Source organism: Lactuca serriola, chromosome 6 (assembly GCF_051521515.1).
Source record: "Lactuca serriola cultivar US96UC23 chromosome 6, Lser_US96UC23_V15, whole genome shotgun sequence".
NCBI lineage: Eukaryota > Viridiplantae > Streptophyta > Magnoliopsida > Asterales > Asteraceae > Lactuca > Lactuca serriola.
In genome coordinates, this window is record NC_136413.1 from 181,806,653 (window position 1) to 181,878,741 (window position 72,089).

The 72,089-nt window shown below is 38.8% G+C and overlaps 1 protein-coding gene, 1 long non-coding RNA gene and 1 pseudogene across 2 annotated transcripts; 2 read left to right on the top strand and 1 right to left on the bottom strand.

The window, feature by feature from the left end:
- Positions 1–21,774: 21,774 nt before the first annotated feature.
- Positions 21,775–26,530, bottom strand: LOC145060462 (uncharacterized; annotated as a pseudogene).
- A 2,918-nt stretch (positions 26,531–29,448) lies between these two features.
- Positions 29,449–34,512, top strand: LOC145060463 (uncharacterized). The gene is made up of 7 exons (XM_079008121.1): positions 29,449–29,539; positions 31,549–31,620; positions 31,734–31,793; positions 31,884–31,955; positions 32,111–32,841; positions 32,974–33,259; positions 33,668–34,512. Exons 1-7 carry the CDS (start codon positions 29,449–29,451, stop codon positions 34,510–34,512), a joined length of 2,157 nt encoding a protein of 718 aa, XP_078864247.1.
- Positions 34,513–35,726: 1,214 nt separating this feature from the next.
- On the top strand, positions 35,727–37,753 carry LOC145057506 (uncharacterized). The gene is made up of 3 exons (XR_013686124.1): positions 35,727–36,117; positions 36,294–36,415; positions 36,738–37,753. It is a non-coding gene; the product is annotated as an uncharacterized LOC145057506 (long non-coding RNA).
- Positions 37,754–72,089: the final 34,336 nt, after the last annotated feature.

Consider the following 72,089-nt stretch of genomic DNA (forward strand, 5'->3'; position numbering starts at 1 on the left):
AGATTTAGATTTTATCATAACTTCTTTACTCGAAGTCAGAGTTAGACGTTCTCTATATTTTTGGAATTGTATGGACGTATACTGTGATTTATACTATAAAGTATGTATGAAAGTTCATATTTGTGTTAGAATTATAATGAAATACATAGTAAGTTTACTACATTACTTTTTTTACAAAATCACATTACATGATTGGTTTAATCACATGTGATTGTTACTGACCTAATTTTGACTATTGTTACACCTATACAGGTAGAGCACGACACATATTGATGGAGGAGGCACATAGATCGAGATTCTCAATCCATCCGGGGGCCACTTAGATGTATTTGGACCTGAAGAGAGATTACTGGTGGCCCTGTATAATGAGGGACGTGGCATGGGTTGTTGAGAGGTGCTTGACCTGTCGTCGGGTTAAGGCGGAGCACCAGCATCCACATGGCCCTCTACAGCCTCTAGTGATTACCTAGTGGAAGTGGGAACAGATTTCGATGGATTTTATCACCAAGCTATCGAGGACGACGTGTGGGGTTGATGTGATATGGGTGATTGTGGACCGGTTGACGAAGAGTGCTCACTTCCTCGCCATCAGTAAGAGCTCTTCTGTAGAGAAATTGGCCTTGATTTATGTGAGAGAGGCGGTAGCATGACATGGAGTGTCGACCTCAATAGTCTCAGATCAAGATATGCATTTTATTTCCAGGTTATGGAAGAAATTTCATGACGAGTTGGGTACCCAGCTGCATTTGAGTACCGCATACCACCCGCAGACAGACGGACAGAGTGAGTGGACGATTCAGACGCTCGAGGACATGCTATGTGCATGTGTTATGGACTTTTGAGGAAGTTGGGACACCTATTTTCCCTTGGCTGAGTTTTCTTACAATAACATCCACCATTCTAGTATTGGCATGCCTCCCTTCGAGCTCTTATATGGGAGGAGGTGTCGGACTCCCATTTTTGGGGGAGAGGTAGGGTAGCGTGTGATGGGTGGCACTGAGATAGTGCTGAAGACGAACGAGCAGATTCAGCAGGTTAGACAGAGGTTACTGACATCCTAGAGTCGCCAGAAGAGTTACGCAGAGCGGCATCGATCCGAGCATGAGTTCCAGGTTGGAGATTTTGTCCTCCTAAAGGTATCCCCACGGAAAGGGGTGATCCGATTCAGAAGACGGGGCAAGCTGGGGCCCCGATACATTGTTCCTTTCAGAATGTTCACCAGAGTGGGTAAGGTAGCTTACCGACTGGAGCTACCTACAGAGTTGAGTCAGATTCATAACACCTTCCACGGGTCCTAGTTGAGGAAGTGTGTAGCCGATGAGACGACGATGGTACTATTAGAGGACATTCAGGTGGATGTGATCCTAAATTATTTTGAGAGGCCAATAGCGATCTTTGAATGGAAGGTGATCGTTCTGAGGAACAAAGAGGTACCCCTAGTTCAGGTCCAGTGGTAGCATCAGAATGGATCCGAGTGGACTTAGGAGCCAAAGTCTGAGATACGCGAGCAGTATCCAGAGTTATTTCAAGAGGATGACGTCGAGGGCAAAGTTTGATTCTAGTGGGGGAGAATTGTAACATCCCGACTCCTAGGTATTTTATTTATTTATTTATTTACTTAATTTTGGGATTTAGTGAGTGACTTGACGAGTTGTGTGTCCGAATCATCGAGTAGAGTTGGATTGGTCACGTGGATTTAATGACCGACTCGAAGAGTCAGAGAGTTGACTCGCTGAGTTTATACTGTGTGAGGAAACCCTAAATACCCAGGTTTGTGACCTATTTAAGAGGCCTTAGGCCCTCATTTCCGCCTCACCCGTCACCTTACACCATTGAGAGAAACCCTAATCATCCACTTGAGCTAGAGAGTGAGAGAGGAGCTTATCTTGTGGTTATTAGAGCACTTTTGAAGGAGAAGAGGAGAGTATCAAAGCTTGGATCAAGAGGAGGCTTTGGATCTAGAGATTCATCAGAGTTTTGCTTCAGTTGGAGGTAAAAAGATGCTAACTTGATCATTTTCTTATGAGATCTTGGTTTAAGGAGTTTCTAGGGTTTCTCCCATCCTTTTTGTATCATTTGAGTCCTTTGAGCATGATTTGCGGTTGAAACCTCAAATCTAGATTGTAGGAGGTCTTCTGAGTCCAAAGACCTGAACTTTATTGAGCTAGAGATAAGGTCTTATGCATCTAACCCATGTTGGAGCTTGAATAGGCATTATGGAGAAAATATGAACGTAATGATCGAAGCTTTAAGTGAAATTCGAGCCTTAGGGGACTAGATCTAGAGTTTGGAGTGGGGGATCTTACTTAAAACGTCTGAATGAGAATAGAGACTGAATGGACTCGCTGAGTCAATGTAACACCCAAGATCAGAAAGGCCAAGAAAAAGAAAGAAACCCTATATCAAAGAGTGGACTCGTCGAGCCCGGGGAGGAACTCGACGAGTCGGAGCGGGATCCGGGGGATCGAGTAAGTGACCAACTCGGCGAGTCGGCTCGTGAACTCGGCGAGTTGGGTCTGAACGAGGAAACCCTAATTTCGGGACTTGGTACCCTATTTAAGCATCTTATTCTTTTCCCTAGGGCTCATTTGCGGCCCTGTAGTCCAGAACCAGAAACCCTAAGCCTCCATTGCTGCTCTTTCAAGCTTTCTTGCCATTTTGGGTGATTTGAAGGAAGAAGGAAGAAGGCACACATTGGGGATTCAAGAATTGGCAGTAGATCCAGAGTTGTGAGGTCTTCCAGAGCATTTGAAGGTAATGAATCGTTACCTTCCCTCTTTTGTTTAATAGATCAACCTTGGCTATGTGATTTGGGGATTTTATGCCAAGTTTATGAGCTATTCCGAGTTAGAAGCCCAGATCTGAAGTTGCTACTTCAGATCTATGTGTATCTTGGCCTAGAGAATCATAAAGCATCAGTCTATGGGTTGATTGTTGAGCCCCTTTGTCTCAAACCCTAGTTTATAGTGATTTGAGCCTAGATCTCGTTAGCTACACGTAAAGTTTGCCACTTTACGTAAGGAATAGGCTTTAGAAGAGTGGATCTACAGTTTGGAGTCCATGCATGACTCTAAAGTCCTCTGCATGTATGTAGATCTGATTGGACTCGGCGAGTCCTTCGAGTGGACTCGGCGAGTAGTTTGAAGATGAGGAGGAACTCGACGAGTGGGATGAACAGATCGTCAAGTCGGATGAATTTAGGCATGAACTCGGCGAGTTGGAAGAACAACTCCACGAGTTGGTTGAAGATTGCCTTGGGCTCGGCGAGTCAGGTCACGAAACCCCCAAACCCTTCGAGTTGAAACTCGAATCAGTGAGTCGGGTGGAGACTCAGCGAGTTGGACAGGTCAGGACTCGGGAATAGTTGACTCGACGAGTCATGGACTGACTCGGCGAGTCGAGTCACGAATAGAAAGACCCTGAGCATATGAACTCGGCGAGTTATTAGGTGGACTCGGCGAGTAGGGTTGACCTGGAAGGTTGACTTTGACCAGGATTTTGACCTTGACCAGAGTTGACCTAGTTGACCTTTGGAGGTCAGTTGGACTAAGTGTTATATTGACATTGGTAGCTCGAGGAGCTAGTGGAGCAGCAGTTCGGAGTTAGAGGTCGGGTAGCAGTCAAAAGGATTAGTGACATCAGTTCAGCAGTCTCAGGTGAGTTTCCTTCCAGTAGGAACGGGTCTAACGCCACAATGCCGGCCCGTTTAGCTAGTAGTAGTTTCCAGATTTGATCTGATGCAGTAGTTAGCATGTTTGATGCCTTCGTGGCTCAGACAGGATTTATGTGTTATGTGTTCCGGGCTACGGCCCGATGTAGTATATGTGTGTTCATGCTAGTTGATATGTTTATGTTATGTTCTGTTCAGTTAGTTTCGGACTTTGGTCTGATGCAGGGGGCAAGGCCCCAGTCAGTTAGTTCGGACTTCGGTCTGATGCAGGGGGCAAGGCCCCAGTCAGTTAGTTCGGACTTCGGTCCGATGCAGGGTGAAAGGCCCCAGTCAGTTAGTTCGGACTTCAGTCCGATGCAGGGGGCAAGGCCCCAGTCAGTTAGTTCGGACTTCGGTCCGATGCAGGGGGCAAGGCCCCAGTCAGTTAGTTTGGACCTCGGTCCGATGCAGTGGGCAAGGCCCAGTATGTGCTTTATATGTTATTGCATGGTATGTGGTAGATTGGGGGAGCTCACTAAGCTTCGTGCTTACGGTTTTCAGTTTTGGTTTCAGGTACTCGGTTTTCAAAAGAGGAGCTCAGGAAGATTGCAGTGCACACACCATAGTCAGTTAGCCTGGGAATGTTTGACTCTGATAATGATATTATGTTTTGAATTAATACTCGAGAAATTATGTTATGACTTATGATACAGTTTTTATAAATATGATTTTAGTAATGTTTTTAAAGAAATTTTTAGTATGTGATTTTTGGGTCGTTACAAGTTGGTATCAGAGCCTTGGTTTGAGGGATTCTGGCGCACTCCCGAGTGTGTCTGAACTCAAACTAAGGAAGTGGTATAGAGTTTTCAAAAGAAAAACCATGGGTACAAAAGGATTTTGAGAAAAGAAAACAATTTTAGAAAAAGTATAAAGAAAAGAGTTTTAGAAAAAGAAAAAAGAGTTTTGAAAAGAGAAAAGGGTGTGGTGCATGCAATCAGCCGAGCTCAAGTAAGTACTCCCAAATTACCCATACAAGTTATGTTATGATTATCAGTATCAGTTTCAGTTTCAGTTTCAGTTTCAGTTTCAGTTTCAGCTTCAGTTTCAGTAGAACAGCATGCTAGAATAGGACTAAGGATCTAGGATGATGCCTTATGTGCCTGCTTTATGTGTTCAGCTTGATAAGAATTCCATGCTAGTAATGAGTAGACAGTAGTAGGATAGCCTGTGTAGGTTATGCCTGATAGTATGAGCTTAGCATTGTATGCTAGTAGAGTTTCTTGTTATGAGAATAGTTTTTCCTGAGTATGTTTCCTTTATCCGAATGCTGCTTGCTTTGTGATTTGTGGGACTCTGAGTGATGGGAGTTAGCCATTAGGTGAATACGTCACATCACATGTGATCAGGGTTGAATAATCTCAGAGTGTTGGATTTGGCCCTATTACGCAGCTCTTGTCTGAGTCCAACCGTTGTAAGGACGAGACTTTTACTCGAAGGATTATCCGAGCCTCATTGCATGTGATGGTAATCAGGTGGTGGCTAATTAGCATTACAAGGAGGCCTTCAGCAGTTGAGGACTGTTTGGGTAAAGTCAGAGGTTACCTAGGGCAAGCCTAGGATGAGAGTAGCAGAGATCAATAGAAGAGTAAAGGGGACTTGGTGGAGTTGAGGTAACTCTTAAGGAAAGTACGGATAGATGTGGAAGGTAGTATGGGCCCGTACTACTGAAAGCAGAGGATCCGTACTCGATTCAAGAGGGGCCAAGGCAAAAACCAGGGAACTAGTAGAGTGTGTGAGAGATTCCGCAGCAGTAGTGTGTAAATTGATCAGGAATTGTTATATTTTCAGCATGGTGACATTGCGCGAGCTACCAGTTAGCAGTTCAGGCGTCGAGGAGGGATCTGGCTCGGGCTTGGGAGCCGGGCAGCTTGATGATCAGATGAGGGATTTCATTTTCGCAGAGATCATGCGCAACATCATCGATCAGACTCCAGTGATTTTCGGTTCGGTTAGAGAGGCCATTGTGGAGCTCATGGACAATCATCTTGAGGCCTTTAAGGACGGGATAGTTTCAGGACAGATTGGGGCTCGTCTAGACCCCGATTCTTATGGAGTTCAGGGATCCATTGGGAAAGGAGATCCCATTTCTAGTTTTTGTTATCAGGGGACAGGAGTGAGTGGGGCACCCTGTCTCCAAGAGAGACCTTTGCATGATTGGATAGTTGAGGAGGTTACGCGACCCATTCGCAAGGATCTGCCCGACATGGTTGTGAGGACCACTGATAGATTGATCGCGAGGCTCCAGGATCATTCAGCTATTGTTCAGTCGACGGGCGGTGCCGATGGGGTAACTCAGGAGCGAGAGACGGGCAGGGAGTCGGAAAGGAAGAGGAAAACGGATGAGACTCGGGTAGCCACAGGTTCGGGTAAGAGGCCCAAGGGTTCGGATTTGAGGACAAGGAACTATCAGAGCCGCAGTTGATGCGGGGAGTGCGGAAGCACGCACATGGGTGTGTGCATGCGTAGAAGTGGTGGCGATGCTGGATGTTTCAAGTGCGGCCAGATTGGTCATTTTAGCAGAGACTGTGTTGTTACCATCGCCCAGGGACTTGATCCGTTATATTTCCATTGCAGTCAGAGGGGCCACAAGAAGGCCTACTGTCCGAGCTTGTATACAGCAGGGCAGGTGCCAGCTCCTGCCCCTGGGACTTCGAGAGCCACCAACGGACATCAGGGCCGGGCAAGGGAGCCTACGGCTCGGAGCCGAGTTTTCCGGTAGATTTCTGCAGGGATTCGAGCAGCACTGAGTGATGGAGGTATGTATCTTTTACTTTTCTGTCAACTATTATTTGTGATATTATTGTTATGTTGTTGCATTGTTATCAATAAGCTTAATTGTTGGGGTATCATATTACCTGCTTGTGACGGAGTTTTATGCCATCTGCATACCTTGGAATTAGAATGGTGAATTGGAGGTCGTCCCCTCTAGATCAGGTTACTTCGGATACAGTAACTGTAGCATGTATGTGTAAGATGCAATAGTGCCTTACTACTTGCGGAAGGCGTTAGTCGGGTAATGATCAGTTATATTCTCAGTAGTGATAATCCAGAGTTTTTAGTGGAATAGCTAGCGGTCAGTAAGGAAGTGGGTTGGGGATGTGCACCCCAAACGTAGGTTCTCAAGATGTAGTCCCTAAAGCAAATACAGTTAAGGATCGAAGGGTGCTTAGTCAGATAGCAAGAAGGGTGCGGATCTAGTAAGAGTTAGTTGGAGCGCTGGCAAGGGTAAACGTTGGCAGACAGCGTATCGCCCTTTTAATGGAAGGAAGGTTGGGAATCCTTTCGACCAGTGAGCAGTAAGGAATTAGCCGAATCCAAGTGGGGGAGAACCCTCCGAGTATACAAGGATAAGAGCCACGTAGACCCAGAATGAGTGCGCGGCCTCTGAGAAGAAAAGATAGTAGCACAATGATTGATGGATTGAGAAGTTCAGAATTGGGAGTTCGAGGACCTTCCCAGCAGTTAGTTCATGTAATCGAGATGGTTAGAAGCTGGTTGGGAATCCAGGATTGGAGGACCACCTGTAGGGCTCAAGTGAGTCGGAATGAGGATCCTGAGAACGGTTAGCAAGAGATGTTTTCGTATTAGTAGCCAGTGTCTGAGTCAGCATGCAGGATTGTGTAGATTCAGGAGTTGGGAGTTTGGAAACTTCCCAACAATAGCTTCTTGTATCCGGATTAGTAGACGGTTGGTTTGGGAACCAAGCCGAAGAGCTCCTCGACGAAGCGCTAAGTATATCAAGGATATAAGATGTCGAGGATGATGCAGTATTCAAAGACTAAGGGCTGGTTTTGAGAAATCAGGATGAGGAATCCCTAGCAGGTCAAGGGATAGTCAGGATGTCCTCAGATAGTAATAGTAGTAGTGTTGTAAGTCTGCGGGGGTAGCCGTAGCATTCACTAGCAGTCAGATAGTAGTAGTAGTGTTGTAAGTCTGCGGGGGTAGCCATAGCATTCACTAGCAGTCAGATAGTAGTAGTGGTGTTGTAAGTCTGCGGGGGTAGCCGTAGCATTCACTAGCAGCCAGATAGTATTAGAGAGTTGTAAGTCCGCGAGCGTAGCCGTAGCCTTTATCAGATTGGTAGGCAGCATGAGCGCGTTGTTGGACGCGGGAAAGCAGTAGTACCCACCAGTTTGGGTGCAGCAGTGAAGATATGGGAATCCCGGGTTAGATTTCGGATTTCCCAAATGGTTTAGTTATGGTTAAGTCAACAATTTGGCTATAGATCGTCACATCAGTTATGAGATCAGAGTAGCAGTGGACCGTTGGGGTTCGAGTATGTTAAGGGCTACCGTCAGTTTGGGAGCCATCATGTTGTTAGTCGTGGAATTGATAATGTCAGGATGTGACGTAAGGACCTGATCGGTGGATCGGGAGGTTATTAGAGCCACAATGACAGGATAACTAGTGGAAACTAGTTCTAGAGAAAGATTTCGTTTAGAAGTTGTGGGAAGCAGCCATCCAGCCAGTTCAGTGATTCAGCTAGTTCAGTGTTTCAGCCAGTTCAGTGATTCAGCCAGTTCAGTGATTCAGTCAGTTCAGTGTTTCAGTCAGTTCAGTGAGTTTCAGCCAGTTCAGTGTTTCGGGTAGTTTAGTGTTCCAAGCAGTTCAGTATTGCAGGCAGCTCACTGTTTTAGATAGTTCCAATATGAGTAGCAGAGTGGATAGAGCAATTATAAATAGTCGAAGAATCTTCCGGAGTCACTGGGAGCGACTAAGAGATTGCGATGGAGTGTAGTGACCGGTAGGAGTCTGGTAACTCAGATATTGACAAAATAGTTGGACCAGAGAGGTCTCAGTGCATCCGGTAGGTGGATGAGGGGTAACAGAATTTTCAGTCGGGAGAAGTAACGTTAAGAAAATTATGGAAAAGAGAAGGATTCAGTATGTACCAACAGTAGTGACCAGCACTGTAAGTGGCTAGAGTGATGGACAAAAGGGTGTTAGATTTTCTAGGCAGAGAGTTGGAGGCAGTTCATAGGACAGTTGGCCATAACAAACTTCGAGGACGAAGTTTAGTTTAAGTGGGGGAGAGTTGTAACACCCAAGATCAGAAAGGCAAAGAAAGAGAAAGAAACCCTAAGTCAAGGAGTGGACTCGTCGAGCCCGGGGAGGAACTCGACGAATCGGAGCGGGATCCGGGGGATCGAGTAAGTGACCAACTCGGCGAGTCGGCTCGTGAACTCGGCGAGTTGGGTCTGAACAAGGAAACCCTAATTTCGGGACTTGGTACCCTATTTAATCATCTTATTCTTTTCCCTAGGGCTCATTTGCGGCCCTGTAGTCCAGAACCAGAAACCCTAAGCCTCCATTGTTGCTCATTCAAGCTTTCTTGCCATTTTGGGTGATTTGAAGGAAGAAGGAAGAAGGCACACATTGGGGATTCAAGAATTGGCAGTAGATCCAGAGTTGTGAGGTCTTCCAGAGCATTTGAAGGTAATGAATCGTTACCTTCCCTCTTTTGTTTAATAGATCAACCTTGGCTATGTGATTTGGGGATTTTATGCCAAGTTTATGAGCTATTCCGAGTTAGAAGCCCAGATCTGAAGTTGCTACTTCAGATCTATGTGTATCTTGGCCTAGAGAATCATAAAGCATCAGTCTATGGGTTGATTGTTGAGCCCCTTTGTCTCAAACCCTAGTTTATAGTGATTTGAGCCTAGATCTCGTTAGCTACACGTAAATTTTGCCACTTTACGTAAGGAATAGGCTTTAGAAGAGTGGATCTACAGTTTGGAGTCCATGCATGACTCTAAAGTCCTCTGCATGTATGTAGATCTGATTGGACTCGGCGAGTCCTTCGAGTGGACTCGGCGAGTAGTTTGAAGATGAGGAGGAACTCGACGAGTGGGATGAACAGCTCGTCGAGTCGGATGAATTTAGGCATGAACTCGGCGAGTTGGAAGAACAACTCCACGAGTTGGTTGAAGATTTCCTTGGGCTCGGCGAGTCAGGTCACGAAACCCCCAAACCCTTCTAGTTGAAACTCGAATCAGTGAGTCGGGTGGAGACTCAGCGAGTTGGACAGGTCAGGACTCAGGAATAGTTGACTCGACGAGTCATGGACTGACTCGGCGAGTCGAGTCACGAATAGAAAGACCCTGAGCATATGAACTCGACGAGTTATTAGGTGGACTCGGCGAGTAGGGTTGACCTGGAAGGTTGACTTTGACCAGGATTTTGACCTTGACCAGAGTTGACCTAGTTGACCTTTGGAGGTCAGTTGGACTAAGTGTTATATTGACATTGGTAGCTCGAGGAGCTAGTGGAGCAGCAGTTCGGAGTTAGAGGTCGGGTAGCAGTCAAAAGGATTAGTGACATCAGTTCAGCAGTCTCAGGTGAGTTTCCTTCCAGTAGGAACGGGTCTAACGCCACAATGCCGGCCCGTTTAGCTAGTAGTAGTTTCCAGATTTGATCTGATGCAGTAGTTAGCATGTTTGATGCCTTCGTGGCTCAGACAGGATTTATGTGTTATGTGTTCCGGGCTACGGCCCGATGTAGTATATGTGTGTTCATGCTAGTTGATATGTTTATGTTATGTTCTGTTCAGTTAGTTTCGGACTTTGGTCTGATGCAGGGGGCAAGGCCCCAGTCAGTTAGTTCGGACTTCGGTCTGATGCAGGGGGCAAGGCCCCAGTCAGTTAGTTCGGACTTCGGTCCGATGCAGGGTGAAAGGCCCCAGTCAGTTAGTTCGGACTTCGGTCCGATGCAGGGGGCAAGGCCCCAGTCAGTTAGTTCGGACTTCGGTCCGATGCAGGGGGCAAGGCCCCAGTCAGTTAGTTTGGACTTCGGGCCGATGCAGGGGGCAAGGCCCCAGTCAGTTAGTCCGGACCTCGGTCCGATGCAGTGGGCAAGGCCCAGTATGTGCTTTATATGTTATTGCATGGTATGTGGTAGATTGGGGGAGCTCACTAAGCTTCGTGCTTACGGTTTTCAGTTTTGGTTTCAGGTACTCGGTTTTCAAAAGAGGAGCTCGGGAAGATTGCAGTGCACACACCATAGTCAGTTAGCCTGGGAATGTTTGACTCTGATAATGATATTATGTTTTGAATTAATACTCGAGAAATTATGTTATGACTTATGATACAGTTTTTATAAATATGATTTTAGTAATGTTTTTAAAGAAATTTTTAGTATGTGATTTTTGGATCGTTACAGTCAATAAGCTGACTCGATGAGTCGACTAGGGATTTCCCCGATGAGTCTGGACATGGGTAACTTGACGAGTTGATGAGACAACTTGACGATTTAAGTTGTGTTTTCACGTCATTTTTGAAGGAACAATGGGGGCTCGACGGGTCACATGGATGCACTCGATGAGTCAGGTCAACATGGACTGTTGACTCGAGTGTTTACTTCTATTGACTTTAGGGTCGGGTCAAGGCAGGGATTATGGGGACCATGGAGGGGTAAAATGGTCTTTTACCCATAACAAGAGTTTGAGAGAGAGAGAGAGAGAGAGAGAGAGAGAGAATAAGCTAGTTTACTTAGAGTCGTGAATTAAATGTTAACTAGAGATAATTATCTTATGTATTAGGTGGAGGCTAGTTCAAGACTCGTGTACGAGATTATTTACTTGCATGCTTACAAGGTGAGTCTTCTCACTATATTTACCTAGAGTGGTAACCTTTGTGTGACCAAAGATTCATATGTGTTTATATTGAGTATTATGATATCTTGCATTATGTCTTTGTGATTTATGTTTTGTATTATTCTTTGCTTACTGAGTTAGGACCAGAGGGTCCATCTGAGCTGTCGGGCCGGAGGACTCCACTGAGACACATTGACCGAAGGGTCTTATCTAAGTATAGTCATGAGAGGATAATGAGCTATATGGAGTATTTTGGGGAACTCACTAAGCTTCATGACTACCATGTTATGTGTTTCAGGTACCTCTCATGATCATGGGAAGGCATCGGCTTGATTGTACACACACACACACAAGTTGGAGATATGTTTTGGAGGATCATGGATTGTGTTATAAACAGTTTTTGGAACATGTGTTTTGATAACTTAATACTTTTGGGATTTCTTTTGTGGTTGTGCTAATTAGATAAATGTACTTTTAAAAGGAATTTTTTGTTTGAAAATTTACGGTGTTACAAGTTGGTATCAAAGCCTTGGTTTGAGGGATTCGGGTATACCTTCGGGTAGGTCTAAACTCAAACTGAGGATTTGAGAAAAAAATTTAAAAAGAAATCATTTTTCTAAAATGAGAAAGAGTTGTAAGAGAAAATGAGTTGGAGAAGTGTGTACAATCCGCCAGAGCCCGAACGGTGATTTCCTAAAATACCCTTACTTAGTTGTGTTATGAGATATTTATGTAATGTTAGGGATGCATGCTAGAGGATAGGCTAGGTATTTCATGTTAGGGATAGAGTTGCCTGATTTGCGATGCCTTAGCCTAGGAGTTGCTGCTATCTGATATTTGCCTTGAGTATATGTTGAGTAGGAATATTTAGCAGGAATCACTTAGAGAGAAAGAGTTTTGAGTTGGGGATAATCTAAGAAGAGATACGTTGATGAGCTTATGAGAGGTCTATTGAGAGTGTAGTATGCTATTCGTGATAGATTGAGTACTTGTGAATTGGGATCCAAGAAGGAGGACTTGGGGTGACTACAGGTTGGTGTGGAAGGTAGTATTGGGCACGTACTACTGAAAGCACCAGATCTGTATGCAACCCAAGTAGGAATCTTTAGGATGCTAAGGAATAAGTAGGGACGGATGACCGAGTGTGAGTATGATCGAGTGAGACTATGATGATTTTTGTGTTGTGTTTTAGAGACATCATGGTGGGTACATGCCACAACCCCAGGAGCAGTGGGCCTAGTGATGATGAGATTCGTAGGATGATTCATGAGGGGGTGGTCGAAGCCATTCGAGAGGCAATACCTGAGATGTTTGGGTTTATTAAGACCATACAAATTGAGACATTTGACGAGCGATATACTGCTCTTACTGAGGCGGCTGCTGCTGCAGCTGTCGCGGCTACCAAGCCATAGGGAGTTGACTCGTTGTTGTTTCGAGAGTTCAGCAACATGAAGCCACCAGAGTTTGATGGGAGACAAGATCTGATTGATGCTATTAGATGAATCTCTAATATCGAGGGGTGTTTTTATACGTGTTCATTCCCTGATCATTTGAAAGTTCGGTTTGCACTGAACCAGCTTCGCGTGGGGGCGAAGGACTGGTGGAAGTTTGTGACTAACAGTTTTACTCCTGCAAACCATGCTGCAATGACATGGGAGAGGTTCACTCAGTTGTTACGAGATAAGTATGTTCCCCCGGTGGAGAGGGAACGTTTGTCACATGAGTTTATGTCTCTTAAGTAGAAGACAAAGTTATTGACTGAGATTACAAGGATGTTTCATGAGAGGGCGTTGTTCTGCCCTGAGCATGTGTCCACTGAATAGGCACGCATGAGCTGGTATTTGAGTATTCTGAGGAGGGATATTCAGATTTTCGTGGTAAAATCTTCTTATCGGACATTTCTCGAGTTGCAGGAAAATGCCAGGTAGGGGGAGATTGAGTTGGATACTTAGGCTAGGGAGGAGGTGGAGTCTCAGAAGAGAGATCGGAGACCGACGCAGTCGCAGCCGGCAGCGAAGCAGGATAAGCCCGCTAATTCGAGATCAGGAGGGCACAAGGGCCACACTTTTGGCAAGTGCGACAAGAGTCATGAAGGATCTTGTCGGGTGGGGATTTGCTACAAGTGTGGTGAGGAGGGGCATATGGAGAAGGACTGTCCCATGGGATTTTCGGTTTGCTTTAATTGCAACCAGACTGGCCATCAGAAGGCTGAGTGTCCTTAGCTCACTTGGGGATCAGTTCAGACTTCTACTCCTCCTGCATTACGCATCACTGATGGTCGGTTAGTGAAGGTCGAGGCTCTGAGAGCTCGTGGGAGAGAATTCCAGTTGACAGCGGAGGAGGTCCGCACATCGCCTGAAGTTGTAGTTGGTATGTACTTTCCTTGTTACTGTTATTTTGAGATTTGTTTATGTTTATACTGTGTGGCACATAGGTACTTTTCTTGTGAGTTCTGTACCTGCTTTGGTGTTATTTGACTAGGGTGCGAGTCAATCCTTCGTGTCTTTAGCTTTTAGTTATCACATCGGTATCAGACGTGAGACGTTGAGTCGATCTCTGAGGGATTCTATAGCCGACGAGCATGCAGTTTGCCGCTGATGTATTTCGAGGATGTGTATTAGATATTTTTGGTGTCGAGTTCACGATAGACCTGGTGCCGATAGCTATGGGTGATGCATGTTCTATAGTGGGCATGGATTGGTTGAGCCGTTTTGCAACCATGATTGACTGCGACCCTAGTGGGGGAGTGCTTACTGTGTATGGCGAGGGTGCCAGATCTGGATTATCTTTCTGCTCTGCTGCTAGAGCGAGACAGAGGCTACAGTAGGGTTGTATGGGATTTTTGGCGTATCTGATGGATATGCGGGTTGCCACAGAGAGGCCGAGTTCTATTGTCGAGGTTTCGATAGTGTGCAAGTTTCCAGATGTTTTTCTCGAGGAGTTGTCGGGTGTGCCTCCCGAGAGGCAGGTGGAGTTCCGGATTAATTTAGTTCCGGGAGTAGCGTGTATTGCCAAGGCACCTTATCGCCTTGTGCCACCATAGATGCAAGAGTTATCCTCACAACTCCAGGAGCTGCTGGGGAGGGGTTTTATCAGACCGAGTAGCTCACCGTGGGGAGCGCTAATCCTTTTTGTCAAGAAAAAGGATGGTTCGCATCGGATGTGCATTGATTACCGAGAGTTGAACAAGCTGATAGTCAAGAACCATTATCCACTACCGAGGATTGGCGATTTGTTCGATCAGTTAAAGGGGATGTCTTGGTTCTCCAAGATTGACTTGAGATCTGGATATCATCAGATGAGAATTTACGAGGAGGATATCCAGAAAACTGCCTTTAGGACTCGTTATGGGCACTACGAGTTTGAGGTGACCCCTTTCGGACTCACTAATGCACCAGCAATGTTCATGGACCTTATGAACCGAGTGTGCAGGCCTATGTTGGACCGATCGGTGATCGTGTTCATCGACGATATTCTGGTGTATTCGAGATATAGAGAGCAACATGAGGAGCATCTTAGAGAGATCCTTAGAGTACTGAAGATGGAGAGGGTTTACGCCAAATTCTCCAAGTGTGATTTCTTGTTACAAGAGGTCCAGTTCCTGGGACACCTCGTTAATCAGAATAGAATATTGGTCGACCCGACCAAGATTGAGGCAGTTATGAGGTGGGAGGTGTCGAGATCAGGAGTTTTCTGGGTTTGTCCGACTACTATCGGAGGTTTATCAAATATTTCTCCAAGATTGTCGTTCCTCTCACTAGGTTGACCCGGAAGGGTGTTACTTTTACTTGGGGGCTTAAGCAACATGCTTCATTTGAGACCCTTCGCCAGAGATTATGTGAAGCCCCAATGTTAGCCCTTCCCGAGGGAGTGGAGGACTTTGTAGTCTATTGTGATGCTTCTATATTCGGGATGGGTGCGGTGTTATTGCAGAGGGGGCACATGATAGCATATGCATTGAGGCAGATGAAGCCTCGTGAGACGAGGTATCCCACCCACGACCTAGAGCTGGGGGCGGTGTTGTTCGCCTTCAAGATCTGGCGCCACTACCTGTATGGAGTCCGATGTACCATATATACGGACCACAAGAGCATGAATTACGTCATGGATCAGCCCAACCTAAATATGAGGCAGAGGAGGTGGTTGGATGTGGTGAAGGATTATGAATGTGAGATCTTATATCATCCGGGCAAGGGTATAGTGGTAGCCGACGCCCTGAGTCGTAGAACTGTGAGTGCTCCGATCCGAGATGTTTTCTTGAGGATGACAGTGATGACTCCAGTCTTAGATACCATTCGAGAGGCCTATGTAGAGGCCGTGAGACCAAAGAACCGCAAGAGGGAGTGGGTGATTACGTAGGTTAAGGTCCACAATTCCTGTTCCAGTTTTTGTATTTCCTCCCTAGGACAATACTCCTCTACCAGCATCATCTTTAGCTCTTCCCATTTCATGGAATTTGCAGCATCAATTCCCATTGTATTTACATGGTTGTTCCACCATGTAAGTGTTGCATCAACAAAAGTGCATGTTGCAAATCGTACTTTACAATCATCTGGACATAAGCTTATTTGAAAGACAGATTCTGTCTTTTCAATCCATCTGGTCAAATTAACAACTCCTTCAGTTCCATGAAAGCTCTTTTGGTTTGCAATTCATAAAGTCTTTGTAGGTACACATTCTGGCGGTCCCTACATTGCCTTCATTTCTAACTCCACCTCTTATGACATTACCTAGAGCTGCAGCGATTCTCTGAGCAATGATTTCTTCAAGTTCTGCTAAACTTATTGAGGGATTTATTTCTGGTGGTGGTTGTGGTTGTTGTGGTGTTGATTGTTGGTTAAGGTTTAGTCCAACACTACTCCTTCTAGGCATTTTGTTTAGTTTCTATTATAAATAATAAGAATTTTATGAGTTTTATAAAGCATAATGGACGACACTATTTGGCACATGTAATATATGTTTTATATTTATTAGTAGTGGTTAAACCAGTTTATTATAGGTTTATATGAGAAAAGTTTCTAAAAACAAAATTTGCAATTTTTACTACACCCTTTCTAGAAACTTTACTCTTTTTGCATTAATTAGTTTGATTTCTCTAGTTTTACACAACCATTAGTTCTAGTTTATATGCCAGTACCCTAAGTGATGACACAACACGTTAGTGACATGAATCACTTGTTCCTCAAGTGCTTTGAGTTCTCAGCTCAAGCTCTCCTGTGCATTCCTCGTTTCTCGAGGTTTGATTGTAGAGCTCTAACTCTAAAATCCTTGCATCGTGAGTTATAAGCAAAATTTATACAATGATGGACCTCCATCACTGCCTCTTATATACATGGACCATAAGACCCTGAAATACCTTATAGACCAGCCCAACCTGAATATGAGACAGAGGAGGTAGCTAGATGTAGTGAAAGACTATGACTGTGAGATTTTGTATCACCCTAGCAAGGATGATCTGGTAAGATGCCCCGAACCCGAGTTGTACGGCAGCGAGTGCTCTGATCAGAGATGTGTGTATGAGGATGAAGTCGATGACTCCAGTCTTAGATACCATCCGAGGGCCCCAAGCGGTATCCATGAGACTAGAGAACCATAAGAGAGAGCGGGTGTTTGAGCAAATTTCTAAGTTTGAGACTGATATTCGGGGGCTTATGACCTTCCGTGGGCAGGTAGGGATGCCATATTCGGGTGGAGCTCGAAGGATTTTGATGGAGGAGGCCTATAGGTTGAGATTATCGATCCATCCAAGGGCCACCAAGATGTATTTGGACTTGAAAAAGGATTATTGGTGGCCCTGTATGAAGAGAGATGTGGCTGGGTAGTCGAGAGATGATTGACTTGTCGTCAGGTCAAGGCAGAGCACCAGCGTCCCCATGGCCAGTTGCAGCCTTTGGAGATTACCCTATAGAAGTACGAACAGATCACCATGGATTTTATTACCAAGTTACCGAGGACTACATGGGTTATCAATACGATATGGGTGATTGTAGATTGGTTGACGAAGAGTGCTTACTTCCTGGCTATAAGTGAGAGTTCTTCTGCAGAGAAATTTGCCGAGGTCTACATTCGAGAGGTGGTGACACGGCATGGGGTGCCAACATCGATAGTGTTAGATCATGATGTGCGTTTTACTTCCATGTTATGGAAGAAATTTCATGAGAAGTTGGGTACCCGACTACATTTCAGCACCGCATACCACCCACAGACAGAAGGGCAGAGTGAGCGGACGATTCAGACGCTCAAGGGCATGCTACGCACATGTGTTATGGGTTTCGATGGGAGCTAGGACACTAACTTGCCCTTGGAGGAGTTTTCATACAACAATAGCCATCACTCCAGTATCGGTATGCCTCCCTTTGAGCTTTTCTATGGGAGGAGGTTCTAGACTCCCATCTATTGGGGAGAGGTCGGGTAGAGAATGATGGGGAGCACTGAGATAGTGCTCAAGACGACAACAAATCCAGTAGGTTAGACAGAGATTACTGACGACCCATAGTTGTTAGAAGAATTACAAAGACCAGAGACATTCCGAGCAAGAGTTCTAGGTCGATGACTTTTTCCTGCTGAATGTATCCCCATGGAAATACATTGGTCCTTTTAGAGTGATTGGTCGAGTAGGTAAGGTAGCTTATTGGGTAGAGCTGCATGTAGAGTTGAACCAGTTCCATAAAACCTTCCATGCGTCCCAGCTGAGGAAGTGTGTAGCCAACGAGACAACAGTGGTTCCTTTAGAGGACATTCAGGTTCATGATCGCCTGAACTACATTGTGAAGTCGGTGGCGATTTTGGATAAGAAGGAGAAGGTCTTAAGGAATAAATAGGAGCCCTCGATTAAGGTTTAGTGGCAGCATCGAAGGGGATTCGAGTGGACTTAGGAACCGGAGTCCGAGATGCATGAGCAGTACCCAGAGTTGTTTCTGGAGAATGACTTCGAGAGCGAAGTCTGATTCCAGTGGGGGAGAATTGTAACATCCCGACTCCCAGGTATGAATTTAAATTATTTTATATTCATTCTTACATACTCATAACTAAGGTCAAATGTTGAAATCTAAATTCCTCTTCTTTACCTAGGGTTTTATGACTCAATCAAATCCGTCAACCCAAACAACCAATAAAGTGGAAATTAGATCTTAAATTTCCGGATTAACATTTATATTGAGCCAAGAATTCGATTTTCAGGCCTATTTAAAAAAACCGGATTTGGATAGAGTTTCAAACCCAAGTTCAATCTATAGAATGAGATGAGAGAGTTTTATACCTTAAGGTGTCGTGATGATGAAAACCTAGCTTAAAAACCCCTAGAAATCGCTTCAATCTACCTACATGCTCAACAAATCGGCATATGCTCTCTTTCTTCTCCTTTCTCGATCAAATTATGTATTAAGGAAGAGTAAGAGTCTAGTCATTCTATAACTTTGAGGGATTTAGCAACTAAGGTCCTCATAAGATTACATTAGTTGACCTATAAACTTATTCAACACTCTTATGATTCAAACTAGCCCCAAATGAAATATTAAAATTCGTAATTAATCCTTATATCTCTAACTAATTATTCATTCAATTATAATCCTCTTTTATTTATTTGTTTGCTTATTTTTTTTATTTCATTGTTTACCTTATTTTATTTTAATTAAACATTTAATTTTGTATTATTAAAAAAATCACGAAAATAACCTAAAATTTTCTAGACCAAAATCAGGAGTTACAACTTACAACTACCATCCTCTAGGAATGATTTTGTCCCCATAATCATCATAAAAAAATATAGGTCCTAACTTTTCCAATTTAAATCGTTTAAATTCCATTACATACCAAGGTACTTAATCTAACAAGATCAACTACTACATAAAGGGAATTTCAAAGTTGAATGCTTAGGAGGCCATATAGGTAGGAAAAGTACGTGGCAAATCATTCTTAATTTATTTATAACTATAATTTATTTATAGTTTATAACTATATGATTTCAGTTCTTTGTGTTATGTTAAATAGCTAAGCAAAGAATTGGAAACAAGTTGAACAAAATACACAAAATAAACTTTGAATTAGTGTCTAAAAGTGTGTAAATGCAAGAAATAACAACATTATTTGGACACGTAATTAGAATCAAGTTGTAATTGTTAGCTTAATAGGTGTGAGACCGTGTATTATACGGATTGATTTAAAAAAAGATTAAACATTAAAGTGTAAACATAAAATATTTTTTAATGTATAATTTTAAAATAATAAAGAAAGAAACGTATTTATTGCAATTTAGTATTATATATATATATATATATATATATATATATATACATATATATATATATATATATATATATATATATATATATATATATATATGTGTGTGTGACTTTAATTTTAAAAATTGAAACAACTAAAAATTGACGAGTGAAATACCACAAAATGACAGGTGTCAAAAGACATATGACAAAAAAAATCTTTATTTATTAGGGAGGATAATGTTTGGCGCGATCAAATGCTGAATTTGGGATAAATTTCGGTGAAGTGAATCCTTGTCCCTTCGTTTGCTGCTGTTACGATGGTTATGTCCTTGCTTCTTCTTTTTAGTTCCACTCACTTCGATGCTTTCATATCCACTTAGGGTTTAGTGATTTATTTGTGGTTTTTGAAAACATGCCAAAGTTTTAGTGTTGGCTAATTAGTTGGTTCTTGATGATTATAGCTCAAAATGGAGAGACACTGGTATAATCCATTTTATGGCACACATCCTCTAAAACCAGACACCACATATAAAGGTATAGAAGTTGGGTGGGACCAACTCAATGGTTACATTCACACATTTAGCAGTTGCTTTTTTTTTTTTGGTTCATGTTATAGGGGAGGAGTATAGAGAATGCTTATTTATTACTATGTTTTGAAGTCTTGCAGCCTACGTGTGATAGTCACAGTGGTGGTGTTCAATATAAGTTAGCTTTTTGTTGTCGTTACCAGTTGAGTTTCGTGGCTTTTGGTTCACATATTTGTGTCTCTCTTGGGATGTGTTGATTTATGTTTTATGTTATAGTATTTTATTTTTATTTTTATTTTTTTTTATTTTTTTGTTTTTTGTTTCTTTATTTTTTTTTTTGGTTTTTTTTTTTTTTTTTTTTGGTTTTTTTTTTGTTTTTTTGTTTTCTTTAATATGTTAAAAAGGGTAAGCAAAATATTATGATTCGGTGATGGTGGACCCAAACCTTCTAGATATATATAGAATGAGTGAACTTTTTTGAAAATTCAACTTTTACTTATTTTATAATAAATATAGAAATTCATGTTTTAATTATGCTTACTTTATAAAATTAAACAAATATTTAAATGTTATAATTATTATATAAATGATACTTGATGGTTGATAAGTCACATATAAGACAATATCTTTGTGATAGAATTTATTCAACAAGATCATGTATAACACATATTTAAAGGTTAAAGTTATTTTAAGAAGATAATTTCATTTGATGGTTGATGTAATGTTATATATGATTTAGGATATTTATAAAACCAAATAATTTAATGGTGGCTGATTCTAAATTTTTTGATGGTTTGTTCAGAGATTATCAAACAACCATTTAGTTAATCATAAAATTATACTTGAATTCATCCTAAAAATAGAGTAATTTTATAAACGACCACTCAGGAATGATAAAACATAAGTAGTTTATTTTGATTATAGAAATAATAAATCGTTAAATATTATCAAGAGACATGTTAAAAAAATTTGGTTATCTTTAATTTTTTATCTAAATGTGAATGACATTTTATCTTTGACTTTTACAACAACAAAACCCAAAATTCTATAGATAATATCCAAGTATTGATACATATGGATGTATTATTATATTAATATATTACCGGATACAAGAGAAAGGTGAGCAAAGCTTGTCAATGCAAACTCTGTTGAGGATCTTGAAATAATACATATGGATGTATTATTATATTAATATATTATCATATTTTTAATGATTATGCTTCTACCCAATTTGTTTATTTATTTATTTATTTTTGACGAAGCCATTTGAAGAAAAGAATCACGTGAACAGGGGTATTAAGACCGCTTGTTATAATTATTGATCCCACTTTTCTCTCTGCCAATGTTGTTCTAAAATGCTTTTTATTATTTATCATTTTCACACCTTATATACCAATACAGCATCACATGCACTTGGTTCTAAACGAAATATCCATTTTATAAATCACCAGAAACCTTATGTGTGCTATAATTAAATTCAGTTGAGTGCAATGGCCAGTCCCGGCCCAATACATGGGCGACTTGGGCTTAGGCCCAGGGCAGCAAATAATTGGGAGCATCAACAGGCCGGTCCAATGTTTTTTACTACCCGGGGCGAGATAAAAAAATTATGTCATTATATGTGTACCGTACAATAACAAAAACATTTATATAAAAAATATAATAAAAAAATGCATTAATTTTTATAAACAAACAAATAATACAAACAAAACATACAAATTAAAATCACCTAAAACGATGTCTTCGTGCATTTTTTGAAGCAAAAACATCTTTTATTTTACAATAATCAATATTTTGTAAAAAATCACTTTCAATACTTAAAATTGCTAATCCATTCAATCTTTCTTGACTCATGGTACTTCGGAGATACGATTTCAAAAGCTTCAATTTTGAAAAACTTCTTTCTGCGGAAGCAACCGTAACCGGCACCGTTAACAATATCCTATAAGCAACTAACACATTAGGGAACATATCCATTCTTCTTGCATACTCCATTATTTGAATAGATGTCCAAGGACTTTCACTTTTGTAAGCTTCACCCGACAACATTTTCTGCAAAATTTGTAACTCAATGAATAAATCATCTCCATCAATATCATAATCTTCACCATTTTTCAAATTGGACTCAAGATTTAAACAATATTTTTTTTAATTCATCATCATCTAAAGAAACTAATTTGGAACCATCAAACAAAAAACCAAATATAGATTCAAAATATTACATTTGTTCAAATCTACTTTTCAATTGAACAAAAGTCATATCTACAAGAATGATAAAATAATCTCTTTTAAATGCTTCTTGAGAAGATTGATGTTCTCTTTCGGTATTTGGAATTTCATCAAATTGTTTTTTTCTTTTAGAATTGCGTTTTTGAGTAAATTCGGGTTTAACTTTAACGCTATTTGCTATTTCTTTTGCTTCACTAATAGCAAAGTCAAACCCATTTTCCGTATATCCTTCAAAATAATTAATTAATCCCTCTAAATTTTTTACAGCAACATCAAGAAACATTTCTTTGGATTGTAACTTTTTACTTACCAAATTAATTTTGTACAAAATTTCATACCATATAACTAAACTTAAAATAAATTACAAACTAGAAAATTCACCATTTACTAGTGAATCAGCATCTCTACACACTTGTCAATTATCACTTATTATAGATAATTTTTTTAAAGCTTTTCTTATTTGAGAATATTGTGTTTTTATTGCTTTAACACATTCAATATGACTTTCCCAACGCGTAGCTGATAATGATTTAAGTGTTAGATCATCTATAAACTCAAGTAAGACACTCCATCTTTTTGTTGAATTAGAAAAAAACATTATAAATTGTTTGACATGTACCAAAAAAAGTTTTTGCTTTTTGGCAAGAATTTGTCATATCACACAAAACTAAATTTAAACTATGACATCCACAAGGCTTATAAAAAGCTCTATTATTTATATCAAACAACCGTTTTTGAACACCTTGGTGTTTACCTTTCATATTCGCCCCATTATCATACCCTTGACCACGAACATAGTTAATATCCAAATCAAGAGATTTTAGGGCATCTTGTAAAACATTAAAAAGACCTAAACCGGATGTATCTTCTACAACTAAAAATTCTAAAAAATGCTCTTCTACTTTTAACGGAACATTTTCCAAATCTACACATCTTATAATCAAAGTCATTTGTTCTTGGTGACTTGCATCCGGAGTGCAATCAAGAATAACAGAAAAATATTTTGCATTTTTTATTTTTTTAATAATTGCACTTTTTACCTCGGATGCTAACATTTCAATTAATTCCTTTTGAATTTTATGACTAAGATAATGATTATGTGTTTCTTTGTCTTTAATCATTCGAAAATTTCTTTCATTACCGGATCCCACTCCGCAATCGATTCAATTTCACTTAAAAAATTGCCATTTGAGTTTTCATAAATTTTTTCATTTGTACCACGAAAAGCCAAGTTATTTTTTGCTAAACATTTTACAACAGAAATAATTCTAACCATAACTTCTTTCCAATGTTCGGTATCTTTTTTTTATCATTTCTTGAATTTCTTTGTCAATTGTTTCATTTTTATTTAACCTAATTCGTGTTTCAATCCATGTTCTTAAATTAATCATATGGTCAGAACTATTTTCATGTTGTTTTAATGTTTTACTAAGATGCTTCCAATCTTTAATTCCTTCGGTCGCCAAATTACTTTAGTTCGAATTGTTTTAAAAAGCTTACAACAAAAACAAAAAAAAACTTATCAAGCTCTTTTGAATACACTAACCATTTTCTATCATAAAAATCACCATTTTTTAATTTACGAATAAAAAAATCACATGAAAAATGTCTACCAAATGAATCTTTTGGAAAAACTGTATTGGCATCAATTTCTCTCTTAGGTCCTTTTTCTATTAGTAAATTTTTCATTTTAGAATCTAAATCACCCCATACTCTACGATCAAAGATATTAAAGTCACTTGGTTTATCTTTATCAACAAAATCATTATGAATTTCAACTGAATCATTGTTTTCAAAATCATTAGGAATTTCAACCGAATCATTGGAAGCACTAGGTGGGTTATTAATTTGATCATTAGAATTATTTTTATTACCATTTTGATTCGTAACTAAAAATTTATTCAAAGACCCTCTTAATTGATTAGCCTCTTCTTGTTCTTTTTTCTTTCGTTTTCTATTTTGGGCACCTGATGGCTGTTTTCGGGAAGCATATTAAAAACGCAACAAATATAGTTATAAAAGCTAAGCAAAGAAAGATACAAACTGACCAAATTGTATGAAATAAGGCTTCTGTAGTTCTGCTACTTCTAGTCAACAATGTCAAAAATATAGCTCCTGCTTCACATTACATAAATAATAACATAAGTAGTTTAGACAACAATTATTGAATAATGAACACAAAACAGATTTCAAAATTAAACTCACCAAATCTTATTGTTGAATGTTGAAACAATGGAGAAATCTGAATTGTATCAGATTCAATTTCTGAAAAACTGAAACTGAAATATAAAATAGACACTCTTAGAGAAGCAATTAACCAATTTTTTTCTAAACCATAAACAAACTTAAATAAACAAAGATTTCAAGTTTTAACCACTACTAGAAAAAAGGCCTTTTACGACGCTCATTGTGCGTCGTAAAACGCTCAGACGACGCGCAAATGCGCGTCAAGGAAGGCCCTGTCATAACGAGAGACGACGCGCATTTATGACACGCAATTACGACGCTCGTTTACGACACGCAATGCGTATCAAGGAAGGCCCTGTCATAAAGGAAGACGACACGCATTCGCGTGTCGTAACCTTATGACGCGTGTGTTAATGACACGCAATACGTATCATTAAACCCGCTGTCAAGAAAGGCCATGTCATAAATGAAGATGACACACATTTTTGCGTATCGTAATTGTAAGTTTATATATATATATATATATATATATATATATATATATATATATATATATATATATTTATAGATTTACTAATTTTCAAATTAAATTTGCATTTCATGTCTCATAATAGAAAATAAAATATCATATACAAAAAATACAATCCATTGCACAAAAGTTAATGTCATACAAATACTCATTCTAATATTATACAAATGTAATACATCAAATGTGAAAGAGATGAAAGTCTTCAACAAATAACAGTTGAGCTAAAAAAAACTTGTTGCCCACCTTCACAACATCTCGAGCTACTTTGCTTGTCACTATGCACATCAACAAGAGCTACAAATTTGAATAATGCAACCATTAGATTCACATAAACCAAAAAATCCCAATATGTAAGCATGAAATTTATGCATCTATGTTAAAGGGGTAAAATGGTCATTTACAGTTCATTCAGAGCAAAAAAGGAACAACTTTTTTCATTTACTACTTACTTCACCATACAGACCTCATTTATCTCAACAAATGCATCATACTGATTATGGCATCATTAGATAAGTTAAGTGACTAAGTTAGGTAGGTAACTAATGAGACATAAAACTGATGAAATGACTAAAATGCCCTTATAGTAAGCATTAGAAGAAGATTAAGTATGACTTTATAAATTGGACCAATATCAATACTTGAACATTGATCAAAAACTTACATGAGAGCAAATCCCATTTTCTCCACAACACCTCTGAGATTTTTCACCATTTTCAAGCTCAATTGGATAGTGTTTCAAGGATCCCGAGCCTCCTACTTTTTGCTCAAAGTTTCCAAGATTCTTAGCAAATGTTGGACCTAAAATGAAAGAAAAAAATGGTTTTCTGAATATATACTTCAATTACTAAGAAAATAGTAAGTCAAAAAACTACAGATGTTCAAAATAAGATGCTAGTAAAGCTTTGACATAATGGTAAGATGTTATGATATACAGAGCAAATGTAAAATTCAATAAGATGCACATAATAATATTCTTATGATCTTATAAGATTTCCAAATAAGATACTAGTAAAGCTTTTGCACAATGATATAAGATGTCATGACATACAGATCAAATTTCAAGATTCAATAAAATGCACATAATAATATGTTTTAGGGTAAATTATAAAAAAATGGTCCCTGAGCTTTCTGATTTTCCCATTTTTAGATCAAAATTGAAACATTTGTCAGCTTTTGTTCTTATTTTTGTTCCAATTGCATATTGTTTTCTCTTTCTGATTCATATTTGTGTTTCCATTCTATAGCCTCAGGTTGAGCAGCAGCTTTAGCTTCTGCTGCTTCTCTTAGAACCTTGCCAACTGCTTATGAGTGACATAAACCACAAGGATCAGACACGAAACAGATCAAGAAAAAACAGATCAAGGATTGATGATGCTACATAGATTTTTAAGCCGTTAATTGTTGATGCGATAATGGATTGTACTTTTAGAATTTTTTTTCTTACCAAGACAGAATGTTTTACATCTATCATATTTAAATAACTTTTTAAATAAACAAAAAGAGATTACCTTTCCTCATGGGATCTCTGTTATCCATCACGTTAGCAGGATCCTGCACTTACCCCAATGTCTACGAGTTGAACTTCTTAGTTCTTCTTTTGAAGGGATCTGATCTTTTTGCCTTGTTATTTGTCTTATTTGGGAATGCAGGTGCAGGCTTACCAAATTGTGCATCTATTGTCATTGCATCCAAAAGAAAAGTAATAAGAAAGAAATTGCATTAGACATATGTAGAGGTAAGCAATCAAAAAGAAAAGTATAATTGAGTTGCTTTTAACAGTGTAGACAAATTACTTTGAAAGCTATTCACATGAAATACATCAGCGTCTTTCTAATGATCTGAAGTAAAAAATTACTTATTGTGAACAACTATATCTTTTATACATATCAGATATCAGATGCAATTTTTTAAGGAGAGATCTTAATTTCGTTAGGCTTACTTGTTGAACATGGAAATGAAAGAGATGAAGAATACAGGGGCAAAATGGTCATGTTCAGAAATTTAACATATTTGTTGCTATTTTTTTTGAAAGAGAATTTGTTGCTAAAGTTGACAATTTATGGACTAAAAACGTTATGAAACCATGAAATGAGTACCAAAATATATACATACATATGGTGTCATAAATATAATGGGTTTGGTATATGGGTCGCAAAGCCTATATGTTAAACTTGTGAAAATGACCATTTTGCCAATTGCCAAATGGGAATAAAGAAATATTTAACTGTAGCAAAAAACTCCCTGACTCCAAGAAGAGGGAGTAAGCAAATTACATTTCAAAAACCATCAATACATCCAAATATCAATCGTCAACACATAACCATTATAAAAAGTAGCTAATTAGAAAGAGAAATGTCATCATAAACTTAGACTAATGAAACAGGAAAGGGTCAAAGGAGGCAAAAGAAATATGAAAATTATTTAGAGAAATATTTCACTTAAAAGATGGGAGACAAAATTCACATCTAGAGAACAACTAGAATCAAGTCCTAGTTTACTTGCTTTTGTGCATAGTGCTTAACCTCATGGATTGTAAGCCAAACAAATAATATTCACTTGAAGAATGAAGTAAATTATAAGATACTGGTCATCCTGGTCAGCTTGACTAAAAGAGATATAATGGCATGCTTAAATATATTTAAATATATTTATGAAGCCTTCAGTATCTTATCTGGTAAAGAAAAAAGATCAACATATGACCATAAGAAAAATGACGAGCCAGCTCAGCCTTTCTGAAGGACTAACACGTCAAGGGAGTGGAATCATTGGCTCATTTGGCCAAGCTGAAGAGCTTTGTTATGTAATTGCTATAGTTCGTCGATAAGATTTACAACCTTATTTTTGTTTTATAAATTAGGGAAAATTTCAAGAGATAGAAACATACTTCACTTGTTTGTAGTGGTGATAGAACTCCAAAGCAAAAGGTGAAGTTAAAGGACTTGTTAGATGCAACACGTAATTTGTGTATCATATTAGTTTTGACCTTGTCTTTTTCAAGCATCCACTACAAGGTTATAACTCATTTCCAAGGTTATAACTCCTTTTATTTGGTTGCTTGCTTTCCGCATTGTCAATGATCACATCTAAACAGGTGATTCTTTAGAGGCTAACTCATGTCTCATACGTGATTCTTCAGGAGCAGGAGCTTGTTTGCTTATCCAGACAAAAATAGTCTCTCCCTTTTCTATGTAGTGGATATTTGAACATGTGATTCTTCAGGAGCAGGAACTTGCTTGCTTTCTGCATAGTCAATGATCACATCTAACAAGTTCAACAACTGAAACACAGCAAATCAAACAACAATTAGGGAAGAAGAAAAAAAATACATTTAAGATTTTACCAAAAGAAATGAATATGCAAATTCTACATGCTCAAGATGTGCAATACTTCTCAAATAAAGGGGTTGATTCAAGAGGCTCAACAACATTGTTATGTCCAAGAAAACACAAGAGTCACTCATTGGGGCATTTTATCAAACAATTGGTGTTCACCAAAAAGTATCCCTAAACAGGCAGTGATTAATTATTCAAATATTACCAGGTTGTTGTCTTATGTAGTAACAAAGCAACCAAAAATAACAAGCGGTAGCCTGGGTTGTAGGAGCGTAGAGAAATAAAACATCAATTGTGTTTAGAAGATTTAAAAGATTTACAAACAGCGTAAAAAATTTACTGATGACTATACTAAGATTTGATTACTCACCTGCATAGATAAATGCATCATGGTTCCATCATTGGCAGTGGATAACAAGTTCACGACCTCAACCACTCTGTAGTCACGAAACCTTGTGGTAAGATTCTTGTGGGTTTCAACGACCCTTGTAGGCTCGAGAGTAACCAAGTCGCAGGTTTGTGATGCCATACCGGGAATCCATAGCCAAGCTGGGTGAAGGAACAAGACGATTTAAAAAGATAACTCTAAAATAGGAGATAAAAACCTAAATTTCCTTTTAGGTTTTGAAAACATGAATTCAAGGAGAGGAGGAAACCTTGCCGGGCTTAGAATCCCTAGTTCTTCATCATAGTGCCCTCAATCGTAATGATTTTGTAAGGTCTATTTTTGGGAGCAAAAAAACCTCAATCTCAATAGTCTTGTTCCAACTTAAGATTTGACGAAGGTGAAAGCTAAACTCAATCATCTCCAAACGATTCCATACGATTTCAACCCTTTGTAATAGCCTCTTCAATTGTTCTATTATGTCTCGTACCCGTCGATCACCACCACAAACCCTAGCACGTACTAAGTCGATAGAAAAAATGAGAGAATCGGGATTTTAGAAGAAAATAAAAGACCTCCCGCTAACTACAAAGAAGGAAGACGCACGTTAGGGTTCTTCGTCTGTGTGTTGTTTTGATTTATCTATGGGAAATTAGAAACAAACGAAAATCAAGCTTTGCATTCCATACTTCATAACGATAACTCATGGAATTTACAGAGCTTCATTAAGCCAAACCATGGAAAAGAGAAAAGTAGAAACGAAGGAAGATGAGAAAAAGGCGGAGTTTTCTAATTTTTCAGGATTTCGTTCCCGCTTAGCTATCAAAGGTTGGAAAACGCACGTTCCATTAAAATTTATAAAGCGACATCCTTAGACGACACACATTTTAGTATAGGTGCCCTCCGTGTTATTTAGTTAGACACTAATTTAAGGGCACGCAATAATGCGCGACCTAAATCCTTAAAATTTTTTTAAGAGATGACACTCTTTTAATGTCACACGCTTTTGCGTAACATAAATCAAGGAGTGTCGTGGTTTGCGCATCGTAAAAGGGTCTTTTTCTTGTAGTGAACTTACCCAAATATAATTTGATGATTTCTAAAACACCAAAATCAAATATAAACACAAACAAAAGACAAATCTGATTACCTGTAATGAAACAGAGACAAAATTAGGTGAACATATTTTTAAATAACCAACAAACAAATCAGATGAATAAGAAATTGAGCAGATTTTAGAAACAAACTTAAAAAAAATATGAACTCTTGGAGAATAAATCAGATATATGCAACATAAATCACTAAATCAGATTTCTAAAACAATCAAAGGAACCTAAATAAACACAAATTTCAAGTTAAAACTTACCAAATATGATTTGATGATTCCTGAAACAACAATATCACACAACAATATCACGTACAAATACAAGAGATGGGAAATTTGACTTCCTGTAATGAAATAGATAAGAAATTAGGTCACCCGATTCTAAAATAGACAACTAGAAAATGAAGCAGATGACTAAGAAATCAAACAGATTGAATAAACTAACCCAAATCGCTGCCCTAACTTTTAAAATAACCAAATCGATGATAAATCAGACTAAATCACAGCTTTGCGTTTGAAGAATAAACTGAATCGGAGAATCAAGTATGTAAAAAGAGTAAAATCAATTCGACTGGAAGGAAACGAAAGCAAAACCTGAAAACCTATTCTTCCTTTTTATACGGGAGAGTGGAGACGTATTGATTTCTCCCATCAAACCTGACGCCAACGGGATTCTAGGCATTAGACACGAAACGTTTGGTTTTTCCAGGAGCACTAAACGTTTGGCAATTGGCGCGCCTTCTTTCTTTCTTTCTGCCACCGTCCTCTCGCTTTCTTTCTCTCATCGTCGTATGCAGATTTTCGGGGTAAGTTTTTGGGCCGATTTTATATATATTATACATATGTAGCTGGACTTCTTTGATGCCCCCAATTATTTGCTGCCCTGGGCCTAAGCCCAAGTCGCCCATGTATTGGGCTGGGACTGGGCATCAAAGAAGTCCAGCTACATATGTATAATATATATAAAATCGGCCCAAAAACTTACCCCGAAAATCTGCATACGACGATGAGAGAAAGAAAGCGAGAGGACGGTGGCAGAAAGAAAGAAAGAAGGCGCGCCAATTGCCATACGTTTAGTGCTCCTATAAAAACCAAACGTTTCGTGTCTAATGCCTAGAATCTCGTTGGCGTCGGGTTTGATGGGAGAAATCAATACGTCTCCACTCTCCCATATAAAAAGGAAGAACAGGTTTTCAGGTTTTGCTTTCGTTTCCTTCCAGTCGAATTGATTTTACTCTTTTTACATACCTGATTCTCCGATTCAGTTTAGTCTTCAAACGCAAAGCTGTGATTTAGTCCGATTTATCATCGATTTGGTTATTTTAAAAGTTAGGGCAATGATTTGGGTTAGTTTATTCAATCTGTTTGATTTCTTAGTCATCTGCTTCGTTTTCTAGTTGTCTATTTTAGAATCGGGTGACCTAATTTCTTATCTATTTCATTACAGGAAGTCAAATTTCCCATCTCTTGTATTTGTACGTGATATTATTGTTTCAGGAATCATCAAATCATATTTGGTAAGTTTTAACTTGAAATTTGTGTTTATTTAGGTTCCTTTGATTGTTTTAGAAATCTGATTTAGTGATTTATGTTGCATATATCTGATTTATTCTCCAAGAGTTCATATTTTTTTAAGTTTGTTTCTAAAATCTGCTCAATTTCTTATTCATCTGATTTGTTTGTTGGTTATTTAAAAATATGTTCACCTAATTTCGTCTCTGTTTCATTACAGGTAATCAGATTTGTCTTTTGTTTGTGTTTATATTTGAATTTGCTGTTTTAGAAATCATCAAATTATATTTGGGTAAGTTAAAACTTGAAATCTTTGTTTATTTAAGTTTATTTATGGTTTAGAAAAAATTTGGTTAATTGCTTCTCTAAGAGTTTCTATTTTATATTTTAGTTTCAGTTTTTCAGAAATTGAATCTGATACAATTCAGATTTCTCCATTGTTTCAACATTCAACAATAAGATTTGGTGAGTTTAATTTTGAAATCTGTTTTGTGTTCATTATTCAATAATTGTTGTCTAAACTACTTTTGTTATTATTTATGTAATGTGAAGCAGGAGCAATATTTTTGACATTGTTGACTAGAAGTAGCAGAACTGCAGAAGCCTTATTTCATACAATTTGGTCAGGTTGTATCTTTCTTTGCTTAGCTTTTATAACTATATTTGTTGCCTTTTTAATATGCTTCCCCGAAAATAGCCATCAGGTGCCCAAAATAGAAAACGAAAGAAAAAAGAACAAGAAGAGACTAATCAATTAAGAGGGTCTTTGAATAAATTTTTAGTTACGAATCAAAATGGTAATAAAAATAATTCTAATGATCAAATTAATAACCCACCTAGTGCTTCTAATGATTCGGTTGAAATCCCTAATGATTTTGAAAACAATGATTCAGTTGAAATTCATAATGATTTTGAAAACAAAGATTTTGTTGATAAAGATAAACCAAGCGACTTTAATATCTTTGATCCTAGAGTATGGGGTGATTTAGATTCTAAAATGAAAGATTTACTAATAGAAAAAGGACCTAAGAGAGAAATTGATGCCAATACAGTTTTTCCAAAAGATTCATTTGGTAGACATTTTTCATGTGATTTTTTTATTCGTAAATTAAAAAATGGTGATTTTTATGATAGAAAATGGTTAGTGTATTCAAAAGAGCTTGATAAGGTTTTTTGTTTTTGTTGTAAGCTTTTTAAAACAATTCGAACTAAAAGTAATTTGGCAACAGAAGGAATTAAAGATTGGAAGCATCTTAGTGAAACATTAAAACAACATGAAAATAGTTCTGACCATATGATTAATTTAAGAACATGGACTGAAACACGAATTAGGTTAAATAAAAATGAAACAATTGACAAAGAAATTCAAGAAATGATAAAAAAAGATACCGAACATTGGAAAGAAGTTATGATTAAAATTATTTCTGTTGTAAAATGTTTAGCAAAAAATAACTTGGCTTTTCGTGGTACAAATGAAAAAATTTATGAAAACTCAAATGACAATTTTTTAAATGTAATTGAATCGATTGCGGAGTGGGATCCGGTAATGAAAGAACATTTTCGAATGATTAAAGACAGAGAAACACATAATCATTATCTTAGTCATAAAATTCAAAATGAATTAATTGAAATGTTAGCATCTGAGGTAAAAAGTGCAATTTTTAAAAAAATCAAAAATGCAAAATATTTTTCTGTTATTCTTGATTGCACTCCGGATGCAAGTCACCAAGAACAAATGACTTTAATTATAAGATGTGTAGATTTGGAAAGTGTTCCGTTAAAAGTAGAAGAGCATTTTTTAGAATTTTTAGTTGTAGAAGATACATCCGGTTTAGGTCTTTTTAATGTTTTACAAGATGCCCTAAAATCTCTTGATTTGGATATTAACTATGTTCGGGGTCAAGGGTATGATAATGGGGCGAATATAAAAGGTAAACACCAAGGTGTTCAAAACGGTTGCTTGATATAAATAATAGAGCTTTTTATATGCCTTGTGGATGTCATAGTTTAAATTTAGTTTTGTGTGATATGGCAAATTCTTGCCGAAAAGCAAAAACTTTTTTTGGTACATGTCAAACAATTTATAATGTTTTTTCTAATTCAACAAAAAGATGGCGTGTCTTACTTGAGTTTATAGATGATCTAACACTTAAATCATTATCAGCTACTCGTTGGGAAAGTCATATTGAATGTGTTAAAGCAATAAAAACACAATTTTCTCAAATAAGAAAAGCTTTAAAAAAATTATCTATAATAAGTGATAATGGACAAGTGTGTAGAGATGCTGATTCACTAGTAAATGGTGAATTTTTCTAGTTTGTAATTTATTTTAAGTTTAGTTATATGGTATGAAATTTTGTACAAAATTAATTTGGTAAGTAAAAAGTTACAATCCAAAGAAATGCTTCTTGATGTTGCTGTAAAAAATTTAGAGGGATTAATTAATTATTTTGAAGGATATACGGAAAATGGGTTTGACTTTGCTATTAGTGAAGCAAAAGAAATAGCAAATAGTGTTAAAGTTAAACCCGAATTTACTCAAAAACGCAATTCTAAAAGAAAAAAACAATTTGATGAAATTCCAAATACCGAAAGAGAACATCAATCTTCTCAAGAAGCATTTAAAAGAGAATATTTTATTATTCTTGTAGATATGGCTCTTGTTCAATTGAAAAGTAGATTTGAACAAATGCAATATTTTGAATCTATATTTGGTTTTTTGTTTGATGGTTCCAAATTAGTTTCTTTAGATGATGATGAATTAAAAAAATATTGTTTAAATCTCGAGTCCAATTTGAAAAATGGTGAAGATTATGATATTGATGGAGATGATTTATTCATTGAGTTACAAATTTTGCAGAAAATGTTGCCGGGTAAAGCTTACAAAAGTGAAAGTCCTTGGACATCTATTCAAATAATGGAGTATGCAAGAAGAATTGATATGTTCCGTAATATGTTGGTTGCTTATAGGATATTGTTGACGGTGCCGGTTACGGTTGCTTCTGCAGAAAGAAGTTTTTCAAAATTGAAGCTTTTGAAATCGTATCTCCGAAGTACCATGAGTAAAAAAAAATTAAATGGATTAGCAATTTTAAGTATTGAAAGTGATTTTTTACAAAAGATTGATTATTGTAAAATAAGAGATGTTTTTGTTTCAAAAAAATGCACGAAGACATCGTTTTAGGTGATTTTAATTTGTATGTTTTGTTTGTATTATTTGTTTGATTATAAAAATTATTGCATTTTTTATTATATTTTTTATATAATGTTTTTGTTATTGTACGGTACACATATAAGGGCATAATTTTTTTTATCTTGCCCCGGGTAGTAAAAAACATTGGACCGGTCCTGACAATGGCTCTATGTATGATTGCAGGATAATGTCTATTGTAACATGGTATGCACTAAAATTTCTTTTAAATCAAAGGTAACACTATAGGCAGTGGCTCGACAATTGGTTAGGTGGACTCGGCAAGGCTATAAGAGGATAAGAGAGTACCAACATTTCAATAACTTAAAATTATATATATATATATATATATATATATATATATATATATATATATGTTCAGTTTCATTTGAAATTATTCTAATTTTGTGAGATCGTGAGACCAAATCTAAAAATAAATTTAAAATGAAAAATAAATGGAAAAATCCAAAAATTCTTTTTTTAAATATTATTTTCGGAACTTGAATTAACTAAAAAAAATAAAAATAATAAAAAAATAAAAAAAATCCCGTTTTTTTTTGAAAAATAAATGAAATATTCTAATAGAATATTACACTAACATATTCTAAAAAATAATTTTAAAATGCAAAATAAATGAAAAAATCTAAAAATTCTTTTTTTAAATATTATTTTCGGAACTTGAATTAACTAAAAAAATAAAAAATAAATAAAAAAAATTCCATTTTTTTTTAAAATACGTGAAATGTTTTAATAGAATATTAGACTGTACATATTTTAAAAAATAATTTTAAAATGCAAAATAATTGGAAAAATCAAAAAATTCTTTTTTTAAATATTATTTTCGGAACTTGAATTAATTAAAAAAAATAAAAATAAATAAAAAAATGCGTCTCACGGTCTCACAAAATTACGCCGTCTGATATTAACCTAACCATATATATATATATATATATATATATATATATATATATATATATATATATATATATAAAAGCCCCATTAGGAACAGTAAATGGTTCATATTGGTCTACAACTTTTTTTAAAATAATAAGATAGCCCTTTCGTCTCCTTACCCTCATGTGGCCTTGTTTACGTTTGCGCTTTAGCTTTTTCCGATTTATTTTCTGCACTTAAAATCTACTGTCCGTATAAGCCAATAATAATAAGATTGGTGTCCTTACATGTGTTAAACACTGCTTTTTTTTTTTTTTTTTTTTTATCGATTTTGGAGTTGGCCACCCTTACCCTATCCGCCGTCATTCATCTTCTTCTCTTTAACTCCTATCGGAAGGAAAATCGGTATCGTCTTCATCATCACTACCAGTATCCTCAACTTTCGGTGCTTGGGATTATGCAACTGTGTTTATCGTCGTTCACCCAATCTCCATGTGGACCATGTCGATTTTAGGGTTTAATTGTAGATAAATATATGGACGATGGAAATGCTGATAAAATAATGGAAGTTGAAGAAGAAGGACCGGAGCGATTAGGTGGTGGTTGAGATGAAGGTGAAAGTTTCCGATTAGATAAGTCAGAAAAATGATAGTCATCGTGGTGTCCGTCGCTGCACTATTTGAAGTACACTTCAACCTGAATTTGGTAATTTTCTTTGTTTATTGTTTCTATTGGGTTACGTCTGTGTTTCTTTTTTGCTTCTATATGTTAACCCACTGATGAGTTCTTCGGCAAAGGGTTCCCTCGTCACAAATCGCTTCAAACTTCAGTTTTCAGATAACATTATCCGAGCCATAATTTCTTCCCTATTTTTGATTCAGGCATATGCAAACGTAATTTTCAAAAATATTACTAATCTGAAAACTATGGATTTGGAGTTGGAAAATGTTGGAAGAGAAAAAAAAAACAGGTGATTCATTGCCTCATGTAGCGTTTCGTTCAGGTAACTCCGCTTTTTCATCGACTATGTCTTTCGTGTGAAATATGTATTTGTTTTGGGAATTTTCCCACCTTCCATTCATCAAATTGCTTTTATGATTTACTTATGTTGATTTGTGATATTACTTCGTTTCAATTTTTATTATCAGTTTTCTCAATGTTAACCCTTTGGAGGTACTAATGGTGCCTAAAGAATCCAATAGTCACCTTCGTCTTTCTCTCTTTCTTTTCATTGAGATATCAGATGTACACACCTATATCTACACACACACATCACTGCATCACAACCGTCGCCTTTCTCTATCTATTTTCTTTATAATTTGCAGCTACAGAAGGAATACCTCCATCTGAATCGACTGTAATTGTAGCGGTTCCCTTTTCGCACTTGGTTGCCCTTCCGTTTCAGGTATATCTCTTCCTTCTCCCTTCTTAAATTTTTCCTTTTTAGGGGTTTACCCACCAACTGTTTGTATATATGTTTATAGTTATCATTAGAATACCAACAAAAACAGCAAATTCTACTACTAGTTTCCAAGAAAAGACGTCATCTTCATTGTAAGAACTTATAACCTATTGACGCATGATGTGTGAGATTTTTAGTTTTAGAGTATTGTATTTTATAAAGTACCTTAAATAACAAATTTGAAATTATAGTGTTGAAGCCTAATAACTTATTATAGAATTTGTTTATATATGTTATAAGTGCAAAATTCGATTCCCAGTTAGCTAAAGAGGGAAATTTAGGTGTATTATGTAGAACTTTGATAACTTTTTGGATCTTTTATGTGATTAGCATATCAGAATAACAATAATACATTTATTAAAATTTTAGAAGAGTTATCAAATTTGCAACTTAAGAATCTTACATTTTTCACCTTCTTCAGCACTTATAATGATTTGTCTTTAATTAGGCTTGATTTCGTTGTGTTTGCATATTAAGCTGTTGTGGTTTGCCACCTAACTTCATGTTTGTTTATTTATACGTATTGTTTAAACTAATAACCAGTTGTTTGAATTGATTCAATTCTTTTTATGAGGAGCTTGGTTGATGGGCAACATTTATCTCCATTACAGAAAAAGAGGAACCCTTCTCCTTCACGATTGGACAATGTTATTTGTTATTCACCATTGTTTTTGTTTCAGTTACAGTACCACATGTTCAAGCTCTTTTAGATTTTGAAAGGCCATTTTGGCGTTTGGCAAAGGGGAATCGCTCCCCAAAGCTTCAATTTCTCTTTTTGTCAGTTTCAATCGGCTATTAACGATGGAAATAGCAAATAACATAATTGTTATCTTATTTGATTTAAAATGTTCTAATGCATGGAGAAAATAAGTGAAATAAGACATGGGCCAGATTTACACATTAAAGGAAAGTATGCTTTTCTATGGTTTATTTACCTTGGTCATCATTATTTTTTTTTATAATGCCTACAAAAATAACTTAAATAAAATATGAAATTATCGGAGATAAAATTACTGGGAAAGAGCTTCACCATTGTTATCTAGTATTGATCCTACAAATGCAAAGATGACTAAAAATGGTGACGATAGTTTCCTTCCCACTACTGGTAATAACATGGTAAGTTATCTCTTTTTTTTATATCTATTTGTCATAGTGATATGTTCATATTATTTTTTTTATGTTCACATACCGACCAAAATTTGTCAATTATAGTGTACGTGTATGGTATCCTTCAACACATTTGTCTCATATTTGTTTCATATTATATATATATATATATATATATATATATATATATATATATATATTATGTTCACAGGGCATATGGTAATCATATTTGTTTAATATTTCACACAACACATCAATACACCCTTTAACTACATTCAAATATGACCATTTATAGGTTTCCCATTTGAAATTGAGCAAATAGGAATATCCCCATTTTACAAGGGTGTTGACATCATCCAACAAGTTCAACCAGGAATAAGAATGACTGCAACTTTTTTCCTTTGGTATCCTTCAACAACTCGATTTCAATGTACTCGAGTGTCGGGCTTTGCTTCTTGCACCTACTCATGAACTTGCTCAAATATTTTGGGTTTGTTAATTTCTAGAATGTTGGCAAAGCAGTGAATGGTCAGAAATTTGATAATAAAGAATGTTATGCTGGAAAAGCATATAATATATGAAAGGCAGTAAGAATTTAATCAAATATTTGAACAGACTATGAAAAAGGCAGTTGAGGAATCAGAAGGATATCCTAAAGGGTTGGGTTTTGTTGCACTCAAACAAAAATTGAATCAAATAATGACAGAAAGGAATCACAATTATTCATCTTTTAACATATTTTTTTATTAATACTATGATTTTTTTTATTGTTTTTGTCAATTGTTTTTTGAAGATAATATCAAAATATGTGTTAATTACAAGAAACATTGTTGGATTAGGCATCTAAGCCCATAACTATAGTTGGTATATACTTTAATTGATAGTATCACAATTCTTAAGGGTTGCCTTCAAATCTGGCAATTGAATAGGATGGCTTTTAGAGAAGAATGATTTATTAATTTATTACTTGCTTAATAAATTAATTAGAAATAAAAATAAATGGTTTATTAATGTATTATGAAAATAATATATTAATTAGAAATCGTAATGTTTAATTAATATTTAATCAGAAATTAACTTGGAATTAATTTTGGGGTTAAACGAATTAATTAAATGTGCATGGACTTAGTTGAAGCATTGGACAATTCTAGAACCTCCCTAAAGAGGGGGAAACGAAATCTAGAGTGTCTCTAGGGTTTTCTTGGGCTCTAAGGGTGCGTTGGATGCCTTAGGGAGGAAATTAAAGGATTAGGGTTATCTTGGAGATACCGCCTTATTCAATACCTTCCTAACACCTATATAAACCCTTCTTAGGGTTGAATTTCGTCTATGCCTTCTTTCTAAGTACATTGGCTGAAATTTTGATCTATTCCTCTCTCTCTCTCTCTCTCTCTATATATATATATATATATATATATATATATATATATATATATATATATATATATATATAGTATTCCTTGGTTGCTTGAGTTTGTTTGTGAACCATTAGAGACGCGACACTTGTGGTGCTTGCTACCAAAGGTCTTTCAAGCAAGGATTCAAGATTGTTACAATAACAATCTGAAAGGTTTGTTTCATAACTCTTTACTATGTGAATCTTGGTTATACACTATGGATCTAGGGTTTATACTTTGTTGTTCATTATTGTATGTGCAATTAGTTTAAATATAGATCTTTAATTAGGGCTGCATGCACACATAGGATTGTATGTTTTGCTTAAAATCCATCAGTGGTATCAGAGCCTAGGATTGTTTTCTATTGAATATGATGCAATTGGTTGAACTTGACAATTAGATTTTATGACAATTAAAACCATTGAAATTAGGGTTTTCGAAAATTAGGATTTCCTAGCACTAGTTTTCGAAAATTTGCATAAGGGTTTGAACCTTTTCCTTTGGCCTTGTAATTTCGAAAATGTAGGGTTTCCTAACCCTATGGATTTTTGAATATATGGCAAATATTGAAATCCTTGCCTTCCTCCCCAAGATTTGCCAAATTATGGAAGTTAGGGTTTTGGTGGGATTTCTTATTTTTGATAATTATCTCCTTATTTGATTAACTAGATAATTGAAAGATTTGTTTAATCCATTCCATATTTCCGAAAATTGCTAAATATGGTGGAATTTCTTATTTTTAACAATTATTTCCTTATTTGATTAATTAAGATATTTGCAAGATTTAATTGATCCCTCCCATATTTTGGAAAAATAATTAGGGGGAGGATTAGGTTAAATTAGGTTGATTAATTTAATGGATACTCCTAAAATTGATTTAATAAATTAATTAAATGTTTAATTAATAAATAGTTATTAAATCATTTCGTTTCATTTTAATTTTAAATTTAAATTGTTTTTATTTTAGAAATTTAGTAATTAAACCTAATATTTTGAAATGTTTTAAATACACCTTATACTATATGTAAAATTAAATATTTATTATTTATTATATGTATAAGATAAGTCGGTCAAACCGCTAGTAAGTCTCATTCACGAAGCCGATTCTATAAGGGGGTATAAGAAAACTGCCTATAAAATGGTAGTTGAATGGGTGTCCACTCTCATCCACCGCTTCCCTTATTAGTGGAGCGTCATTAGCCGAACGGGTTTGATAGGAAAAATAATTCCCATTAATAAGTATACTTGAATTAGTGAAGTAACTAAATGTTTTATAAAATTCCGAATCTTAGTTACCTTAGTAAAAATGTGAATTTGATGCAAATGCATGAAATTGCACATTGCACTTTATATAAGTCGTTAGTGGAGCGTGTGTGGTTAACCGACACACTAATATGGACTAATAAAAGGTGGAAATGGGTGTCTCGTAAATTATCATTGGTTAATGGAGCATGTATGGCTAACTGGCACATTGATTAGATGATAAATGATATCGAGAGTACCAAGCTAATGTGCATGGTTATTCACATCTCGTTTGTGATCATCGGCATCCCAGTCACAAAAGTGAGAGCATAATCGAGATTAAACATATCATTGAATAGTTCAATGAATCTCAAAGATCTAGGAGTTTCATGAGATTGAAATTGGTAAATGTTTTACCTACCTAAAATAGATTTGAATTTTATTACAACATCCCTCTTCAAAGTTCGAATAAAAAATATAGATCCTAAACTTAATTTAAGTTTATGGGTTAATAATTAAGGGTTAAAATCAACTAACTTGAATTCTTTTTTCTCCTATTGTGGATGTCAAGTTCGGACAACACTGGTCTTCCTCGTTTTTGTAATATCCCAAAAAATATTGACATAAAATTTCATTTTAAATATAGAAGTAGTATCATCCTTTAGTTGTTTCAAAACGATACATTACAATCAGAGTATAAATCCTAGAACAAGGCTAAATGCAGATCATAAAGTGTGTGCTCTACAATCATCTCGAGCTCTTCCATTTTGAGAACTGAAGTACCTGAAACATGAACTGAAAACCGTAAGCACAAAGCTTAGTGAGTTCCCCAAGATATCTCATACCATACATACATAAAACACATACTGGTCCCCGCCCTCCATCGGGCCTCGCCCGCTCTCGAGTCCCACTCGGCCTCGGGCCCCGCCCGACATCGAACCTTGCTCAGCATCGAGCCCCGCTCGGATTATAGATCTGTCAATCACCAGGCCTCGCCTGACATTAGGCCCTCCCTGATACACACATAATCATATAATCATATAAATATATAGACGTAACCTTACTAACACATGCAATAATTACAAAGACTATAGCATACCATACAGTCAGCGAGCCCCACCCGACATCGGGCCTTGCCTAGTAAACATAGAAACAAGTACTTATAACTAACATTCAATATACTCATCAGGCCCCACCTGGCATCAGGCCCTGCCCCAGTAATCATGCCATCATACAATACATGCACAAGTCGCACAAACATATAGCATCCTAACATCTAAACCATAGGCCAGCATTGGTGCCTTCAACCCACTAAACCTACTAAGGAAACGCACATCGCACTGCCAAATCACACAGACGATCTCTGGCTGCTAGCTGATAGATTCCCCGAACTGTCAAAAATCAAAATGACACCCAATTACCAATTGGGTTCCAAACCATGACCATAAATCTATAATCGGGGTAAAAGACCTGTTGGGATTAAAACCCTAATTGAGATTTGATGAACAAGATGCGAAAAATAAGAACAAACACAAATATGAAGATTATGTCGAATGATCACTCGATTTATTCAAATATGAGGAATAAATTACACTTAAGAAATAAGAATCTAACTCTACAAGAAACCTCACAACATGGAGGCTACATTTTGCCTCACTCTCTTAACCCTAATTATGAATAATACATGACTATTTATAGGGAAAAGACAAGTCTTGGGCTTTTAACCTATAATTCATCAAAGGGGCCCATTGCCATCATCCATGCAGTGCTTTGAAACCCTACAATGTCCCCCTCAAAGTATGGAATGGATGACAATGCTTTAACTTCCAAAACAAGCATCTAGCAAATAAAAAGATCTGCAACGAGGAATATATGAAGCAATCCACGAATCTTGATTCTTCAATAGTCTTCAAACACGGGCTCTAGGATATATAAATCAGGCACTGAAGTAATGTCTTTAAACTTCATTTTCGAATGTAATCCCAAAGAATCTTCATGAAAACCAAACCCGCCATAAAAACCCATTTCAGAACAAAGAAACCGAATCACTTCTTGTCTTTGAAGAGCTCCCCCTCCAAGTCACAATGATCTTCAAATAAGCTAATGATATAAGCCATCAAAAAAATATCATGTAAAAACCCAAACTTTATGATTCGTAACGCCACTTGATCGAGAAAATACAAGAAGTCGGAGATATAACAAGTCCTTAGCAGAGCTTGATAAAGAACTTCCACTGTAAAGGATACTTCTCTGTAAAAGTTTTAGTAGAGCTCGATGAAGAACTTCCATTGTAAAAGCTACCTTCATAATTCTACCATAAGCTTTATAAAAAATCTTCAACTTTGAAAAGTCACAAATCCCATTTCGAATGGCCATACCAAATTCTCCCCCGATTTATAATCAAAAACATGATTATAAAGTCTTCAAATGGTCATGAGAATGATCTTGAATGGATAAAAATTTACTAAGCTCCCCAGCGACAAAAAGATATACAAAATGAAGTATAAAATCCGAAAAAATCGTGAAAATTTGATGTTATCACGAAAAACGACTTTCCGAACCGCCAAGACTTGATGGAATCTTTATTTTGCTGTTCATGAAAAAAGATGAGCGTTGAAAAATCCAAAACTGTTCACCAGCCCTTAAAATTGTAAACTTTCTCGAAAATGGGCTGAAATTATCACTTTCCAGAACCTCAGGGGCTGAAATCGTAATCATGCACCAATAAACCCCTTTATTTGCACCAAAATCTGGAATTGGTCCAAAATCGCCAAAGCATGAAAAGTGTAGGGACCAGATCGTCAAGTTCTTGAAGTTGCAGGGACCAAGTGTGAAACTTTGAGTTATCTTCATCATTTGAAACCTGATAAAAGGATGCGACTGGAATGGTGATTTTAAACGAATGGTCACAGACGAACCTACAAATATGACTCTAATTAGTTTCATCTACTTTCGTTCCGAGCACAAGCGATTGAATCTAACTTCGTTCCAAGATCGTTAATTATACACCCGAAGCGAACCCAACCGAGCGTTCGGTTCCATACGTTTCCATTTGAGACATTCGCTTCCAGGTCCGTTCCAAGCTTCATCAGGCGAATCACCTTTCGCTTTCGGTCCTTCTTTCTTCCAAGTGCTTTCGTTCCAAGAGCAACCAACCGAACTTAAGTTTGTTCCAGGTACATCATGATGCGAACAAGGAGCGAAACCTTAGCCGAGCCGAACCACAAGTTCGCTTTCGGTCCTCCCCTTTTTCGTTCCAATTACTTTCGTTCCAAGGGCTGACAAACGAACCCAATCATAGGTTCGCTTCCGATTGCAGATAAGGATTTCACACCGATCTTGACTTTTTTGTTGACCAATGTTCGTCCCAATTGAGATTGATTCGTTTGCAGTTCATGAAACACCCATATCACAGTCAATTTCGTTCGTTTTTCGTTTCTAGCACAAACACGCGAACACTAAATCATTCCAGGTTCGTTCGTGGTTCACCTCCAATAGTCAATTTTGACTTTTTGCCTTGACTGGTGTTCTTCCAATTGAGTTCCAATTCCAATTTCATTCGTTCCCAGTGAGATTCGATTTCAATCGTTCGCAGGTGAGATTTTCAAACCAATTTTGACTTTCATTCGTTCGTCCTGATTGTATCAAGCCCCTATCAATATACCTACTTGGCAATGCGAACAGGGCATCAAGACAGTTCTGAATGTAATCCAATTTCAAATCAGCCTTTCGTTCCAGTTAGCAATCAGTCTTGAAATAGAACTTGATTCCGAAATACAAACTCAAGGCTATCGATATTCTCCAATAACCATTGATTTTGATTCATAATATGATTGCAAAAGATCCTACCCGTTCATACGGACCCCAATAAACACAAAGTTGATTTTCTCAAATAGATTTCAAGATCAAACAAGCTATTTTCAATCAAATCCAACACCATGTTCCTCTGTTCTTCACCGGTTCTCAAAACAAAATTGTTATAATCGATTCATCATACTTAACATTGTTATAAAAACTCGAGAACAAAATCGATTAGGTCAAACACAATCGATTTGAAGACCAAAAATCAAGAGCAAGACCAAAATCAAATAGAAATCAAGAATTGTAAGATACACCAGAACATAAGAGTGTTCAATCGCCATGAAGATAATAAAAAAAAAACTTTTTGGTTTGCGAGATTCTGTGACTTCAATCGGCAATATAGGAGCAATGAACAACAGTGAATGAAATATGTGGGCTATTTGAGTGAAACAAATGAATAGTAAACAACGATGATGGGCTTGTGACTAATACGTAATCGGATGAACACAGAAAAAAAAATTGGGCTAAATCGATCGAATAGATCCAGATTAACAGTAGATGAACAATGAAAAACATAAATCTCCATGAACAGTAGATCGAACAAAAATCTTGATTCCATGCAGCCAAAACACCAAAAATCTTCAAAATCTTGTGTAGAAAATCATCAAATCAAGAACCGATACTTCAAAAATCAATAGATCTTCAAAGACTCACTCTGATACCACTTGTTGGGATTAAAACCCTAATTGAGATTTGATGAACAAGATGCGGGAAATAAGAACAAACACAAATATGATATTATGTCGAATGATCACTCGATTTATTCAAATATGAGGAATAAATTACAATTAATAAATAAGAATCTAACTCTACAAGAAACCTCACAACGTGGCGGCTACATTTTGCCTCACTCTCTTAACCCTAATTATGAATAATACATGACTATTTATAGGGAAAAGACAAGTCTTGGGCTTTTAACCTAGAATTCATCAAAGGGGCCCATTGCCATCATCCATGGAGTGCTTTGAAACCCTACAAGACCATTTTACCCCTAACCTAGTTTAATCCAAGACCAAGGCCTAAAATCATAGCCTGAAAAGCCCCAAAAGCCAAATAACCAACTAAGGCCCACTTATGGCCCAATTTTACAAATTGGGCCCAAACTCCCTTACATAGGCCTTAAACTAAAGCCCAACCAAAATTCCTGGTCCAAGACACTCATACTCAGATGGACTGTTAAGAACTTAAACACCCAAGCTCAAAAGGGAACCCAACACGAAGCCCAAAAGGCCAAAACCCTCCTGACTGAGTATGTGGGGCGTACTCAGTTGTATGCTAAGTGTACATGTAATCTGGCTTGCACGTTGCGCGTACAGACTTGTACGCCCAACATACTCCTCCTTTAAGCCATTTTCGACATTAAGCTCTAAATGCTTAAGTCCAGAAGTCTGAACCATAGATCTAGGTCATAAACAACGTCTAGAACCATAAATTCACTGACTTCGTGACTTTGCATGACCCAAACGAACCCAATCTCGATGTATAACCTTCTACTTCCATAACAATGGCCATAACTCATGCATGGATGGTTCTAAGTCTTAAAGATAACAACTTTATGACTAAAGGACCAAAAGAACATCAAGAGTAGCAACTCTAAGCTTCAGAAATGATAACAATCCACAAGATCTCATCTATGGGACCAAAATGGGTCCAAAACTGTAAAACCGTAAATTTTCAAACAAAATTTTTTTCATTTAAAAACCCAATTATCTCATTTCAAAACCACCAATTCCACAAACATCAAGTTATCAAAACACATGTTTCAAAACTATTTATAACACGAATCCGAGATCATCCAAAAACATATCTCCAACTCAAGTGTGTATACAACCAAGTTGGTGCCTTCCCGTGATCCTAAGAGGTACCTGAAACACATAACACGGTAAACATGAAGCTTAGTGAGTTCACCAAAATGCCACACACATCACATTAGCCACTCGAGGCCAACTCAATACGATCCTCCGGTCAATGTTTCTCAGTGGAGACCCTCCAGTCCCACAACTCGGGTGGACCCTTTGATCCTAACTCAACAAGCTCATAATAATAATACTCAACATAAATCACAAAGAAATAATGCATAATATATCAAAATAATTAATATAACACATAAGACTCTCCATTCACACATAGATACCACTCATGGTGAGTATAGCAAGAAGACTCACCTCGTAATCAAGTAAGTAATAATCTCGTACACCGATCTCGAACTAGCCTCCGCCTAACACATAAGATAATAATCTCTAATCAACACTTCAATCACGAATTGAAATAAACTAGGTAAATCTCTTTATCAAACTCATGGAATGGGTAAACGACCATTTTACCCCTCCACGGTCCCCATACTCCCTGCCTTGACCAAACCATAAAGTCAACAAAAGTCAACACTCGAGTCAACTGTCCATGTTGACCCGACTCGCCGATTGCATCTATGTGACTTGCCGAGTCCCCCTTGTCCCTACAGAACCTCGCGAAAACCCAACCCAACTCGTCGAGTTGTCCCGTCAACTCGCCGAGTTACCCATGTCCAGTCTCATCGGGGAAAACCCTAGCCGACTCATCAAGTCAGCTCATTGCCTCGGTGAGTCTCTTCAGTCTGAATTCTCATTCAAACGTTTCAAGGCAGATCTACTACTCCACACTCTAGATTTAGGCTCCCAAGGCTCGAATGTCACGTAAAGCTTTGATCTTTATGGTCATGCATGGCATATTTTGCTCCAAAATGCCAATACAACTCTAACAGGGGTGTTTAAGTACAAATACACTTATATGGTTGCATAAAGCAAGGACCTTTGGACTTTATGGACCTCACAAGGTCCATATCTGAAGTCTAGACCTCCTTTTAGACTCAATGCACTCAATGTCCCAATAAAAGGTGGTAAAAGCCCTAATCTTCCACAATCACGAGATCTAACCCATAAGATGAGAAAGGTGTAGGCATTTTACCTTCCACAGAAGCTCTTGGTCGATATAACAGTTCCTCCTCATTCATTGTTGGATAATCTCCTCTTCTCCTCAAAATATGCACTAGAATACTCAAAGATTAGCACTATAACTCTCTTAGCTCACTACACACGTTTAGGGTTTCACTCAGGGGTGTTGGGCAGCTGGTGAGGCATAAATGAGGACATAAGTTCTCTTAAATAGGCCCTAACCACGGGGATTTAGGGTTTCACCTCACAGCAACTACTCGGCGAGTCAACTCTCTGACTCGTCGAGTCGTTCATTAAGCCCACGTGACCAAATCAGACTCTACTCGACGACTTAGGCTCATAACTCGTCGAGTTATTCATGAAACCCCAAATATATAAATAAATAAAAGAAATACCTGGGAGGCAGGACGTTACAATTCTCCCCCACTAGAATCAGACTTCGCCATCGAAGTCAGGCTTCGGAAACAACTCTGGATACTGCTCGCGTATCTCAGACTCCGGCTCCCAAGTACACTCGGATCCCCTCCGATGTTGCCACTGGACCTGAACCAGGGGCACCTCTTTGTTTCTCAAAACCTTCACCTTTCGATCCAAAATCTCAGTCGGCCTCTCGATATAATTCTGGCTTGCGTCCACCTGAATGTCCTCTAAGGGTACCAATGCCATCTCATCGGCTATACACTTCCTAAATTGAGACACGTGGAAGGTGTTATGAATTTGGCTCAACTCTGGTGGCAGCTCTAACCAGTAGGCCACTCTACCTACTCTAGCGATCACTCTGAAAGGACCAATGTATCGAGGCCCCAACTTGCCCCTTTCCTGAATCGAATAACCCCTTTCCATGGGGATACCTTCAGGAGGACAAAATCTCCAACCTGGAACTGGAGCTCGGATCGTCGCCGATCTGCATAACTCTTTTGGCGACTCTGAGCTGTTAGTAACCTCTGTTTGACCTGTTGAATCTTCACGGTCGTCTTTATCACTACATCAGTGCCACCCATCACTCGTTTCCCTACCTCTCCCCAGCAAATGGGAGTCTGACACCTCCTCCCACATAGAAGCTCAAAGGGAGGCATACCGATACTCGAATGATGGCTGTTGTTGTAAGAAAACTTAGCCAAGGGAAAATAAGTGTCCCGACTTCCCCTAAAGTCCATAACACATGCACATAGCATGTCCTCAAGCGTCTGAATCATCCGCTCGCTCTGATCATATGTCTGCTAATGGTACGTGGTACTGAAATGCATCCGGGTATCCAATTCCTCATGAAATATCTTCCAGAACCTGGAAGTAAAGCGCACATATCGGTTTGACACTATTGAGGTTGGCACTCTATGCCGAGCTACCACCTCTCTCACATAAATCTCGGCCAGTCTCTCTGCGGAAGAGTTCTCACAGATAGCGAGGAAGTGAGATCTCTTCATCAGTCGGTCCACAATCACCCAAATCGCGTCAACCCCACATGAAGTTCTCGACAACTTGGTGATAAACTCCATAGAAATTTGTTCCCACTTCCACTGAGAGATATCTAAAGGCTACAAAGGACCATGTGCACGTTGGTGCTCCGCCTTAACCCGACGATAGGTCAAGCATCTCTCTACAACCATGCCACCTCCCTCTTCATACAAGGCCACCAATAATCTCTCTTCAGGTCCAAATACATCTTAGTGGCCCCTGGGTGGATTGAGAATCTCGATCTATGTGACTCCTCCAACAATACACGACGAGTTCCACCATGGAAAGTCATAAGCCCACGACTGTCTGTCACAAACTCGAAAACCTACCCAATCACACGCTCTCTCTTGCGGTTCTCTGGTCTCACAGCCTCCACCTGAGCCTCCCGGATGGTATCTAAGACTGCAGTCATCACTATCATCCTCATACACATATTCCGGATCCGAGCACTCTCGGCTCTGCGAATCAAGGCATCGGCTACCATATTAGCCTTGCTTGGGTGATATAAGATCTCACAGTCATAGTCCTTCAGTACATCCAACCATCTCCTCTGTCTCGAATTTAGGTTGGGCTGATCCATCAGGTACTTCAGGCTCTTATGGTTTGAGGAAATAATACACCGGACGCCATAAAGATAGTGGCACCAAATGTTGAGGGTGAAAACCACCTCCCCCAACTCCAAATCATGGGTAGGATACCTCCTCTCATGAGGCTTCAGCTGCCTCGATGCAACGCAATAGACCACGAAGTCCTCCACTCCCTCCAAAAGGGCTAACACCGGAGCTTCACACAACCTCTTGCGAAGAGTCTCAAATGATGCCTGCTGATCGGACCCCCAAACAAAAGTAACATCCTTCTGGGTCAATCTGGTGAGAGGAACTCCATTCTTAGAGAAATCCTTGATAAGTCTCCGATAGTAACCGACCAATCCCAGAAAACCCCTGATCTCGGATGGGGATCTCGGCACCTCCCATCACATAACTGCCTCAATCTTGTCCAGATCGACCAATATCCCATTCTAATTAACGAGGTTTCCCAAGAACTGGACCTCTCGTAACCAGAAATCACACTTGGAGAGTTTGGCATAAATCCTCTCCGACCTCAAAACCCCAAGAACCTCTCGGAGATGCTCCTCATGTTGCTCTCTGGACCTCGAATACACCAAGATGTCATCGATGAACATGATCACCGACCGATCCAACATAAGCCTACACCCTCGGTTCATGAGATCCATCAAAAATGCTGGTGCGTTGGTGAGCCCGAAAGGCATCACCATAAACACGTAATGCCCATAATGAATTCTAAAGGCCGTCTTATGAATATCCTCCTCGTATACTCTCATCTGGTGATATTCAGATCTCAAATAAATCTTGGAAAACCAAGATGCCCCCTGCAAATGATTGAATAAATCATCGATCCTCAGAAGTGGATAACGGTTCTTGACCATCAGGTTATTCAACTCCTGGTAATCTATACACATCCGGTGTGAACCATCCTTTTTCTTAAGAAAAATGATCGGCGCTCCCCAGGGCGAGTTACTCGGTCTGATAAATCCCTTCCCCAGCAACTCAGAGCTGTGAGGATAATTCATGCATCACTGGTGGCGCAAGGCGATAAGGTGCCTTGGCAATATGTGCCGCGCCTGGAACTAAATTAATCCGGAACTCCACGAGCCTCTTGGGAGGCACACCTGGTAACTCCTTGGGGAATACATTCGTAACTCGCACACTATCGAGACCATAGACATAGAAGTCGGCCTCTCTGAAACAACCCACATATCCATCACGTACGCTAAGCAACCCATACAAACCTGTTGTAAACTCTGCCTCGCCCTGGCGCAGAGCAGAAGGCTGACCCAGATCTGGTACCTTCGCCATACACTGTAAGCACTCCCCCACTAGGGTCTCGTATAATCACCAAATGATGCTCGCAGGTGATCACTACGCTAAAACGGGTCAACCAATCCATGCCCACTATGACACATACATCACCCATCGCAATCGGTACCAGATCAATCGGAAACTCGACACCAAAAATCTCCAGCACACATCCTCGAAATAGATCAATAGCAAACACTGCATGCTCGTCAGCTATAGAAACCCTCAGAGTTCGACTCAACGCCTGACGTTGGATATTGATGTGACGACTAAAGGCTAACGACACAAAGTATTGACTCGCACCCGAGTCAAATAGCACCAAAGCAGGTACAAAACTCACAAGAAATCTACCTAAATACAGCACATAATAAGCATAATAAATCTAAAAAAAATAAATAAGGAAATACGTACCAGCCACGACATCAGGTGTTGTGCGGACCTCCTCTGCTGTCAGCTGAAAAGCTCTCCCACGAGCCCTCGGCCCTCACCGTCCGACTATCAGTAGCATGCAAAGCAGCAGGTGCAAATCCTTGAAGAAGCTTGGGGCACTCGGCCTTCTGATGGCCAGTCTGGTTGCAGTGGCAACAAACTGCAAACCCCTTGGGGAAATCCTTCGCCATATGCCCCTCTTTGCCGCATTTTGTAGCAAATCCCCGCTCAGCACGACCCCTCGTGGCTCTTGCCGCACTTTCCACAAGTGCGACTCTTCTGGCCCCCAGTCCTCGTATCAGCAGGCTTAGCCCGCTTCGCTGCCGGTTGCAACTGCGCCGGCCTCCGGTCTCTCCCCTGAGACTCCGCCTCCAACCTGGCCTGAGTCTCCAGCTCAATCTCCCTCCCCCCTGGCATTTTCCTGAAGCTTAACAAATATCCGATAAGACGAGTTCGGCACGAGCTCTCGAATATCCCTCCTCAGAAAGCTCAAATACCAGCTCATGCGTGCCTGCTCAGTCGACACATGCTCAAGGCAGAACAATACCCTCTCGTGAAACATCCATGTAATCTCAGTCACCGACTCTGTCTTCTGCTTGAGAGATAGAAACTCCTGGGACAAGCATTCCCACTCCATTGGGGGAACATACTCATCCCAGAACATCAAAGTAAACCTTTCCCAAGTCACTGCAGTACGCTCCACAGGAGTAAAACTGGTTGTCACAAACTTCCACTCAGTCCTTCGCTCCCAAGCGAAGCTGGTTCAACGCGAACCAAACCCTCAAATACTCTGGGCAAGAACATGTGTAAAAAATCCCTCGATATCAGAGACCCACCTCATTGCAGCAATCGGTTCCTATGTCCCATCAAACTCTGGTGGCTAAGTGTTGCTGAACTTCCGATACAGCAACAAGTCACCTCCCTATGGCCTGGCAGCAGCGACAGCTGCATCAGCAGCCGCCTCAGTAATAGCAACATATCACTCATCAAATGTCTCGATCAAGGTGGTCTTAATAGACCTAAACATCTTAGGAATCGCCTCTCGAATGACTGCGGTCACCTCATCATGAGTCTACCTGTGAATCTCATCATCACTAGTCCTACTGCTCTCGGGGTTGTGGCGTGTACCCACCATGATGTCTCTGAAACAGAACACAAAAATCATCAGAGACTCGCTCGAGCATACTCACGCTCGACCACTCATCCCTACTTGTTCCTTAGCATCCTAAGGATTGTTACTTAGGTTGCATACTGATCTGGTGCTTTTAGTAATACGGGCCCAATACTAGATTCCACACCTAACTTGTAGTCACCCCAAGTCCTGATCCTAGGATTCTAATTCACAAGTACTCAATCTCTTACAAATATCAAACTACTCTCTTAGTAGGCTACTCACATGCTCATCTAAGTATCTCTCCTAGAGTAATTCTCAACTCAGAATTCATCACATACTCAGGGCAAATAACAGACAACACTGATCAATAGCATCTCCTAGGCTAATGCATCACAAATCAGGAAACTCCAGCCCTAGAATATGAAATACATAGCCTATTCTCTAGCATGCATTTCTAATATCTCATAACACAAAATAAGTAAGGGTATTTTGGGAAATCACCGTTCGGGCTCTGGCTGATTGTACATACTGATCCAACTCGTTTTCTCTTAAAACTCTTTCTAGTTTTAGAAAAAATCATTTCTTTTGAAATTTTTTCTCAAATCCTCAGTTTGAGGCCAAACACACCTGGAGGTGCATTCGAATCCCTCAAACCAAGGCTCTGATACCAACTTGTAACACCATAAATTTTCAAACAAAATTTTTCATTAAAAAACCCAATTATCTCATTTCAAAACCAAAAAATCCACAAACATCAAGTTATCAAAACACACGTTTCAAAACTATTTATAATACGAATCCAGGATCCTCCAAAAACATATCTCCAACACAAGTGTGTGTACAATCAAGTCGGTCCCTTCCCGTGATCCTGAGAGGTACCTAAAACACATAACACATAACAAGGTAAGCATGGAGCGTAGTGAGTTCCCCAAAATACCACACACATCACATTAGCCACTCGAGGGTAACTCAATACGACCCTCCGGTAAATGTGTCTCAGTGGAGACCCTCCGGTCACACAACTCAGGTGGACCTTCCGGTCCTAACTCAACAAGCTCATAATAATAATACTCAACATAAATCACAAATACATAATGTAGGATATATCAAAATACTCAATATAACACATAAGACCCTTCGGTGAAACATAGATACCACTCATGGTGTGTATAGTGAGAAGGCTCACCTCGTAATCAAGTAAGTTATAATCTCGTACACAGATCTCGGACTAGCCTTCGCTTAACACATAAGATAATAATCTCTAATCAACACTTAAATCACGACTCAAAATAAACTACGTAAATCTCTCTCTCAAACTCATGGAATGGGTAAAAGACCATTTTACCCCTCCACGGTCCCCATACTCCCTGCCTTAACCAAACCCTAAAGTCAACAAAACTCAACACTCAAGTCAACTGTCCATGTTGACCCGACTCGCCGAGTGCATCTATGTGACTCGCCGAGTCCCCCTTGTTCCTTCAGAAACTCATGAACACCTAACTCAACTCGTCGAGTTGTCCTGTTAACTCGTCGAGTTACCCATGTCCAGTCTCATCGGGGAAAACCCTAGCGGACTCGTCGAGTCAGCTCGTTAACTCGGCGAGTCCCTTCAGTCTGAATTCTCATTTATACGTTTCAAGGAAAATCTACTACTCCACACTCTAGATCTAGGCTCCCAAGGCTCAAATGTCACGTAAAGCTTCGATCTTTACGTTCATGCATGGCATATTTTGCTCCAAAATGCCAATACAACTCTAACAAGGGTGTTTAAGCACAAATACTCTTATATGGCTGCATAAAGCTAGGACCTTTGGACTCTGTTGACCTCACAAGGTCCAGATGTGAAGTTTAGACCTCCTGTTAGACTCAATGCACTCAATGTCCCAATAAAAGGTGGTAAAAGCCCTAATCTTCCATAATCACGAGATCTAACCCATAAGATGAGAAAGGTGTATGTTTTTTAACTTCCACAGAAGCTCTAGGTCGATATAGCACTATATCCAACAGTTCCTCCTCATTCCTTGCTGGATAATCTCCTCTTCTCCATAGAAGATGCACTAGAATACTCAAAGATTAGCTCTATAAATCTCTTAGCTCACTACACATATTTAGGGTGTCAATGAGGAGTGTTGCGCAGCTGGTGAGGCATAAATAAGGACATAAGTTCTCTTAAATAGGCCCCAACCCTGGGGATTTAGAGTTTCACTTCACAACGACTACTCGACGAGTCAACTCTCTGACTCGTCGAGTCGTTCATTAAGCCCGCGTGACCAATTCAGACTCTACTCGATGGGTTAGGCTCATAACTCGTCGAGTCATTCATGAAACCCCAAATTAATAAATAAAAGAAATACCTGGGAGTCGGGACGTTACAATTCTCCCCCATTAGATTCAGACTTCTCCCTCAAAGTTAGACTCTGGAAACAACTCTGGATACTGCTCGCGCATCTTGGACTCCAGCTCCAAAGTACACTCGGATCCCCTCTGATGTTGCCACTGGACCTGAACCAGGGACACCTCTTTGTTTCTCAAAACCTTTACCTTTCGATCCAAAATCGCAATTGGCCTCTCAATATTATTCAGGGTCACATCCACCTGAATCTCCTCTAAGGGTACCACTGTCGTCTCTTCGGCTACACACTTCCTCAATAGAGACACGTGGAAGGTGTTATGAATTTGGCTCAACTCTGCTGGTAGTTCTAACCGGTAGGCCACTCTACCTACTCTGTAGATCACTCTGAAAGGACCAATGTATCGGGGGCCCAATTTTCCCCGTTTCCTAAATCAGATCACCACTTTCCATTAGGATACCTTCAGGAGGACAAAATCTCCAACCTGGAACTGTAGCTCGGATCTTCGCCGATCTGCATAACTCTTTTGGCGACTTTGGGCGGTCAGTAACCTCTGCCTGACCTGTTGATTCTACTCGGTTGTCTTTGGCACTATCTCAGTGCCACCCATCACTCGCTGCCCTACCTCTCCCTAGCAAATGGGAGTCTGACACCTCCTCCCATATAAAAGATCAAAGAAAGGCATACCAATACTCGAATAATGGCTGTTGTTGTAAGAAAACTCAGCCAAGGGAAAATAAGTGTCCCAACTTCCCTCGAAGTCCATATCACATGCATGTAGCATGTCGTCAAGCGTATGAATCGTCTGCTTGCTCAGCCCATCTATCTGTAGTTGGTATGCGATACTAAAGTGCAACCGGGTACCCAATTCCTCATGAAACTTCTTCCAGAACCTGGAAGTAAAGAGCACATCTCAATCTGACACTTTCGAGGTTGGCACACTATGCCGAGCTACCACCTCTCTTACATCAATCTTGGTGAGTCTCTCTACGGAAGAGCTTTCACTAATAGCGAGGAAGTGAGCACTCTTCGTCAGCCGGTCCACAATCACCCAAATCACGTCAACCCCACGTGCAGTTCTCGACAACTTAGTGATAAAGTCCATAGAAATCTGTTCCCACTTCCACTGAGGGATCTCTAAAGGTTGCAAAGGACCGTGTGAACACTGGTGCTCCGCCTTAACCTGATGACAGGTTAAGCACCTCTCTACAACCCATGCCACGTCCCTCTTTATACAGGGCCATCAATAATCTCTCTTCAGGTCCAAATACATCTTAGTGGCCCCTAGGTGGATCGAGAATCTCGATCTATGTGCCTCCTCCAACAATACACGGCGAGTTCCACCTGTATAGGGCACCCAAATCCGCCCATGGAAAGTCATAAGCCCACGATTGTCCGTCACAAACTTGGAAACCTACCCAATCATACATAACATCAGCACCTACCCCCAAATCGACCCCCACCTTTCATAACGGGTCCTACCTAACATAAAATTGGGTCCCGCCCAACATATTAATGGACCCAACCTAGCATACAAATGGCCCTAGAAAAGCGTACATTGCAAGAGTTACAAAGATAGCTAGCATCCAACTTAGCCAAATCAGTCTCGATACAAGCTACTGTCACGTCGTAACATAGCCACTCCAAAACAAACAAGAAATCCCCATTCGTCACGTCGTGACGAGGTAGCTATCTCGTCGTGTAGACATGATTTCTCATCTAAATGGATTCAATTTTCAGTCCATTAACCCATCCATCAAATCCTTCTAGAAGGGTTCCTAACATCTAAAAAAGCTAACGATCGATGCTTTTCATCTATGCATGTCAATTTTGACATTAAAGCTCAAACAAGGTCAAAAATGGATAAGCATCAACAAGGATCTCATGCATGTTTTTAATACACTAGTAAATTTTAGATCTAAATGATATGATATACAAGGGACCTCAAGGATCCATAAAGTTGTCAACTATATGGAATCTTACCATTTCAACGTGCACAAACTTAAAGATAAAGGGAAAAAAGCTTAGATCTAGCAACCTAGAGTAATAAATTTTGGGTCTTGAACACTTACAAATGTCCAGAGATGCCCGAATGAAGTCCAAAATCTTGCCAAGATGCAAACAACACTCCTAAAGCCTTTTTCTTCCTCCAAATGAAACCAAAAGCACCAAGATTACCTCAAAATTTAAGGAGATTGATTAGGGCTTCTTTAAGGGGCTTAGGAGGTGATGGAGGATGAGCATGAAGGAAACCCTAGCCCCTCACTTCGTTTCAATAGGGTCCAATTCTAAAAATTAGGGTTTTCCCCTGATCAGGTGTCATATCGTGACCATCATAATGTCATGTCGTGACACTTAAATGAGACTCCCGTCTCTCGCAGTGATGTCACGACGTGGTGATGCTTCCCTCATGTCGTGACCCACCCATCACTCATATTTTACTTAAAGTTTCATACCTCGTGGATTCAGATGTTACATAATATCCGTTCTTGACTATTTTTATATCAACAGATAGATATTGACGAGATCTTTAACTCTCATTTAGATTGTTTTTCCTAACAATCAATCGTTCTTAATTTCAGTTTCTAAGTCACACACTGTTATACTTAAATTTTAAAAAAATGATAACTTCCTTCGATGAATTCAGATTTGGTTGTTATATAAATGCACACTCTCGGTTTTACGATTTCTGCTACTTACATTTGGATAGTTTATCCTAAATAATCTTCTATCAAAAACATTCGCTTATTGTCGTGATGAATAATTATCCTACTATTCTTTAATCATCTAGCCCTATCTTATGGGCATTACATCAAAACAACTATAAATTTTATAAGTTTACTCCTTCTACTGATTTAAACAACTTATAATATATTTTTATATTTGTACCATTTCTATAAAAATAAGCATTCATTTTAGACTTCATAGAAAGATTAAAAATGCATACCATCTTTTTATATTGTAATATTTGTAACACACGGATCTTGGTACGTTTCACTTTTGCCCTTCATCAATTAAAAAGTTGTAAATTAGCACTTGGAGTAGTACGCGGGGAATACCACTTGGTACGCTTAACGTACTAGCTGAGAAGCCGGTATGCGGGGCGTACCACCTGGTATGCTTGGTGTACTAATGCAAGATGGATTGGTACTCCGAGCGTGGATGGGGGGCGTACGCTCATGTACGTTGGGCGTACGTGTTGTTTCTAGAAACCCTACTTTGGGGTGTTGCACCCTATATAAACATCTTAAACCTTAGGGTTGGCCTCACTAGTTGTCCCTAAACCTCTAGAAAACCTTAAATCGTCCCTTAGCCTCCATTATTGTATTTTTGAGCTTTTGAAGAGAAATTGGTGTAGTTTTGCTCATTCTTGAAGAAACTAGAAGAAAGTGGAAGTTCATAGCTTGGCGGGGAAACTTAAGATCCAGGATCATTCATCCCTTTGCAAGCTTCTAAAGGTATCAAGTTCAAATCTTGACTTGTTAATGCTTAGATATCTTTTTGGGTTGATTTGTCACACTTTTGGTCCCTTTTTGAGTTGATTGATGGATTGGGACGTTTGAAGGGATCATTTCTCTGGGTCTGACCTTTCTAGAGGCTTCCTAAGCATAAAGGTGCTGACTTTATGGGGTATTAGTTCTCATGCATGGACTAAGACACTTATTAATTTATTTGTAAGATTAAGCGCTTCATTTAGCCATGCATGAACATAAATTTAGCAACTTTATGTGTTATTCCAGCTTAAGGGAGTCAGATCTATGTTTTGGAGGTTTATCTTAATATATTGAGGGCTTAATGTGAAGAGTGACTAAACAAGAAGAGTACGATGGGCATACCAGCCATACACAAAGTGTACAAGCCTCAATGCGAGTACGCCCCACATACTCAATTTGTTGGGATTAGCGGTTTTGGGCTTCAAGTTTGGGCCATCTTTTGGGCCTAGATGCTTGGGCCCTAATTAGGCTATCTGAGTATATATGCTTTGGACTAAGTGAAAGGATGGGCCTTATGATAAGGCCCAAGTAGGAGTTTGGGCCCAATTTGGAAAATTAGGCCAAATATGGGCCTTGAGTGAATACTTGGTTTTGGGCCTTTTTGATTAGAGGTTTGGGCATGGGCCTTCGCCCAAACTAGGAAAAGGGTAGAGTGGCCTTTTACCCTAACTTTTGGAATTATAATTAAGGATTGGAATCTAGTTATTAATTGGATGATTATTTTGTTTGTGATAGCACGGGGATTTTAGTGGGCAACAGCCGGAGACTTTCAGTGTGATTCAACAGTGTGAGGTGAGTTTTCCTCGCTGTACTTACGGGTCGAGATCACCAAGGTGGACCCTTTTGATTAGATATCCTGTTAAGTGATAGTATGTTATCATGTTGTAGGGATCTGTTAGATCGGTATCTTGGTATATAGGATGATGACATGCTTAGTGATCTATAGATCTGTTTGAATGGTTGTAGACTGTTATATGATTATCTGTAATATGTGCACGTGTTTGGTCGGTGCCTGAGGCTTCACTGCTTTGTGCGTAAGCCAACAGGCTGAGGCATACCAACCCGATGGATGAATGGGCCCGAGGGTATTCCATATCGAGGATGATTGGACCCATAGTATGTTGCATTCCAACCTGATGGTTGATTGGACCCATAGTATCTTGGCATTCCAACCCAATGGGTGAATGGAATTGATATTTATTTATTATTACATTTAAATACAATATGAAATTTAATAAAATAGAAAAAAAACCCCATAAAATAACATGTGGAAAAAATTTAAAATAAAATAACGAAAAGATAACATGCGACAAAATCAATAAGAATATAACATATGACAAAAAAATATCTTTATTTATTAGAATAAGAAGATTAAAAACAATGTGATGTTTAAGGTAGGTGAGGAAATTAAAATGGAATTTTATATGTACCTTCGAGATTAGTTTGTGTACCTTTGTGAGTGGAATTATATATATATATATATATATATATATATATATATATATATATATATATATATATATATATATATATATATATATAGCTTCCGTTGAGATTCAAAATAAAATAGAGATATTGAGATTCAACTTCAGCCATATATTTCACATCTGCCGCTCTAGCCCTCCACTGTACCGACACTACGAATCTTTTATAATCATAAATGATTATATAGCACCACATGTTCCTTTCTCCTCCGCTACTGTAACACTCAGTTTCAGATTTGCTCCATTATCTGGGGATGTGGCGTAGTCATCAGTTTTTATGAGGCTTAGGGATTCGAGAAAGGAAGGAGTTAGCCCATTTCGGATGTAGTTGCCATGGTATAAGTGATCCAAGTATTCGAGTGTGTCTTCGGAGCCAAGGGTATGATTGTAATTGGGTATCTTGGTACTTTATAGATTTTGGGTTTTGTTTGGGAGGTTTTAAGGCTTGTTTGTGTTGTTGGGAGTGTAGGGCTTCTCACCACCTTTTCGTAGATATAAGGTTCGTTGGAAACGGACCTAGGACGAGGGAGTTATGGTATTTTGAAGTTATTAGCAGTTTTGGTTCCTAATGGAAATATTTGGCAAGGCAGTCCCATGCATGCAAGGATGCATGTACATGAGTACGCCTGGCATAAGTTGGGGTACACTCAATGTAGTGCTGGATAAGTGAAACGCGAGACTTAGAGTAGTACGCCCATCATACAAAAATTATGCCCAATGTAGTGTGCTGAGCTACAAAACCCTAATTTTTAGGTTGGCTTACTATTTAAGCTCTTTAAGTTCATGGTGTGAGCCTCTCTTTCATCCTCCAGTGTCTTAAACCCTAAATCTAGAGCTATAGTTGCATCCAAGAGTTTTATGAGCCTTGTAAGTGCATTTTTGGTGGATTATAGTGCATTTCAAGAAGTGGAAGCTTGGTACAAGGTGGTGGTTCAAGGAAAGGCTTGTGGATCTGGACTCCTTGCTGCATTTTTAGCTCATTGAAGGTAAAAAGTTCTTGTCTTGACCATTAGAAGTTGATATATATATATATATATATATATATATATATATATATATATATATAATGTGGGGTTTTGGTCACATTTTGACCTCTTAAGTGAGATCTAGTGGTTGGACACAACTTCAGAAGGTTTGAGTTGCCACTCTTGGCAGATTTAAGGTTATAAGTTTATAAAAATACTTGCTTGATGCTTAGATGAGGTCTATGCATGTTCTTGTTGGGTTTTATTGGGTTAAGTTGGTCATTGGGTCCCTTTTGAGTCATGCAAATGCATAAAGGTGTCGACTTTATGCATTAAGAGATTTATTTTGAGGTTCCTTGAAGTTTGAGTGCAAAGTGCTTAATTGGTTAAGTCACAAATCGAGTTTGAAGGATCTACGGTTACGCCTCGCGTAACTAGAGGTACACCCGACATACCTCATTTTGGTTGTGATCCAGGTTCCGTTGAGTGCGCCCAACGTAAGCTGAGCGTACATCTCGTGTTCGTGGTCCTTTGGGCATTTGGGCTTACTTCATGTTTGGGCTTCGGAAATGGGCTGGGTTTTGTGTGTTTTCTGTTAAGAGGAAATTAAGAGTCTTGGACTCTTTTTTGGGTATGTCTAGTTGGGCCAAGATTTTGTATTAGACCTTGGTGGGCCCAATGGTTTTGGGATTTGTTGGGTATATGTGTTGTGTCATAGTGATTATCTATTTAGTCCATTTTGTAACCGGGTTGCGCCTGTCCACCCGTTATTTATTATTAGGGTTATAGTATTTATGGTGCATGCATGCACCATATTTTGTATCTTTTGAAATAGTCTTGTAACCCTACATACCTCTACAGTAGCAATTCTTCATCTAGTTCTTCTGAGGTTGTGGCTTATAATCATTAAGCACATTTTGATCTATTTTCCGTGTTCATATTCTTTACTTGTTTGAATCTATTCGATCTAACTAGGATTCAATCCTAACAATTGGTATCAGAGCAGGAGACTGTGTAATATATACGTATCTTTTCAGTTGAAATAAGCTTTTAGGGTTTCCGCTATTATTGGATTTTTTTCAACTGTCATCATTGTTTGTACAACTGTTGTCGCTGATCTTGATCTTAATATTACCCTAATCTTGTTTACACATATGGTTCATACAGGTTTTGTTCAATATACAAACATGCATTCAGAAGATTCTCACGTTAACTTGATAAATCTCTCAAGCGACATTGGATCTACAACTAGGATTCCTATCTTATTCCCTGTTGAATATGAAGTGTGGGTGTTGCATTTTGAAGACTACGTCCTCGACCTAGAAGACAATGGCTATCTGATCTGGGATGCCATCATAATTGGGACGTTTGTTTATACTGGAACTAGTAGATTAATTAAAACTCAGGCTGACTATAACAAGCTTCTTCTTGAAGTGAAGGATGTTCCACAAGATGAGAAGGAAATTTAGAGTAGCAACGTCAAGGAAATGAGGATTATTAGGTTTTCCCTACCACCAGACACCTTTCGTTTGGTTAGTTCATATGATACAACAAAAGGTATATGGGATAGGCTTAAGGAACTGTACTCTACTGACGTTGATCTAGAGCATTCGACTCAAACTTTAGCGTTGTTAGAGTTTGGAGCTTTTGTGCAAAATCTTGAAGAAAGTTTAGATCAGAACTTCAATCGCTATAATCATCTTCTCAGCAGGATGATGAAACATAAGATTGGACGTGAGCTTATTGAGCGAAAAGTCACGTTCATGAATGGTCTAAGGTCTGAATGGAAGGCTGTTGTTTCTACGGTTAAATCACATGAGCACTTTAAGAACAATACATTGGATAAGCTTTTTGGTATCCTAAGTGTTGGGTTGAAGATTCGTTTGAAGATTGCGTCTTTGGGCTCGGCTGTTAGTCCATTTATTTTGTGCTCCGGTTTTGGGCCTGTCCAACCGTGAGCTTGTAAGGTTACTATATAAGAATATGCTTGCATGCATATTAGGTTAAGGATTTTAGAGATTATTACGATAGTATCACAGATTTCTTTATCGTTCTTGTAAACCTCCAACCCTCTACAATTGATGTTCTTAATCGAGCTCTTCTGAGGGTTATTTTATAATCATTCGACACGTTTGATTCATCCTTGAGTTGTTCTTTGTTTTGCGTTCATTCTTGCTGTTTAATATTTATTTACCTGTTTAAGATCTAATCGATCTTCCAGATTTAGTTTTAATCTCTTCAATTGGTATCAGAGCAGGAGGCTGTGTAATCGATACACTTCTTTTCTGTGAAAAGGTTTCAATTAGGGTTTTTTCCGCAATTACTGATATTTATTGAGTCGTCATCTCATTATTGACGTATCTTGATATTTATTGTTTTGCCCTAATCTGATTTATTACAAGTCTGATCTTTAAACAGGTTATTCGATCATTATGGATGAGTCGCAATCGAATCCCATCAATATTTCCAACAGCATTGGTTCAACCACGAAGATTCCCATCTTATATACCCATGATTATGAAGTTTGGGCGCATCACTTCGAAGACTATGTTATAGGATCTGAGGATAATGGATACCTCATATGGGAAGCAATTATCAATGGACCGTTTTCTCACTCTGCAACGTCGAGGATTATCAAAACTCAAAAGGAGTACAATGATCTGCTGAAGGATGTTAAAGATATTGCGCAAGATGAAAAGGATAAATTCCAGTGCAATATCAAGGCGTTAAGATTGATCAGATTCGCCCTTCAGTCCGACACTTTCAGGTTGGTAAGCTCATGCACGACGGCAAAGGAAGTTTGGGATAGACTTCGTGAACTGTACTCTACAGACGAGGATCTTGAACATTCTATCCAAACCTTGCTCTTGTCTGAGTTTGGAGAATTCAGGCAAGGAGCCGAAGAAACTGTGACCCAGACGTTCGATCGCTTCAATCATCTTCTTAGCAAGATGATCAAACATGACATCGAAAGGAAGCTTATCGAGCAGAAGGTTACGTTCTTAAATGGTCTAAGGACAGAGTGGAGAGCAGTGGTGTCAACAGTTAAAGCCCATGAGCAGTTTAAATCATATTCTTTGGCGAAACTGGTGGGTATTCTCAAGTCCCAGGAGAAGATTGTGCTGCAGGAAAAGAACGTTGTTTCAAGCCTAGGTTCACTGGCCCTCCTGTCAAAAAGTAACGCTGTGATGGAGGATGAAGACCTCTACTTGGAGGAGTATGACCTCACGTCTGAGGATTATGCTATGATGGTGTCTAACCCCAAGAGGTTCATTAAGAAGAGATTCCCTAGCAACAAAAACCGAAACTGGCAGGGGAGTTATAGTTCAGAAAAGGTTAACAATGAACCGAAGGTTGAAGAGCCCAAGAAGGAACCGAAGGCAGATGGTGATTCTGGAGTAAGCTGTTACTACTGTGGTGGGAAAAACCACTATGCTAAGGATTGTGTCCTCAAAAAGATGGCTGAAAAGGATGAGGAAGCTTTGTTGCAGAAAAAGCTTGATGAGATGAGAAAGAAGAAATCTACCGCTAACCCTTCCATGAATGCTCTAATTGTGCAGGGTTCGGTTGCTGATGACGAGTTCGGTGGCGTGGAAGTTTGGTCAACCGACTCAGAAGACGATGAAGTGAGGAAGCCTTCCCATGGAAAGGCTTGTGTGGCAAAAGAGGAGAGCAGTGGAGGACGGTGCTTCATGGTGTCCGATGTATCTAAGATGAGGGGATACAACACAGATGGTGGAAGCAATGAACCGAAGGAACAGCAGGATATGTGCTTTACGGCCAAACCGCTCAGCGTGCAGTTCAATGAGCTCGATAAACTGATCAAGAAGGTACAATCGGTTTTTGTTTCATTTAAAGTACCACAATCCTCATTTGAAAAAGAACTAAAAAATGTTAATTCACGAATTTCTCATCTAGATAGTAGTTTAACTCAAACTCGAGTCACCAATTCTAACCTAACTGATCAATTAAGCAGGGCGTCTTCGAAGAGTGAGGAGCGGCGCATGTGGATCGAGTTGAAGGAGTCTGAATTAGTTAAAATAAAAGATGAAAACATTTATTTACAAAGAGACAATTTAAAGTTGTTAAAACAGCGTAATGTTTTTTGTTTGATTGCAAAACGTCTTTATACTAATATTACTCAGCTTCACTTGCACTGTGAAATAGGCCAAAAGATTCATCGCATGATTTTGCCCTTCCTTGAGTTTAAGGAGGATGAAATTGATGCCGAAGCTTATAATTGTGAGAGTGTGATATCATCTGATGACGTCAATCCGACCTATATGTATGGACTGGACAAAATTGAATCCTTCATTAAATCCAAGGACCATAAGGACATGCTTAAAAACCTTTTGGATGAAAATGATAGACTTAAACTGAGAACCGAAACCATACAAAAATTTGACTCTTTAAACGCCAACTTGAGCTCAGAAAACAAAATTGATGTTGAAAATGCATCTGAGCTTAATGAGGATGACAACATGAGTGAAATTTCTGTAGAGGAAAAGGTTGACTGCTTAGAATTTGTAAAAAGCGAACCTGAAAACCACAAGAATCTAATTTCTGAAAATTCAGTGGAGTTCGCTCGATTGTCCCAACAAAAGTCCCCGATTTTAGCAGAAAAAGCGGTTGTATATCAAAAGGTCAGGACCACTCCAAATCAAGTGTACAAGGTCACTGGAGTAACCGAACATCAGACTGCTGAACTCACAGCAATTGTAAACGAAGACAATGCTGATGGCTGCGATGAGTTCTTCTGGTCAGCTCCAATCGATAATGCAGATGAAACGGTGGGCTTGTCAGAAAGGACTTCATGGATTAGTAAAGGTAGATACATACCAGAACCCCTGAACAAGCCAGATAATTTCGATGTGCCAAGTACTAGTGGTATGAAAGACATTCCTCAAGAGAATGGAAGTTCGGCAAAAGAAGACATTCCCTCTAGTTCCTCAGTTCAAAGTGAAACTCCCACAGTTCAAAGTGAACCAGCCAAGGAGAAACCGAAAATGAAAGCCAATATTCATCATCAACCGAAGCAGATGAGGAATAAGAAACGTGAAAGGAACCAGAGATACAGGAAGAATCTCTCTGAAAGGAAACAATTCTGGCAATCCCAGAATGCATATTTCTCACATCAAGACAAGAATCTGAAGTTTGAGAACAATCCTGTCAAAAAGCATGAGAGCCACAACAACCGAAAGCAAAGGTTCGGTTCTGAGGATGACTCCAACCGAAAGCAAAGGTTCGGTTATGAGGATGACTCCAACCGAAAGCATAGGTTCGTTTCTGAAATCAAAGGAAATCAAAACTCTAAGGTCAGTCCCACCAATGATCAAAAGAAAAAGGGTTACCTAGAGTCTCCAGCCAAGAAGTCATCTCAATCTAAGCCCACTCCTTCTCATTCATCTAATTCTTCTAATTCTTCTAATTCTTCCAATTCATCTCCATCTTGCTCTAAAGCTCATTCTGTTCGTTCTCAAAAATCTCATTCGTCAGCTGAACAAAAGGGCAAACAGAAGGTTTCTGCATCCAAACCAGAGTCTAAACCGAACGCACCTAATCCTAATAAAATCAAAGTCTTTACCATTAAAAAGAAAGATGAAACAACACTCATAAAACGAACATATCTTGTTGACATCTCTCTTACTATTCCTGTTCCTGTGAAAGGCTCACGTGGACCCAAGAAACTTTGGGTTCCTAAATCTGCTTAATTTTTGCAGGTTATAAGTGACGAGCAGTTCGACGAAGAATGGTACATCGATAGTGGCTGCTCGCGTCACATGACAGGGAGGAAAGAAGAGCTCAGGGAATACCGGTCTCTTTCAAATGGTGGCAACATCAAGTTTGGAAACAACTCTTTCGGCACCATAAAGGGATACGGAATGATAACTAATGGTGATTTTACTATAAGGAAGGTGGCATATGTGGAAGGACTACAACACAACCTCATCAGTGTATCTCAGCTTGTTGGAGGTATAGGTCTCAAAGTCTCATTCGACGATGAAGGTTCTGAAATTATTGAGAAGAAGACAAAGAAAGTAATTCTCAAATCTAAACGTAAGGGTGAAATGTTTCCTCTAAACCTCAAACCCATCAAAGGAAACCCAGCTATATGCTTGTTATCAAAAGCACAATCTGACGAAAGCTGGTTGTGGCACCGAAGACTCTCTCATCTCAACTTTAAAGATATCAACAAACTTGTCACTGGAGGTCATGTTCGAGGTCTTCCATTGGTCAAGTACGATAGAGATCATTTGTGTGCTGCATGCGAAATGGGGAAGCAGAGTCGTCAAAGTCATCCATCTATAATTAACACAAAAGTTGTTGAACCACTCGAATTACTTCATATTGATTTGTGTGGTCCATCATCTATCGAAAGCATCGGTGGTAGCAAGTATATTCTTGTTATTGTTGATGACTTTTCACGATTTACATGGGTGTTCTTTCTAAAGCTCAAATCTGAAGCGACTCATAAGCTAAAAGTGTTCATCAAGCAGATTGAAGTACAGCTCAAGAAGGTCGTTCGCAACATCAGGAGCGACAATGGTCTGGAATTCAAGTACAGGGAATTTGAAGAATTTCTAGCAGAAAAGGGAATAAGTCACAACTTCTCAGCTCCCTACACACCTCAACAGAACGGAATTGTCGAAAGACGAAACCGATCTTTGTGTGAAGCTGCCCGAACTATGCTAAGTTTCGCTTCCTTACCTCTTTATTTTTGTTCTGATGCAATTTCTGCTGCTTGTTTTACACAGAACAGGTCGTATCTCAACAAGCGATTCACGCTCACACCTTATGAGATTCTCAACAACAGGAAGCCCAATGTGAAATTCTTCCACGTGTTCGGCTCACGGTGTTTCATCTTTAACTCTAAAGAACACCACAACAAGTTCGATGTCAAAGCCGACGAGGGAATCTTTCTAGGCTACTCTCTCACTTCCAAAGCATACAGAGTCCTAAACAAGCGTTCGAGAAAAATCGAAGAGACCTATTACGTGACTTTTGACGATAGCTATGTCAAAAAGCTACAGGCCAAAGAAGACACCGCTGGGGAAATCTTTCCTCAAACCTGCCAGGTCACAGTCTCAATCGCTAATCTATTCGAGAAGTTTATGGAGCTATTTGACGAACCAGAGAAAGCTACTCTCTCAGAAGCAGGCGCAGCAGACAACAAGGTAGACCATATGAAGCAAATTGTCGAAGAAGCTGCCAGGAGAATGAACGAAGGAGGATTGAATTCTGATGAACCTCCATCCAACGATGCTTCAGTCGAGGGGGAGCCAAGCTCACATGTTGAGGGGGAGCCAAGCTCTACAACTGCTACCGAAAGTACTTCTCCAACCGAAAGTGCTTCACCAACCGAAGGTGCATCAACGCCTGAATACCAAGCACCACAAGAAACCTCTGGACCTCAAGTTTGTCCAAACATTCCAGAAAGCTCATCTATCAAGGGGGAGCAAGCTTATTTGACGCTCGACTACGAAAGCCAATCCGAGCCAGAAGAAATGATTAATGCAGAACTAGACCCAACCTTTGATCCAAACTATTCTCCTCTCACCAAATGGACCAGAGATCATCCTATCTCTCAAGTGGTTGGTGATGTCTCTGAAAAGGTTCTGACCCGATCACAACTGAAGGCAAAACAAACATCCTTATTTTCCAAAGTTGAGTTTTGTATGTTTAACTGTTTCGTATCAAAAGTTGAACCGAAGACAGTTAACACTGCTCTCGATCACTCCGATTGGGTTCAAGCGATGCAAGACGAACTGAACGAATTTGAAAGGAACAAAGTCTGGCGCCTCATTCAAACTCCTCCAGATGCCTCGGTTGTTGGTCTCAAATGGGTCTTTAGGAATAAAATGGACAAGGAAGGGAACGTGATAAGGAACAAAGCTCGTCTGGTGGTAAACGGATATTGTCAGGAGGAAGGGATTGATTATGAAGAGACTTTTGCTCCTGTAGCTAGGATCGAATCTGTAAGAATCTTTCTTGCTTATGCCGCTCACAAAAACTTTGAAGTTTTCCAAATGGACGTCAAGTGCGCATTTCTTAATGGAGAACTCGAAGAAACTGTGTATGTGGAGCAACCTCCTGGGTTCGTGAACGAAAAATATCCAAATCATTGCTACATTCTGGATAAAGCTGTGTATGGCCTCAAACAAGCTCCGAGAGCCTGGTATGACACGCTAACTAAATTCTTAAAGATGTCTAAATTCAAACAAGGTTCGGTTGACCCAACCTTCTTTTGCAAAAAGGAAGGTAACCACCTTATGATAGTTCAACTTTATGTCGATGACATCATCTTTGGCTCAACGAATCCCAGCCTAACAGCTGAATTCAGAAAGCTGATGGAGACTAAATTTGAAATGAGCTCAATGGGTCCTATTAACTTTTTCCTTGGTTTAAATATTAGACAGGGACCCGAAGGCATCTTTATCAATCAGGAAGCTTACACGAAGACTCTCCTAGCAACGTTTGGTATGATGGGAGACTCCAAAGTCAAAGTCCTAATGGCATTCGGCACCAAGCTAACTCCATCTCTAGACAAACCGGCTGTTGATATCACGCTCTATCGTCAAATGATAGGCTCATTAATGTATCTTACTGCTAGCAGGCTTGACATCATGTTTTCTGTGTGTTACTGTGCTAGATTTCAGGCAAACCCACGCGAACCTCACATGCTTGCAGTGATGCACATTTTACGTTATCTCAAGCGAACTGCCTCCTTAGGTCTATGGTATCCTTCCAACTCAGGCTTCTTCGTTCAAGCCTATTCAGATGCTGACCTTGGAGGATGTGGACTCGACAAAAAAAGCACCACTGGCGGCTGTCAATTCCTTGACGGGAAGTTGGTTAGCTGGCAATCCAAGAAACAAACGTGCGTGTCGTTGTCTACTGCCGAAGCGGAATACATAGCCGCTGCATCCTGCACCTTTCAAGTGATTTGGATCCAGAGTCAACTTCGAGACTATGGACTCAATATGAAGAAGATCCCACTATATTGTGACTCTGAAAGTGCAATTAGGATCTGTCATAACCCAGTGCAACACTCTAAAACCAAACACATAGCACTGAGGTATCACTTCATCAAAGATCACGTGGAAGATGGAAACGTCGAAGTACACTTTGTAAGAACCACTGATCAACTGGCTGACGTCTTTACCAAAGCTCTTCCTGAAGCATCATTCAACAGAATATTGCAAGGGCTAGGTATGATGGAATCAGAGTCAATACCTCAAACTACCTCTCAACCTCAAACGTAAGAAGCGAAATTGACCGAACGTTCAGGATCGGTTAAATCATCTGACTCGCTCATCACCACAAAGGTAGTTTTCTTGGTTGTATATTTCTTGTACAAAGTTGTTTATCTTATTGTTAATAGTATTTTCTGATTGCATGTCTAAATTCCTTGGTTTTCTAAAATTTTCCAAAACCGAAACCTACCGAAGGTTCGGGTTCGGTTTTTCAAAATTTTCTTGAACCGAAACCAACCGAACGCTCGGGTTTGGTTTTTCAAAATTTTCTTGAACCGAAACCAACCGAACGCTCGGGTTCAGTTTTTCAAAATTTTCTTGAACCAAAGCCAACCGAACGCTCGGGTTCGGTTTTTCAAATTTTTCCCAACCGAAACCAACCGAATGTTCGGGTTCGGTTACCAAATTTTTCCAAAGTTTTTTCTCTTTCTAAGTGTCATTCTTTTCTTTCTTGCTTAATTTTTTTTATTTTCTTTTATATCTCAAAAACTCCAAAAATATTTTCTTCTTTTATTTAAGTGTTCGTTCGTTTATGGGGATATAATTGTTAGATTACTTAAGGGTCCCTAGAAGCATGCTGCTGTATGTGTCCCAAGCCTCATAAGATTCTGAATAATAGCCTTAATGACTTGGTATAAACAAACCTTGTCTTCCCAATTAGGCTATCACATTTATTCTAATCGTGAGCTACCTCACTCTCTTCTCACATGCGATAAGAGTTTTCTGCTTGGTCCTTATTTTCGCAGCAGAGGTACTTTAATTTCTTACACCATCTCCATTACATTTCTCCATTGCAAGGGCTAGGTATGATGGAATCAGAGTCAGTTCCTCACACTACCTCTCAACCTCAAACGTAAGAAGCGAAATTAACCGAACGTTCGGGTTCGGTCAAATCATCTGACTCGCTCATCACCTCTAAGGTAGTTTTCTTGGTTGTATATTTCTTGTACAAAGTTGTTTATCTTATTGTTAAAAGTATTTTCTGCTTGCATGTCTAAATTCCTTGGTTTTCTAAAATTTTCCAAAACCGAAACCTACCGAAGGTTCGGGTTCGGTTTTTCAAAATTTTCTTGAACCGAAACCAACCGAACGCTCGGGTTCGGTTTTTCAAAATTTTCTTGAACCGAAACCAACCGAACGCTCGGGTTCGGTTTTTCAAAATTTTCTTGAACCGAAACCAACCGAATGCTCGGGTTCGGTTTTTCAAATTTTTCCCAACCGAAACCAACCGAACGTTCGGGTTCGGTTTTTCAAAGTTTTTCCAAAGTTTTTTTTTCTTACTCTTTCCAAGTCTTATTTTCTTTGCTTATTTCTTTCTCTTTTCATTTTTTTCTTTTTATTTTTTTATCTATTTCTAAAACTCCAAAAATATTTTTCTCTTTTAATTTTGTTTATGTTTGTTCGTTTATGGGGATATAATTGTTGGATTACTTAAGTGTCCCTAGAAGCATGCTGCTGTATGTGTCCCAAGCCTCATAAGATTTTGAATAAAAGCCTTCATGACCTGGTATAAACAAACATTGTCTTCCCAATAAGGCTACCACATTTATTCTAATCGTGAGCTACCTCACTCTCTTCTCACACGAGATAAGAGTTTTCTGCTTGGTCCTTATTTTCGCAGCAGAGGTACTTTACTTTCTTACACCATCTCCATTACATTTCTCCATTACATTCGTTTCATCAACATAACCCTTGAGACTCTCAGAAATTACCACTGAGGTTTATGGTTACACAACAGCTGTGTTTATGATCTTAGTTTCGTGCCACTACGAGCTGAGTGAAACCCAAAATTCAACACCAAATCTGAATTGACGGTGAACAATTAATTTGCTCAAGTTTTCACCAAAGAATTGACGAATGTACCTTCATGAAATCTCAAATTTTATTTTGTGTGATTCCTATGAAATTGTTAAACACCATAACATTTCTTCCCTTGGGATCCAGCTTTTATTTTTTTTTGAGATTTTCTATTTTCCAAGCCAATTTAAAATTAATTCCTACCTACTTGTTCAACAGACTACACCGGTCTCACAAGTACTTTGATCACTTTCTTTCTTATTTCAAGATTAGAATTGCTGCATCAAAGCGAAAGCCACCCTGAAGTAGCCTAATTAAAAGAAGCCTTTCAACATTTATTAATAAGTGTTTGATCGTAATTCAACGGGATTCCACATTAACACTTTAAGGTCTCTCTTGACCTTGAAGGAAGAGATTCGTGCCCGGGATCATTTGTTTCGTGTCATTATTGACATCAT

Excerpts from the sequence above, each read along its gene's own strand:
- LOC145060463 (XM_079008121.1), top strand. The coding sequence starts at position 29,449 with ATGGAAAAGAGAAAAGTAGAAACGAAGGAAGATGAGAAAAAGGCGGAG. Across the intron at positions 29,540-31,548 it reads TTCCCGCTTAGCTATCAAAG|GTAATCAGATTTGTCTTTTG; the intron begins GTTGGAAAACGC and ends GTTTCATTACAG. Across the intron at positions 31,794-31,883 it reads ACATTCAACAATAAGATTTG|GAGCAATATTTTTGACATTG; the intron begins GTGAGTTTAATT and ends AATGTGAAGCAG.